Raw genomic sequence first — 72,089 nt, 5'->3', positions numbered from 1 at the left:
AAGCCATACACTTTACTATGACAGTTTGTAGCCATCATGGGTATTATACAGCTTCACCTCTCCAGGTGCTGCCATAATAGGCCAATTAAAACTTAAAATTCCCAAGTACTGTTTTATAATGCCACATAAAGTTTCATTTCCCAGGTACAACCATCATATACTTTAGCTCCTGCTCAAAGATTTTCAGTGAGGACTGGCAGAGGTCAGTACCTAGTAAGGGTCACTTTTGAGATTACTGTGTTGTTGGCCAGCCAATGCTACCTCCCCAACCTTCTTACACCTGGCAGCCGTGGCCAAAGGAGGGAGCAACCAGCTTCAGTGGGCACTTTGAGGAATCCACACTCCACCTTTTATTTTTCCTATTCCTCATCACATTGTCTTCCCCTTAAAGAAAGCCTGCAAGGATTCAGCATCATTCTAAAATCGAATTTATGCACCTGCCTTAAAACCAGGTGAGCGGGGCTAAGTGGCAAATACATTTCTGGCTCCTGAGGCTATGTAAGAAGGTTTAGAGTCCCTTGGGAGGCAAAGGGGGAGACATCTTGGAGGAGAAACAACCATGGATTCTTACCCATGCCCAGATGCCTGACAAGCGCTCTTTTGTTCCCGTGGTGGGCAAAAGTCCCAGCAGGTCCACTGAGCACAGCACCTTAGCAAGTCAGAATGAGGTTTGAGATGGCTGTAAGCCTGGTATCCAACTGTGGAAGGTGAAATGGGAGCCTGTGGTATTCATATCTCACATAGCCCTTTATCGGAACCGAAAATCCATGCCTCCCATAAGCATTAGCATTTTCTTTATGCTAATGAGTCAAGTCCCCAGGCTGCTCCTATCCCTATCTGCCATTTCACAGATCTTTGTTGTATACATTGTAGAATGGGTCTCATTACAAGTATGGTGGTGCAATAACAAACAGCGGTAACATGGCTATAATACTGTTACCTCTGCATTACAGCACTGCTGTACTATAGGGGTGACAGTGAGCTGGAGGATTTTCCTCCAGCAAAAAGCTGGAGGAACATCCTCCACCTTACCGACCAACATCGGCAAATTTGGCAGAATTACCACCAGATATAATTCTGCTAAAATCCCCATTGAATCCTGTGGTCTCCATACAATGGGGACTTACACCACCTACCCCCACATGGACCTTTGGATTTACCGTAAGATTACAAGTGGCAGTAAGGGTAATTCAGTTTGGCGGTATTCCACCAAACCTGTAATGCGGCCGGAGGTGACCTGGTTATTGTTTGCCTTTGCTTGTTCATGCTCTGCTCTGACAACTCATGCTTTGTTATGCATTTCCTGCCTTGTCACACCTTTTTATGCTTTGGAAGGTGTTAGGTTGAAAATCCACTTTTTACCACACGATAGCCCCTTTGGAACTTTCTGCTGGCTGGCTTTCTAGGTTTTGGGCTTTGTTTTTCTTCCAGCCAGGCTTTATCAAAAGCCTAACAGAGTGTCAATCTTGTTATTATGGTTCTACTTTGAAAGTCCTGATAACAACTAAGGTAGGGGGTACCCAAAGATGATCCATTTTTGGTACCCCTTCTTGGTTGGTCATGTGGCTAGTAGGCCGGTTGTGGCATTTTCTCCTTTGTACTACGATGCCACAAGGTGCAATCCATTTACCTTAATAAATCCTTTTTGGCATCCTCCTCCATTCAAAAAAATTGAGGTTGTCCTTGTTTGCTTCAAATGCTTCAGAGGTCACCAGTGGGTGCCTGTATGCCATGACTGGGAGTTGTAGTCACCCTTAAACAAGATCTGACTGGCATTTGCAGATGCCTGTCTGGGATAGTGTGGATGCATTCCTTTGTGTGAGAGACCCTTCCAGAATGCATGGGTGTGCTTGCAGGGATGGTCTTCAGTTTGCTGACTCAACTTCTATTTGAATGATTCTTGGCATGTGGTTGGATGCTGTGTTCACTAACTGCATGCCAAGGGAGATACACACAGACTTCCTTACCTACTCATCTTATCTATTGCTGGAAATATGTACCTTCATTCCTGGAAGGGCCAAAGCTCTGCGCCAGCATAATTTGGCACTCCGAAGTACTTGACGGAGAGGCTCTGCCTCTCCAGAAGACCAGCAGGAACCCTCTGCAATGCTCCTTTCCTCTGATCTGGTCTGGATATCTGAATCGCAGCTCCTGGTTGAGGGCCTTATCTCCCTGAAGCTCCCGCCTGTACCTGAATTGCCAGTTCCAGAAGTGTACACTCTCTCTGTAGTTTGGAAGACACTTTATTCTTCCACTGTCTTCTCCCCCTTTGATCTGGCCTAAGGCAGAAACCACAGAGACGTCTTGGACATCCTAAGAGAAGAATGGGATGTGCCCGACCATAGGCAAAACCGCAACCACCCGTTATAAATAACACCTAAGAATATATGGTGAAGTTCTGGCAGTTGGTGAGAACCAATATACACAAGACTCAGAATCGACAAGAAAGATTATGACAAAGAAGCTCTGCTGCGTACCTTTCATATAATTCATCCTGCCAACCATTCAGAACAAGCTGCTGGCAAGATGGCACAGGCCTTACGCGAGGGAACCGGCATACCAGCAACTATGCAGCTGTGAGAAAAGCTGCATTGTACTCTCCAGCGCTGGTGGTAACCCATTGCAGCCGACAAATCACTTTGTAGATTACCAGGCACTTAACAACGGGGCTCTGGCCCCCAAACAAACCAGATTCAAAATAAAGGGGTGTACCTGCACTAAATCCCTGGTCCTTCAGGTAAGATATAAGGTTCAGAACAGGTGGGTGGACCAGTGGAAAGGGATGACACAGGTTGTTCAAAAAATATTACAAATTTTAATAAATCAACATATAATAATACATCATTGTATGTATTGTTTTTAAAAACCATAAATTCAATTCATCACCATATATTTCATATGTTCAGCTTCCATACTCAATCCCATACTCACTGACTCATACATACATTCAACTTTAAAAAAAAATCAATTTAACAGTTTGTACACAATGTATTGATCTACTAATACAAATGTTTTCAAATAATGATTATCACAAATGTTTATGACCCAGTCCTCGTTTTCAGGTGTCGTGTTTTATCTGATTTGTTAATTCACCAGAATGTTCACATAATCGTCGACACGTGTTTCGGTCCACATATAACAGAACTGCCTGTCTTTGATTTTCCAAGACCTTCTTCAGGACGTAGGGCAAGAACTAATGGATCTACACTTATATTTGGAATCGTATATGCCAATTTCAGTGCTAAAAAACATACATAAAATACCATCAATATCCCATGTCATCCATATTGCATTTTTATTAGTGACTACTAATGTCACATGTGTATTATGTAAATAAACACATCAACCTACTCACCCCCATGTGTCAATTCAAGGGATGGCGAGTAGATAATAGGAATGAATCCTCCACGGTATCTCTGGCTTAGTTAGGACCCTGCGGATCAAGAGAGATGATACTAAATTCTCTGTGTCAATTTATTCCAAATTTTGATTTATAATCTCATAAATGGCCATATGAATTTACAGTGTTCACTTGTTCTTAGTCACAAGGTATTATTTTCCAATATTCCTAGATGTTGCCAAATTAACTCCGGCTCCAGACACCTAGAAGAACCAGAACATTCTAGTGTAGCTTTTATCTATGTTATTTACATCTTCTGTTAAGCATAACTGATACAATTTTAATAGGTGTGTTCACTCACCCAAGTTCCTTTCCACACTCTGTGAATCGGGTATAGTGTTCTCTCAGCCCAATTACACAAATCCCCCATAAATGGATATAAAGAGGAGGAAGAATCCTGCCAGGATGCAAAAAGGATTTCGTCACTTTCACGTGTTATAAACGGTAATTCTTTCATTTTTTAGATGATGCACCCATCTGTAGTTCTGTCGTTAGTTAATTCCGTCTATAGTTCTGTCATTAATTATATTTATAAATCATTTCGCCTTACAAATCCGGCATATTGTTTTTTTGTAAATATATAGTTTTTTCCAAATGGCGCCAGACTGAGATGATTTGGCAGCGTGTTCTTTACACTGCATATACCCTTCTCCACACAAAGTGCGAGACAGGGGATCCATCTTCTACAGTGATGGTAAATGTAAACTGCTCAATTTAAAAGTCCAAATATACTGAGCGTTTCTGTTAAACGCTATCAAGTAGCAATGCCATGTTGCCGATTATCCAGTACTAAATGGAGTCCTAACTCTCGTATTTTATATTAGGGACATTCTCCCGCTAGAATTACAAGGTAACCACTCTTGGCGTTATACCCATAGCCACATCCAGTGGGTGTTTAATTACAAGGCAACCGCTCTGGGCGTTATATCCACAGCCACATCCAGTGGGGGTTTAAACACAGAGTTTACCTTTATGATAATAACTGCACCGCGTACTGCCACAATCTCGCCGAACCCTTCGTGTTTCCAAATGGCAACATAAACAAGGGACTATTGTTTTTTTATAAGCCATCCCGGCATAATAGACACAGAAAAAGGACTCATCACGAATCCACCATGAATGAGTTTTTGTCCTTTTTCGCATTCACAAACACACCTAGGATTTATAAACCACTTGATATGTCTCATGACAACATCTTTGTGCTTTGCAAGTCATCTCCTGAACCTTCTACCTGAGAAGCACTGAGATCTATGCTAATCTGCTCGTCGTCGTGCTATCTGTTGGCTGCTATACTGCATTTCAGCCTTCATATTTGACTTTCAAATCTAGATGAACCTTTGTTGCTGCCAATGTTTATGTTGGCTGCTATACTGCATTTCAGCCCATATATTTGACTTTCAAATCTAGATGAACCTTTGTTGCTGCCAATGTTATGTTATGTGGCCCTTCAGACCACATTTGAACTGTGTTGTGCCTTATGGTCGCCTTTCAGACCACATTTGAACTGTGTTGTGCCTTATGGTCGCCTTTCAGACCACATTTGAACTGTGCTGTGCCTTATGGTCACCTTTCAGACCACATTTGAACTGTGGTGTGCCTTATGGCCGCCTTTCAGACCACATTTGAACTGTGTTGTGCCTTATAGTCGCTCACTCCTGCCACCTCTGGCTAGGTCCACCCTACCTGACTGTGTCCTCCTCCTCACACAGCCCTGCCCAGCATACAATCATGCCCACAGTGTCCTGCAAGCCCACCGCTGCCACCACCACGCTGCTCACTCTCCTCGCAACACTCACTGCTCTACAACTCCCTACTCCTACACATCCCCACATGCCCACAACACTAAGACCACTCCCCTACCCTATGCATCCCGCTACCCCAGATACCTCACTAACCATGCCACCTCACACCCTGTGTCGCAATTATGCATAGATGAGAAAGGCTTAGAGCGCGCACACAAACCACAGAATTTAGCACACGACCCCTTCCCACAGAACACAGAAACTATAGACTGAGCTCCCGCACCACCTCCAAATGCTACTCCCGCATGGGACACCCACTCTCCCACAGTCCACCTCCCACTAACCTCGCCACACCTCACAATACCACCACACTCAACATATCAGCTACAACCACCACTCACACTCCCACAAACAAACCACACACACCTCACATCAAATGTGCCCTCCTCAATGTCCGATCACTCCTAGCTCATGCATCTGATATTCATGACCTCATAGTCAACAATAACATAGACCTAGTTTACAAAGGTAGCGGGCGCCCCTCTCTCGACAGAACAAGGCCTGATAACCTGTTCAGTGGTTATTAACCACTTGAGAGTTCGCAGCCACTGCTTTTACTCACTGTGCCTTTCACAGATGGGAAATATCCATTTGCATATCAGTCTTTGTCCTGCCCAGGGGCAGTCCAGCACCGAAATGCAATGGCAATTCCAACCTGAACGAGAGTACCACCAGCAACCCCATACACGTGTTTCACCCTTGTTGGGGATCATCAGTGAGGTGAAGCTGATGCCTCTCTAAGCACAGTGAGAGACATAATAACATAGACCTATTAACCATCACTGAAACATGGTTACATGAAGCATCAGGCCCTGCCGTTGCTCTTGCACTACCACCTGGCTTCACCATACTCAGACAAGACAGGCCAGATCGAATAGGAGGCGGAGTAGCCTTCATCTACAAGGAAAACCTCCAGCTCCGACCTGTCAGTCACCCCTCGATCAACAACTCTGACCTCTTATCGACCAAACTCACCCTGTCACCCAACAGCACCATTAACATCCACCTACTATACCGCCCCCCCAGGCAACACCCCAGACTCCCAGGATAACATAATTCACATCCTCAGCAATAACATCAAAAGCTCCACCAAAACCCTTCTACTAGTGACCTCAATCTCGGATTCAACGATACTAAAGACAAATCTGCAGCCACTCTTACCAAGGAACTTATCGACCTGGGCTTCACCCAAAAAGTAGAAAGTCCTACTCACGCCAAAGGCTGCATCCTTGATTGGATTGCAGACCATAACTGCCTCTCCACTATCATCTCTAACTTCTCATTGCCCTGGACTGACCACAACTGCATCGAGTTCTCTATTCCCATCACCAAACACCACAAAACTCTAACCCCTGCTGGCGCTGCACAAGTCAGAAGCTCAAAAAAAAACCTCACAGAGGATAACCTGCGTCCTTACCTCAATACCCCCGAGCTAGCTCCCCCATTCGCTAATGATCCCAATGTTCTAGCAGACCTCTACAAAGATGTCATCACCAAAGCTATCAATGAAATAGCACCACTCGAATGGAAAAAAGAAAAGAAATCTCTACACGCCAACTCTTGGTTTACTGAAGATCTGCAATCTATGCGATCCGACAAAAGAGCAGCACTAAAAAACTGGCAATCTGACCCCTGCACTAGCACCAAAAACAATTTCAATCTAATCTCCCACCAATACAAGATAGCTATCACCAAGGCCAAAGCCAACGTTTTTAACACCCGAATCTCTAATGCCTAATCACACTCTAAAGAGATTTTTGCCATTTTTAATGAGCTTATCCCCCCCCCCAATACACCAGACGAAATAATCAAAGATGAAGCCTGGTGCACCAGCATTCAAGCTGCCATGCTACATAAAATCGACCTCCTCCAAAATAAATCAAAGACCACGGCAAAGCACTTCCTCAACCGACAGAAACCAAACCCACCAACACCCCACCCACCTCGCCCAAGCCCACCATACCTGACTTCTCCTTCAGAGACGTCACTGTATCAGAAGTCATCAACCTACTGAAAAATCTCAAACCTTCCCCATGTAAAGGTGATATTTGCCCACCTAAACTTGTCAAAGTCTGTGCAGACTGCTTTGCGCAGCTCTTCATGGCATTCATCAATGCGCCCTTTAAAACCGGCATCATCCCAGCTAACCTCAAAGAGGCCTGGGTCCGGCCTCTCCTAAAAAAACCTACTCTCGACCCCTTACAACCAAACAACTATAGACCTATAACCACAGTGCCATTCCTCCTGAAATTACTGGACAAAGCCGCACATTGCCAAATCCAACAATTCCTGGAAACCCACTCCATCCTCGGGACTAGGCAATCAGGCTTCCGAAAAGGACATGGCACAGAAACAGCCCTGGTGGATCTGAAGAGCCAGATCACCCAAATCATGGACATAGGAAAGCCTGCTCTTCTGCTCCTTCTAGATCTCTCAGCCGCTTTCGATCTGGTTGATCACAAGACTCTCACTTCACCCCTCACACACTCAGCCAACTTCTCTAAAGAGTCAGCTCTCTGGATCACCTCCTTCCTAGAGGGAAGGGCCATGAAAGTCTTCTCGGATATCGCCAATGCCACCCCTATGACAATCCACTGCGGGGTCCCTCAAGGATCATGCACTGCACCCACACTCTACAACTTATTCACCAAGCCCCTCTTTGACAAACTCGACTCTTACGGCATCACATACACGAACTACGCAGACGAGACACAAGTACTTCTACCTCTATCAGGATCATACAACGAAGACGCTACGGCTCTCCACACAATCTACTCCACTATCAAGGCATGGTTGGCAGTTAATGGCCTCTGCCTCAATGGAGACAAGACTGAAATCATGATATTAGGTCAACAGAACACCCTAGACAAACTTGACAAACTGTACGCTAACTTCTCCATTGACAACTCCATCATCCCCGTATCCACTACCGTAAAGACTCTGGGAGTATACCTTGACTCCTCACTATCTAAGTCAGCGCAATCACTTCCTCATCTGCGCACACCAACAAACTCATAAACGCCATCAAGCCCTACCTCTCCAAACCCAACTGCCTCTCTATAGCGAGAGCAACCATTGGAGCCAAACTGGACTTCTGTAATGCACTCCTAGCAGGCACACCAGCCAAAAACCTAAATAGACTACAAGTCATGCAAAACAATGCACTCCGGGCCGCTCTCAGTATCCCAAGAAGAGAGCATATCACCCATGCCAGGCACTCAGCCCAATGGCTCCCGGTCAAAAAGCGGATCACTCTCAAAATCCTCACACTTACACACAAATGCCTCTCTCTCTCCGCCCCGTCCTATCTATCAGAAACCATCTTCAAACCATCCTCCTCCCGTCCCACCAGGACGCAATACTCCAACCTACTCTGCATCCCACGCATCAAAAAAGCCAAAGCCGGAGGTCTACGCTTCCCATACATCGCAGCCAAAACCTGGAACGCTCTTCCTGCAGACATTAGAGGGGAAAACTCACTCTCTGTTTTTCGCAGGAAACTGAAAACCTCATTCCTTGCAAAATAATAGGAAACTTACAGCAATCCTTGTAAATATAGTGCTCTGCTAATGTGTACATGTCTATTGTAAATATTGTAATGATATGTAAATATTGCATCCTACGTAACTAAGACATTGTCTGTAACAAGCGCCACGATGCCCACGGGCTGACGTGCGCTCTACAAATCTGAATAAATGAATAAATATCTGTGACCGCTTCGAGCAAACTCGTCAGTGTGCTACCTGTGGCCATCTACCTGTTCTCCTGCAACATACTGCTCGGCCTGCTGAGTCCAACTAGGCCATGTATCCTAGTCATATTTCGGTCATTTTTACATTTCTATCTATTTGCGATTACAGTACCCAATAGAGCTATGGCCATTGGTCTCATTGCTATTGACTTGAGTTTCAATTGTTATGCTATCAATAGATCTATTTATTTTCATCTGTGTCAATTGTCATCGAATTGCATCCTTTAGGGGTCCAGTCTATAATGTAAGCATGTTTCCTTTTCGTGCAAGACAGAACATCCAAGGGACGAGTCACATGTTCAGAGTTTAGTCACATAATTAAAAACATTTCTGTAACTTATGCAAATACTAAGCCGCACATGATGAACTGGTATAGTTCCAGCGAGCAAAACAAACCTTGCATTGAGCATGGTATGGTTCATTTACTTTTTATGACATTTTTATTTATCAAGGTTTTATAATAATCTTGATATTTACTTTTCAGAATTTTCAACAATGCCTGCCTGTTCGATTAGCGGTTGCCCTTCGAAGACCCATGCTAAATCTGAAGGCACTACAATGCATGTATTCCCGAAAACTGTTGATCAAATAAGAGAATGGGTCAGACATTGCGGATATCCACTGGATGAGCTGGAAATTAGAGTCCAACAAGTCTTAGAGGACAAGAGGGGTGATCGATACCGCATCTGCAGCCGGCACTTTTCCTCGAACATGTATGCCACATCTTGGGTAACAAAGAAGAATAAACGGCAAACGACACGAAAATTGCTCGCAAACGCTATTCCAACTCTATTCGTCCACATTCCGCCACTGGTGAGTCAAGTGTCCGGATTTAGCTTTAGGCCTTGCGGTAGTGTGTAGGTAGCCGAATGGATTAATTGATATTTTAGGTGTTGTGTCCCTTGTAATACTCCCTTGTAATACTTTCGATATTGATATGAGTGTATAGCTTTTTGAATAGTGACATTTATCAATAAATTATTTTTCGATGTTATAACCCCCAAAGCAAATCTATTTATGGGCACAGGGAACTGTACTATATTGCGCATTTTCAATAGCATTATTCTCAAGAATTCTGTCGGTTTACATGGCAATTTTTTAATATTTGTTTTTCATCATCAAACAATAATTTACCTTTACAACTGCTTGATTATCCACTGAATCTGAAGCAAGAACATTCTACATCCGTGACGTGCCCACAGTTATCAACCACTTCTAGCGCGCATTAGGTAATCATACTTGGCTTGTTTTATGCATGTCAAGTAATAGTTTTTATGTAGCGTGTGATTATTTTACCAATTGTTTGGTTAGTGCTTTCCAATTGATATACATCTTAGTTGTCGTCCCCTGGTGTTTGCTTTCAGTTATAATTAGTGTTATCCATACTAATGCAAGTACTGTCTTTCAGGGAGATGCTGAAGCGTCCACCACATTGACAACAGCCCTAGATGTTCTTCAGCAGCACGAGGTATGGATACTGACAGCTCCATCGACCGTGATCATCAGGACTGGAACACTTGTCGTTTGATTGTTCTGCACCATGTTTCATTCGTGGTTAGCCATTGATATGTACCTGTGCGGTCGACCCCAAGTGTGTGTTGTGTCTTCAATATTGTAATCCTTACTAATGCAAATACTATGTTTCAGGCAGATGTTGAAGCGTCAACCCACGCACTTGATGCGGAGCCTAACATTCAAGTAATTCCAGGGGAAGCGGGACCATGCGGAAACGAATCGGCGCAACAGCTTTCGGAAGTGCGCATCACATTTACATCATCAATAGATATTCTTCAGCAGCACGAGGTATGGATACTGACAGCTCCATCGAGCGTGATCATATAACGTGATTCCATTTGCTATACTTTCTTCCCTATTAACGCAAGTTCTGTGTTTCAGGGAGACGATGGAGCTTCCACTACAATCACAAGATCCCAATTAGATGATGTAGATGTAAAGAAATCAGAGAAATAAGTCGATTAAATCTGATCATATTTAAATATTCCTTGATTCTTTTAGACAATGCAACATTTGTGGTTATCTCTTTATATGTACCTGTGCCGTCGACCCCAAGTGTGTGTTATGTTTACATTATTGAAAACCATACTAACGCAAGTACTGTGTTTCAGGGAGTTGCTGATGCCTCCTCTTCAATACAATAATTCGTGGCAGTCCATGCAGAGCCAGAGGTATGGATACTGACAGCTCCATCGAACTAGGTCATCAGAGCTCGAATACTTGTCGTTTGATTGTTCCACACAATGTTTAAATCGTGTTTGGCTATTGAGATGTACCTGTGTGTTCGTCCTCACGTGTGTTTTATGCTAACAATATTTTGATATACAGTAATGAAAATACTATGTTTCAGGGAGTCGATGGAACCTCATTCCGTGCTGTCTATGCGGATACAGAAAATATAGTCGTTGCAGCGCAAGAGGAAGGGGAGACATGCGGATACGAATCGGAGCAACAGCGTGCAGATGTTGACGGTGGAGTCAAAAAAGTTGCAAAGAAAAGAAACAAAAATAAGGTTAGTTACAAACAGTTCATAACTTTAGAAATGTTTTTGTGCTGGGGACTATTTTATGTTTTTTTCCAGTCAATTGTACTATACTTTATCTTGTGTTTAAACTGAACATCCCTTTTCCAATCTATCCTCTAGTTACCCGTGGGTGTCCGAACTATACATACACAGAGAGTGAAGCGAATGAGAGATGTTACTTGCCAGACCATTTACACTATGGAGGAACTATTAATTCAGACGCCGCGTGTTGAGACTCGAGATGCTCATGTCCAATGGCCAGATCATGAAATGAATGTGTCCGGAAAATCCAGCAAAGTTGTATTGGACCATTGCTACAGTGCGACCGCACCACCACAACAACATGATACTGGATGTATTGAAAATAGCTCTGAAGTAGTCGCAGATCAATTCACACAATCTACACCCGCCAAGAATTACCACCAAAAAAGCTGTCGACATTGTTGTGTTCTCCCATCAATGTTGAAGTAGCAGATGTTGAAATGACAGAGAATGAACCAGCAGCAGCATTCACTGACGCATCAGAACTTGATAGCAGCTATATTTCTTTCAAATGTGGTGATATGTCCTCAACGTCACAGGCCGAAACAACTTTGACGCCCGATGACAGTCCAATGAAAGAGGGCAAATACATAGTATTCGACAGTTGTTTGATTAATATTATAAGTATGCTGAAATGTGGGCATTCCGTTAGAGGGAAAGTATGTGGGAAGCCATTGATTCATGTCACTCGTCAAAAAAAAGGCAGTAACGTAAAAATAAATGCCACCTGTAGATTAAATCATACGTTCTCATGGTCTGCACAACCGATGCTGGGGAAACTGCCAGCAGGCAATCTACTATGTGCAGCTGCATCACTTTTTAGTGGGTCCAGTTTTAGAAACTTAGAGTCTTTCTTTCAGTTTGTGGGACTCCATTTCATTTAAAAAACGCAGTACTACAAATACCAACATGATTATCTGTTTCCGGCCATTAGTGATGCTTGGAAAATTGAACAATTGTCTCTAGCAAGTACATTCGAAGGCAAACGAATCAGGCTAGCCGGCGATGGACAGTGCAACAGCCCTGGATTTTCTGCCAAGTACTGCACCTACCACTTTCTACCTATTAATATATGTCATAATTGTGTACTAGTTTAGAGAAGAGAAGAGGACACGCAAGAATTCCCTGAAGAAATTGGGAATCTGCATAAGGAACCAGAAAAGGTCCAAGAGCTACTACTAGGAAAGAGAGGTATGTAATAAGCAACATACCTCAACACCCTTTTTGGGATAAGGGCGTATTTAGATGTAATTAGAGATTTATACTTTATAATTAATTACTAATAGGGTGTCGTTTTTGATTAACAGGGTACTCCCTCCAACCAGAGAAGATTTTTTATATCGGCACAAGACACATTCCCCTGAAGAATGTCCTACATTTTTGTATATTAAGGACAGAAACGTGTACAAGTCGGGTTTTTTTTAAATATACCAACATGAAATAGGCTGAAAATAGTGAGGCTTGGGAATCAGAGTGTTATTTGTTATACACATTTGAGATCCTTGATAAGTTGCTGCAATGTACTCACGCATGGTGCTTCTACTTGTGTTGTTTTAACATGATGTATGTGTTTTATGTATGATGATCATTTTTATGATTGTTTTATGAATTTTGATGATTAGTGATTAATAAAACTCTGTGATAATAAATTCCATTGTTATGGGAAGACCCTAAGGTGACACCATATAGAGCATAGGACTTTCTTTTTTGTATATAGGAATTTTTTGGTGTAGCAGACAGCAAAGGTATTGCTTCAGAGTTTGGTTTGTGCGTTCCGTCTGCCCGTCGGTCTCTGGGTGGTGACTGGTGGATAAGCAGATTTCCACTCCTGCTAACGCACAGCATTTCCTCCAGAATTGTGATATAAACTGGCTTCCTCTATCAGATATTACCATGGATGGAAAACCATGCAATTTCACTATGTGGTCCAGGAAGTTCTGGGCTAACACTTGAGCCGAAGGTATTCCTTTCAAGGGTATAAAGTGGGCCATTTTAGAAAAAAGGTCAACTACCACCAGGATGGTGGTGTACCCGGAATAGGAAGGTAGATCCGTGACAAAATCCATCGACCCTGTGTGCCAAGGAGCAGGAGGTATAGTCAGGGGTTGTAGCAGACCAGCTGGTCTTTGCCTTGATGCCTTATTTTGAGTGCATATCCCGCATGAGTTCACAAAATTCAGTGTGTCGTTCCGCCAGGTCGGCCACCAATAGTGTCTCTTTACTTTGGCCAATGTCTTGGCCCCTCCCGGGTGACCTTCCAGGGGCGAACTGTGGTAATTAGTGAGAATCTCTTCTTGAAGAGTATGTGTAGGTAGGTATAGGCACCCTTGGAAATAAGGGAGTTCGTCCTGTATGGAAAAGTGAGCCCCCTTCTGGTCCCAAGTTGTTAGTTCTTCAGTGGGAATGCTATCCTTCACTTCTTTCTTGAGCGCATCCAGTGGGGAGAGAGTACTATCGCAAAGGCCTAGGATCTTTTCACTGGGAATTATGTCCACTCTGGATTATTGTAGGCCTCTTCTCCTTTGCCGATGCGAGATAATGCCTCTGCCTTGCCGTTCTTGACTCCAGGTCGGTAAGTGATTACGAAGTCATATTCAGTTAGGAGCAATGTCCAGCGAAGTTGTCGTGATGATTGGGCCTTAGCTGAGCGTAGGTATTGTAGATTCCGATGATCGGTTATGATTGTGATGTTATGCTTAGCGCCGAGTAAATAGTGCCTCCACTCTTTGAGAGCGTCCTTGATTGCTAAGAGTTGTCTGTAATGGCATAGTTTAGCTCCGCTGGAGAACATTTCCTTGACCAAAATGCCACTGGATGTAAGTGGCTGTTTGTTGGATTCCGCTGAGAGAGCACAGTCCCCATGGCTACACTGGATGGGTCAGTTTCTACGATGTAAGGGAGATCCAGTTGAGGGTGCTGTAACACAGGGACTGAGGTGAACCTGTCTTTCAATGCACGGAAGGCTTCTTCGGCAGCTGGCGTCCACTCGAACTTTCGGTGTTTACGGAGAAGTGAGGTAATCGGATGCACCAGGTGTGAAAAACCGGGTATGAAGCGTCGATAGAAATTTGAAAACCCTAAGAAGCTTTGTAACCCTTTTAGAGATGTGGGTGAAAGCCAAGTAAGTATGGCCTCAACCTTTCTGTTGTCCATCCTGATGCCTTGCGGAGACAACACAAACCCCAAGAATTCCACCTCTGTGACATGGAACGAGCATTTCTCAAGCTTGGCGTAAAGATGGTTCTCACGCAGTTTACGGAGTACCGCTCGTACGTGCATGATGTGTTCTTGCAGGTTGGACGAATAAATGAGAATATCGTCGATATACACTACCGCACACACGTCAAGTAACTCCCGTAAAACATCATTCATGAAATGTTGAAATGCCGCTGGAGCATTACATAGCCCGAACGGCATTACTTGGTACTCATATAAGCCGTACATGGTGCAGAACGCGGCCTTCCATTCATCACCTCTTTTAACGCGCACCAGGTGATAGGCTCCTTGTAGGTCTAATTTCGTAAAGACTTGCGCTTGTCATACCTGGTCTGACAGGACTGGTATTAATGGCAGCGGGTACCTATTTTTTATGGTGACTTGATTCAATGCGCAATAATCTATACATGTGCGGACGTCACCTTCCTTCTTGGGGACGAAGAAAAGTGGTGAAGCTGCAGGTGACTTTGAAGGACGGATGAATCCGTTTGCTAGATATTTATCCAGATACTTCCTTAGATGGGAGTTCTCTTCTTCGGTCAGGGCGTAGATTCGACTGCATGGTACTTGGGCCTCAGGTAGTAAATCAATTTGGCAGTCATACGAACGATGAGGTGGAAGAGTGGTAGCTTGTTCTTTGGCAAACACCTCTTGGAATTCCTGGTATTCGGGTGGTAGGACTCCAAATATCCCTAGCACAGGCACTGATTTAGGGGATGCGAGTAGCGGGTATTCTGAGGATTTGGAGGTCCCATAACAGCGTCTGCAGTCCTCTGAGAAGGCTAGTGTTCTTGCTCGCCAGTCTATAAGGGGGTTGTGAGCCTCCCACCAAGGCATTCCGAGAATCACCTGGAATAGTGGAGCCTTAATTCAAATCAAAGGAGATTATTTCCCTGTGACCATCCTGGCAGAGGAGTGTGACATCCGTAGTGTGATGAGTAACTGGACCAGAAAGTAATTGGGAACCATCTACCGCAGTTACGTTGTCAGCAATGGTCTTTGGGCTAACTGATAACCCCATCCTGTCGGCCGTCTCCAGGTCCATGTAATTGCCTGCGGCCCCACTGTCGATGAAGGCCTCGATTGCATGCATCTTGGGCGAGTGTGGTGGATTCAGGGTAACTGGAATAGCAAAGTGGGAGGTCTGAGGGGTCTTTACCATGCTCGACATACCGACCTCTATGTTTGTCGGGCGTTGGAGTTTTCCGCCTCCTCTGTGTCTTTGTTTCCTTCCATGGCACCTACTGTCTTTCGAGGGGGCTTTGCTGGACAATTGCGGAGGAAACGGTCTGATTGACCACAGTATAGGCATAGCTGTTCTTGTCGCCTCCTGTCCCGTTCCGACTTAGTGAGTGAACCCCATACTACGCCTAATTACATGGGTTCAGGGTACGCCTCTGCAGTGGGCCTGGGCCGACTCCTTAGGTCGTAGATCGAATGTTCTGCTCTCGGAACGGTCACGGTCAGTTTCCCTGCTTTGTAGCCGATGATCAAGCTGGAGAGCTAGATCTATGTACTCAGCGCAACCCTCCGGTGGTTTTACCACCTGTGCAAGTACATCTTTCAATTCCCCACGTAAGCCCCTGTAAAACAGAGTAACTCGTTTTTCTTCTGGCCAATTTGTCTCGGCAACAAGCCAGTTGAACGTGGCCACGTAAGCCAGAGGATCTTGATTGCCCTGTCGGGGTGCTAACAGCTCATCGTCTAGGGCTTGACCTTGCGTGCAACGGGCAAAGAGCTTCTCCATCTCATGATGAAAACCAGCGTAATCTCGTAGTAAGGGATTGTCCCTACTTACTAACGGGACAGACCAGTCCGTTGCATGGCCTCCTAGATATGATAGCACAAAGGCCACCTTGGACTGGTCATTGGGGAACAACCTGGGTTTGCACAAGAAATGCAAATGGCACTGGTTCATAAAGGTTCTGAATTTCTTTGGGTCTCCCACATATCTTTCTGGTGGTGCTAATGGAATATTACCCGGAAGTACCACCTGTACAGGGGTTACGGATTGAGTCTGTTGGATTGAGGAAGCAGCAGCTCCACCGGGTAATGGTGACCACCCTGCCTGGGTTTGGAGCAGTTGCCGGGCTATCTCATCAGTTTTGTCTCTGTTGATTATCAACTCGCGACTCAAGGAGTTTTTTTCAGCGCGGGCTGCATGCACTTCAGCTCGCAACTCCCCCAGGAGCTGGGACAACTGATCCACTTCCGAGGTTTCCATTGCTCAGGCAGAGTGGTTTACGGTAGGCTTTGTGTTCTGTCACGCTCACCTGGGTCTCTGCGGGGGCAATGGAGTCCTCCGGATCCCTCCTCTCGTACCCCGGGATTGGGAAACAGACCTGCCAAGAGAGATTTGATGTTTAGAGGGATTTTGTGAATTGGCTTTCTAAACCTCCCTCTGCCCTCCCTGTATCCCTGTGGTGTGTCTTCCCTAATTGGGGGTGTGACTCACCTTTTGAATTAGAATGGTGCGCTCTCCATCCTGCATCCGCAGGGGCGCTGAAGTCTGGGATTCGGAGCTAATAGCTCACTGAGTTCAGGCGGTGATGCGTGTGAAGGTGCCCTTTCCGGAGTTCGCCCAGTTACTGCACTGAGTATGTCCGTGAGTTCAGGCGAATGAAGAGCCCACACTGGATTGCGTGTGGCGTTTCAAAGGCGGGCGGTTGATCGGGCAAAACTGAACGCTGTAATAATGTTTATTGTCTTTACAGGTTTCAAAGCGGGCTGCCAGCCGGATGCGGGCGTTAGAGAGAAGAGTTCAGCTAGCCTCACCTCGAAAGGTAAGTTCTGTGTTCGCGCGGGAGATCGGGGTTTTATTTTGCATGTGCGCGCTTACTTGTTCTGACTCGTTCTCTTCTTTCTTCGGTAGATCGCGTCCGGAGCACGGAAAAACTGCGTAGTGGGTCCGGAGCGCTGGAGAACTGGAGACCGGGTCTGGAGAGCAGGAGAACTGGAGATCGGGCACAGAAGCGCGGATAAGAGGCGGTTCACCTGCTCGCGAAGAAAAGCAGCTGACGGTGATCCCAGGATATCCGAGCGATGGAGGGAGAAAGCAGGTAAGTTCGCTCCAAAGTGATGAGCGGCTGAAGCAGGCCGGAATCCAGGCGGCGGTGAACGTGTGCACAAGGCAACAGGAGGCACACAAAGCATCGACCAAATTTTGGGTGTGGCTTATATAGGCAGCCACACCCAAACACTAGAGCGTGCTTTACAGTTTCTCACATTACCTGGATGTCCCCAGGCATCCATGTTGAGAGCACAGGAAGTGGATGGGAAAAAACAAACCCATAAGAAGGTGTTCATATTAACAGTTTCTCAGTGCATGTTTTGCTTGCCAGGCCTTCACCCATCTAGCCCCTGCTCGTGTCTCAGGCCTTACCCCACGTGTTTGTGATCCCATGCTAGTACCCATGACAGTCATCTCCTGGGCAGGAAGACAAGGCCAGAGATCCAATGGAGAGAGAAGGGGGAGCATAAAAGGACAGCAGGAAACAGGAAGTTGTGGGTTTTTCAGGTGAGGTCGTAGGTGGTGAAGGTGGCAGACCAAGGGACCAGCAGGGGTAAGGAAGGGGCAGCAGAGTGTGGAGACGATTTCTGGAGAAGGTAGGTATTGGTTAGTGAATGCAAATGGTGCTGCGGTGTGAGTGTGCATGACAGTGCGGTGCTGGTCTTAGGTGAGGTAGTGAATGTAGTGTCTGAGTAGGAGCTGGGTGGAGTTGTAGTGTGGAGGAGGAACTAGTCGTGTCGTGATGGGGTGTAGCAGTGTGGAAGAGGGAGTAGTCGTGTGGAAGAGGAAGTAGTTGTGTGGAGGGGGAGTAGAAGATGGAGAGTAGAGGGAGGAAAGATAGAGGTGGGTAGACGCTAATCACTGGATAGAGTAGGGACAGTTGGGAAGTCGGGAGTTTAGTTAGAAATGGAATCCTGCCTTTAGGGCCTCACATGTAGTGCAAGATAGATTTTAGACAGAAGGGGGTCAATATTCATTATCCAGGGTTTGCAATTAAGATTCGATGAGCAGGAGCTAAAACCCGCTATTGGGTGTCTGGCATCACCCAGTAGGCAGGAGCGACTGATGGCGACCAGGAGCGAATACCCAGCGTGCAGCGAATCCTGCTTCCAGATGAGATGCACTTTTTAACTTTTTGCCCATTTATGTATGATCCATTAGGTTTAAATGTGTGCTACATGTGTCCTAATACATCTTTATAAACATTCTTAAATACTCTAAAGTTATTGTTACATATCCATGTTTGTATGGCACAGATTGGCCTGAAGAGCCAAAAGTAGCTCCTGTTAGTTGTTGGCTTCAGTCTAATGAGGCCGTCATTGGCAAAAAGCAGGAGCTAAATAGCTTCACGCAATTTCGAATCCATGATTATTTACTAACCTGGGGTCAAGGATGCTTGGGTTAGGGAGGAGGTGCTTTTCAAGACGAGAGAGAGAGAGAGAGAGAGAGAGGGCCCATTGTAAAATCAATAAAAACCCTTGAACCTTTTCTGAAGCTTGGAGTAGTAATTAATGTGCCATCTGTGACACTACTCCCTTCCAACACTCCTACGGGTTCCCATTGGTCTCCCTAGACACATACTCGCCTTGGCCAATCTCAGGCTAAACTATTCCTCTGCCTCTCAGGGTTGGGACTTCCCCCGGAAGACTTTAAGAAGGTTTCTAGCCCCGCCTTTGTTTCAATCTGCATTGGCATTGGTGGAGCCACGTACCCGCTGTGAAGCTCTCAAGCACCAGAAATATCCGGTCTACAATCCGACAACTTTCTCACAATAATCCTTCTTAAAAAGTTGCTACATCGAGGGATGAATATCTGCAGCAACACATGGCGGTGATCCCAAAGAAAATCGGACAAGAGGAGCCCTGACCCCAGCTGTTGCGAGACTGCAGCGACATCCCGTGAAACGGGAGAGAAGGGGAAGTGCCAATCCTGCTAGACACCACGCCGCGTTCAGCCCTGGAGAGGTGTCTCTCCGACCCAACATAGGAAGTCCTGCTTGCCAGAGGACTAACCGACCCGTTGACTCTCACCAGAGGAGCTGTAGACACTGGGCTCAGAAGCAACGAGACGTCTCACCCAACACATCATTAACAGGTGCAAGCCGGGCCCAGTGAGAACGGACAGACTGCAGAGAGTGCAGGCGCCCCATGGGATACCCCGAGAGACTTGAAGCCTGTGACCGCCGAAACATCGCAGAGATGCAGAGACCGGGGTGTGCATGTCAGAACCATGCCAAGAGCTGCCAGTGTATGCAGGACCACTAACGACAGTGCAAAGCCCCATTGCAAGAGAGGTATGACGGGCCGGCCTGGCCAGCCCCAGCACACTGAGGTGCACCCACGCCGCATCCGCAGAGAGGGCAGAGAGTAACACTGCAATAGAACTTCCTGGCCTACAACGGTGCAACAAGAGTCTTTGAGGGCAGTGAACAACTCCCGGACGGCCAGTGCAGCCTGGAAAGACGGCGGGCGCATTACCCCCACTATGAGACAACATACCCAAGTAAGTCCGCCGAGGAGAGGGCCATGGATGGCACAGGGTATTAACCCATAACACTAACACTCGATAGGCACTAGGAGGGACGGAGTGAACCCCGGAAAAGTGGGGGGGACTGCTCCTGCCCACTGGGACCACGACTCGGGGTGGGAACGAGTCTCCAAGGTCCCAACCCTGAGGCCTTATCACGTGGGCGAGGGGGGCCAACCCTGGTACGGGCCAGGGTAACATCGGAGCCAAGAGAACCGAAATACGTGGTGAAGGGTACTCTCCCCTAACTCGCCTCATAGCCACCGTGCTTATACAGCGCTGCATCAACCCAGAATGCTTGCGGGCCTGTGAGTCACATGAGGACAGGACACACGAGGAAGACCGCAAAAAGGAAACAACAGACATTGGATGTGGTGAGGGGGCCGAACACTACCAGCACACAGTCCTAAAGCAAGCCAGACCAGTGATAACGTGCCCAGGAGAGGGGGAAAGAGCTTGACACCGCCCGGAAAACCAGAGATTCTTGGGGAAGACATGACTCCCAAGACCCCAGCCCAAGGACCAACCACGCAGGGAACCGGGGTCGACTTGAAGCCTGACTGGGTCCCCATCCAATCACAAGGGTCAGTAAATATATCAGCATGTGCCACCCCTACACATAATCTAATCGTCACAAACGACCCCAGGCGCAATCCAAAGGCAGCGCACACAATGATGGATGCAGCGGAGTAAAATCACTTGAGAGGTGCACAGACGCAAAGAAGAGCCCGGAACCACCTGAGAAACGTCCCTAATGGGAGTCAGGATAGTGCCTACTGGGGGTCCCGAAGGTGCACTGAACACGCCGAACAACCCTGACCTTGTGGGACAGGTGCCACAACAGCTGAGCCAGCCAGCCCACACCCTGCAAGCCAGCAGGGGGGCAAGAAAGTGCAGAGCTCACAGGCAAATGGAGAAGGCATCACTGCTAAACATCTAATATCCAGACACAAATCACCAACATAGATCACACCTTCACTGGGGTGCTCCAACAGGGGGATCGGATAGAGGTTAACGTCAGTGCCGCATAGTTCCACTCCCGAAACATTGAGAACCTGCAGAAAGAATCCAACTGAGACTGAACATCAGTCATTACAGAGCTCTGCGCTCCCGCATATTCCAGTGCAGGGCAATGTCCAAATCTGGCAAGGGAAGCAAACAGCAGACGAAACTGCAGTTCAAAGCAACCTCACAGAACAAATCCACCAGGACAATGGAAGACTCACCAGGAACACTCGACCCAAGATCCAGCAGTCACTTTAAAAGACATCAAGGAGATGTTTACACAACTGCAAAGTAGCATCCAGTCCCTGGATGGGAAGTTAGACTCCCTAACCTGCAAAGTGGACCACATGCAGGTCAGTTTGGACAAGCATGTCGAAGGGCTAGATGAGGCAGAGGGGAGAGTGTCGAGGGTGGAGGATGAGTCAGCCTCCACTTCCAGAGCGATGTCGGGTGTGAAGAGGGCACTGAGAGAACTAACCGAGAAGCAGTAAAACCTGGAATCTAGGTCAAGAAGGAACAATATTAGAATTGTAGGCCTTTCAGAAACAGCAGATCAGAGGGACATGGAGAGCCTTGTCGAGGGCATACTACAGGGAGCACTGGGCCCCGAGGGGTTCTCGCCAGTATGTGTAGTTGAAAGAACACATAGGATACCGGGTGGGAGGAAACCAGCCCCAGGAGCACCGTCTCGCCCATTGATTGCTCATCTATTGAACTATCGGGATAGAAACAAAGCACTCTGCAAAGCCAGAGAAAAAGGAACGGTCTCATACAAAGGTGACACAATTAGGTTTTTTCCTGACTTCTCGGATAAAGTACAGGCGTCCAGAAGAACCTTCATCGATGTCAAAAAACAGCTACGGGACAGAGGTTCCCGGCTAACCTGCAAGTCGTGCACGGAGGGAAAACCCTGTTCTTCCAAACCCGATGTCGGGTGTGAAGAGGGCACTGAGAGAATTAACCGAGAAGCAGTAAGACCTGGATTCTTTCCAGGTCTTTCCAGGCTGTTTCTTTCCTGGAAACACTCCTGAGAATTCCCAGAGCACAAAGGAATAATGACTAATGGATGACCCATTTGGCACTAAATCCATCACAGCAACAAACACTGCATAAAACCACGTTCTGAATTCAGTACCGAGAAAGTAATGAACAACGAGAGGTGCAGCGGAGGGTCGGCCTCTTCCCTATCCCCTGAGCGGAAGCATTATTTCACTGAGTAAGGGTTAACTAGAAGCTGAAGAGTTGGGGCAGTCAGCGAGGGGAGTGACTTAACAGGGGATGTGTTGAGAGAGGGAAGCAGCAAAAGGGGAGGGAACTACCATCACTGGCTGGTTGGGGTTGCCAGTAGGGGAGGGGACAGGGTGGTCGATAGGGGAGGGGAAGAGGGACGCCACTGGTACAGGCGGAATAGGATCTATGCACAGGGTGAAGCAATTTGTACATGTACCAAGCCACGGATGACCCTCCGGCTTCGGGGGACGGGGAACGACTAGAATGAACCTGAGATGGCGACACTCAAATTCTTGACTTGGAATGTAGGGGCCTCAAATGTCCTTCTAAGTGCCGGAAAGTTTTGCAATACATGAGACGTCATCAGGTGGAGGTCGCTCTTTTGCAGGAGACCCACCTCACAACAGAGTCAGAGGCTAAATTCGGGAGAAGCTGGGGATTACACAGATATTTCTCATCATACTCATATGCAAGAGGGGTGTGCATGCTGATACATAACTCAGTCGGGTTCAGACAAACGAAGATCCTGAAGGACAGGGAAGGTAGAGCACTAGTGGTTCAAGGGGTAATCCAAGGAAACATATACACCCTGATCAACTATTATGGTCCCAATCAGGACACGATAGAATCACTTGAATGGATCGAAAGACAGCTAGGAGGTATACCCAAAGGGGAGATAATATGGGCGGGAGACTTCAACGAGGTTCTAGATCCCACCCGGGACCGCACTGGGGGAAATCCACGCCTGAAAACTAAGGGGTCTGATAAGCTCCAGGGAATAATCAAGGTGTGGGGGGTGGAGGATGTGTGGAGGATTAGAAATCCAGCAGCACGTCAATACACACACCATTCTGGGCCCCACAACTCTACATCGAGGTTAGACTTTTTTCTGATATCACGGACCATCCTGGGCCAAAATGCTGACGTGGACATACTAGCTCACACGCAATCATATCATGCCCCTGTTCTTCTAAAAGTTCACCTACTCGGACGGGGAGGGACGCAACCTCCCTGGAAGTTTAAGAGCGAAGGGCTCTCTGACACAGTTTTCAAAGAGGAACTGACAGCAGCCATCGATACGTATTTCGAGATCAATGAGGGATTGGTTGACTCAGTGGGAATTTGGTGGGAGGGGTTTAAGGGTGTGGTCCGAGGGGAATGCATCGCAAGAGAATCTGCAATCATAATACAAATAATAACTAGCTGAAAAAGAGTCTGTTATTCGTGCCCTGCAGGAGGCTAGCCCTACCCCCACACACGCCCAACAAGAAGAAATAATACAGGCACTCCAGGAGTTTCACGCTCTGGCACAGAGAGAAATAAAATATCTATGGGATAAGACAGCACTTCAACAATATGGAGAAGGCCAGGCTCCGGAGCGGGCCCTTGCCAGAGCAACCAGGATGGGAGCCCAGAGGGCAGGATAGCAGCTATAGCTGATGATACTGGAAAAGATAAGTTTGAAGATCTAAAAATATTCCAAGAGTTTCAGAAATTCTACACACACCTATACTCTACTCAGACCTGCACTTCCCAAGCAGATATAGACTCGTACTTGAGCCGGATATGGCTGTACTGGTGTACGGATGAGCAGAGGGAATGGCTGAACCGACAGCTGGAGCTAGCAGAGGTCAAGGAGGCAATCAAAGGTTTGCCATCAGGGAAATCCCCCAGTCCGGACAGTTTCACAGCCGAATTTTATAAATGTTACATCGACAAGCTGGCCCCTTACCTACTACAGGTGTACCAGCAGGCCGTCGATACAGGTCGTTTGCCCGATTCCCTCAGAGAAGTGGTCGTGGTGGTCTTGTTGAAACCTGGTAAACCGAGTAATGACTGCTCATCCTACCGCCCAATCTCGCTTATCAACCTCGATAATAACATTTTGGCGAAGATCCTGGCGACTAGATTGTTGCCGCTTATGTCGACAATGGTCAGGGCTGTTCAGGCAGGATTTATCCCGGGGCGTTCAACATCATACGGGCTGAGGAGAATGTTCGGCCTAATAGAGGCCCTGCCGCAAGATGAACCGATGGTGGCAGCTATGTTTGACGCCACCAAAGCGTCCGACTCGGTCGAGTGGCCATTTTTATTCACGATTCTGCGCTGACTAGGCTTGGGAGACCTGTTAATTTCCCTAATACTCCTATTGTATACAGACCCGGTAGCAAAGGTAAGAGTGAATGAGCAGGAGACGGACAGATATCACTCGGACGAGGAACATGCCTAGGCTGCCTATTATCCCCCCTGCTCTTCGCTCTGGTGATAGAACCGCTGGCCGAACGAATTAGAGAACTACATATAAACAGGGGGATCAGACTGTACAACCACAGAGTGGTAATGTCGTTATATGCGGACAACATGGTGCTGTTCTTAAAGGACCCTAATGTTAATCTGGATCCGGTGATGAAAGAGGTTCAGCACTATGGTGATCTGTCGGGTCTGAAGGTGAATACCAGTAAATCGGGTATATTTCCCCTAACAGACGCGGTAAACAATTCTAGGATAATTGGGGGTTCCAATGGGACTTGCTACAAACTCGGTACCTAGGGATCACCATAACCAGGAACAAGGAGATAGTATATCAAAGCAACTACATGACGACTCTGGAAGTTGCTAAAAAGGCCATGCTTAGATGGAACTCCCTTCCGCTTAATCTCTACGGTAGAATATCGGTAGTCAAAATGACCATCTTGGCCACATTTCTTTATATATTCCGCAACGCATCAATACCAGTGCCTGTGAGATTCTTCCGAGAACTGAGGACAGCAGTAACACAATTTAACTGGGCAGGTAAAAGAGCGAGAATATCCTGGCACAAGATCACAGCCCCGGTGCGAGAGGGGGGGTTAGTGTTACTAGAATTTGAGCAGTACTATAATGTGGCACAGGCCGGTTTTCTCATGTACTGGTACTGGGTGCACAGTGATCGGAAGCATATTGAAATCGAGAGAACATTAGTAGCTCCGGCAATGCTGAGATCGGTATTTCTTACTGCTCCTAGCTGATCGCATAAAATGCGACACATGGTGGATTTGACATGTAGAGCATGGACCATAGTAGAGCGTAAGACCAAGGGGGAGATACTCTACTCACCCGAACTCCCAGTCATTCATATCCCAGGCGTCCCCCTGACCAGTGAGGTGGGCTCCATATCCCTCATGGAAAAACTGGGGGTGAGTAAATTAGGCCAACTGTTCCCCATTGGAGTGTTCAGAACATTGGAATTACTGAAGGAGAAGGGGGTGTTGTCAGCACTAGATCTCTTTTTATACTTCAGGCTACGAGTGACCCTGCAGCGCCTATTCCCAGCATTTCCCAGACAACCCCAGACCACGAGCACACTAGATAGCATGGTACAGGGGGCCTTGGGACGCAGAGTCACGTCCACACTGTATACAAAAGCTCTAGCAAATAGACCTATAAACACAGCCAGTTCGAAGGCAGCCTGGGAACGAACACTGGGGAAAGAAATACCAGAAGAAATGTGAGGGTACTGCTGTGAGATGATTAGGAAGGGAGCCACCTGCATTAGATTTAAACTAATTCACTTTAAGTTCCTGCATCACTATTACTACACCCCCGTCCGAATAAAAGAACTATTTCCGCACACCAATGGGGGATATCCTAGATGCAGTCAGGAGTCAGCAGACTTCCTCCACATGGCATGGGAATGCGGGACAATTCTGGGATCAGGTCTTTGAGGTGATAGGGGGCATTATAGGGCGGGAGACTCCACCGGATCCAGAGCTAGCCCTGCTGGGTTATACTAAACCTATACCCAAGCCTACTAGGAAATTAGTATGGCTCATGCTGATACTGGCCAAGTGGAGGGTGCCACCGGTGTGGGGAGGGAGGCAACGCCCAGAGGTTACCCTGTGGGCCAAAGACATATTGTACTGCAACGATATGGAGACCAGGTGAGGCAATATGCAAGGCAACAGATGGGGGGACAGACAAATGTGGGATGCATATACACTCTATCTGCTTAAACAGTCTGACAAAGAAAAGGAGGAGTCTCTGTCAGAGCAGGATGCTCCCTAGTAGACCCTACATGATTATGGAGCCCACCAGAGGGACTCTGCTCTCCTCGAGAGGGAAGAGTAAGCACCCGTAAATACTTAACCATGCTGCGTCATTTCAGGAACAGACTTTCTGATCACTAAATAACCCCAAATTACTAACTGTTGGACTCAACCTAGTGCTGCTGGGAGTCTATAGACCGTGGCATATGGAACATCCTAAGGGACAACCACCCGAAGTTGGAAAAAGAAGGAAGCACCTAACAGAATGTACCGGGGGAGCGAGGGGGAAAATTGGGAGTTAATTTGCTGTTGTTTTGTATTGATTTAAATACCAATAAAAAGAATTATATAAAAAAGAAAAGCTAGAGTGTCATGCACTCTGTTCTCCATAGAGGCTTCTTAGTCTTTCCAGGACTCCCTCCTGTATGTTAGTTTAATAATTTATTTAACCAAAAGTTCCTTTCAAGGAAAAACAGTTCTTGTCAGCCTTATCACTAAGTTCCATAAAGATCCCTAAAGAATGTACTCATCTCAAGTTCCTGAAATTACAACAAAACCAAACTTCTTCATGTGGAGGGATATTTCCCTGATCTCCTTCCACCAACTTGTCCATTCTTTCCACACTTTAACCAGTTTGCGGGGTTTCTGGTGTCCCTGTGTTATTTTCTGCTCACTCTGTTGGTGGTTTCTCTGTAGATCGATTGGGGTCTCCAGACCCACTATTTTATTGAGTTCAACAGTGTTTTTGGGACCTTTCTGGGTTTCTGAATCCCTCAGGTCCCTCTGACACTTCTGGGTGATGAGCCATTCTAGCTTTTCCGGCTCACACCACCCCTTGTCTGCTCGCGCTCCCTCTTGCTCTCCAGTTCTCTGAGACCCTCTGTTGAGATTAGGCTCTTGTTCCCCTCTCGCTCGCTACTTATCTTCACTTTCCTCGTTCATTTGGGTTACCCGCGTACCTCTGGTGTGGCAGTCCTTGCTCAAGGGAGGGTCAGTCACTCTAGCGATGGTCCTGCTTTTTTCGCCGCTCTTCGCTATTGGAAGTTGGCGGTCTTCCCCTTCCGTAGGCCTCGCCTCGCTTCTGTTCCTCTCGGCTTGAGAATGGGGGGTCTCGTGCTCCAGTCGACATGGGACTCTATGTCTCATGATGGGCTCTGGGCCCACCACGTCCAATATGTGGTTGTGCCTCCCGGTCTCCTCGACTCTGCACAGCCTTGTTTCCTCTGGCCTTGCGCATCTTTTCCATGGACGTATTGCGTCCCCCTCTGGTGTTCTCTCGCTTCCGCAGTGCCACTGCCTCTACAGCTCTGTGCGGCTCTTCCCCTGGTGCACATTCTCGTCAGGGAGTCGTCTTAACTCCAGGATTCTTGTCCTCCATTTCAGGGTCCTTTGCCCTTTATTCGTCCTTCACTCCTCAGAAGGGACGTGTTCCTCAAGATAGGTGATCCAACAGCTAGGAGATTCAGCATTACCATGTGCCAAACACTTAGAGGTTTTGTCCTCTCTATTAACTCCCATATAGACAGAAAGTACATTTTCCATAGGGAGTTCCCTATGAGAATTGGAGTCCTTGCCTCCTATAGGGGAGTCACTCGTCGTGAGGTCCTGCTTTCCCAAAACCCTAGGGAGGGTTTTGCTGAGTGGGCTCACCTCCCTAGCCGCAAAGGGGGGCTCCCCCTAAAGAATAAGGAAACTAGTCTCCAGATTCGTCATGTTGCACACAAACACAACCACGCAAACACTTTTTTGCCCCCCTTTTTTGGTTGACGTACATTTTCCGAGGACAGTGTTGCAGATGTCCTTGCTCTGGTCTGAAATCTCTGGTCCTCCACTTGCTGCCACAACATTAACAAAGGTTTTATAATGTGTACGGTCTTGAGGGGGCTTCGAAATAAATGATGGATGTTGCGGCAGTAGCTTGCATAGTACACTTCACATTTCATGGCACTTGCGGAAAGGAGGGCACTGGCAAGGTTGTGGCAGTGACTTTACAAAATGAAAACAAAAGCTTGGAAGTTTGGCTCAAAGACCCACAACAGCTACTCCCTCGCAGAAAGCACATGGAAGGCAGGACTTTCAGCATGTATTGTAGTTTGCAAATATGCGTGGGACCATCCTGCCTATATTTCAAAACCATACGCCCAATGCTGCAGTGCGGCAAGTGGGCGGAATATATATATGGGGCGCCACTGCGACATGAGGAAATTTCCCAGGACAGTTAATCGCACACACCTAGCCCAGACACTACTCTGGCGAGGTGGATTATAACTGCACAGTCCATGACAGAGGGAGAGGGCACTCCCCTGCCAGAAGTTAATTGCGTCACAGGATAAGTGTCAGCCAATAGAGAGTCACATGCATCACGAGCCCCTTTACCTTTCAATGGCCTCAGTCACCCTCTGCCTGACACTGCTAGCAACCCCGCCATGTCTATACTAGAACTTATCAGTCGGATAGCCTGCTTTGCATTGAAAGGCCCAGTACCGGACCCAGTTGATATTGTGATGATATGATATGATATGATATGGCATTTATAACGCGCCTATACACAAGTGTTTCAAGGCACGACGAGGCAAAGGAGGGGGAACAGAGGGAAGACTGACAACGATCTAACTAGGCCAGGTGTCATTTAGATCGCGCAAGTGCATGGGAAGGGGTAAGAGGAAATGTGCGTGGGGGAAGAAGGAGGGGAATGTGCAGTACATGGGATAATAAATAAGATAAATAAAAAATACGGCCAGCTGGTGGCAAGTGCAAAGTAAGTGCAGACATAAGTGCTGGTAGGGGGACTGTGGGGATACAGAAAACAGTCCCCAGGTGCGGGGATTGCCAGGGAGGCAGTGCAGGTGTGCAACTGGCGGGGCCTGGGCCCGAGATCAGAAGGGTGGCCAAGTAACCAGTGCAGTTTCAGTTTCAGCCAGGAATTCAGCAGGGGAGAGGGGGAGAGAAAGCAGAAGCAAAGAGGAATGTTTTAAGGTGCTTCTGGATCCGGAGATGGTTCTCCTCAAGTTTTAGGGAGGCAGGGAGGCTGTTCCAGAGGGAGGCCCCAGCCGAAGAAAGAGATCTATCACCAACTCGTGGCTGGGGTCTCCCTCTGGAACAGCCTCCCTGCCTCCCTAAAACTTGAGGAGAACCATCTCCGGATCCAGAAGCACCTTAAAACATTCCTCTTTGCTTCTGCTTTCTCTCCCCCTCTCCCCTGCTGAATTCCTGGCTGATACTGAAACTGCACTGATTACCTGGACACCCTCTGATCTCAGGCCCAGGTCCCCTCCCCCGCCAGTCACACTCCTGCACTGCCTTCCTGGCAATCCCTGTACTTGGGGACTGTTGTTCTGTATCCCTACAGTCCCACTACCAGAACTTGACACCTCCTGTCTGCACTTACCCTTGCACTTGCCACCTGCTGGCCGTACGTTTACGTTATCGATCTTATTATCCCATGTACTGCACTGTCCCCTCCCACCCCCCCTCCGCACTTTCCACCTCTCCTTCCCATGCACTTGCGCGATCTGAATGACACCTGGCCTAGTAGGATCGCTGTCTGTCTTCCCTCTGTTCCCCCTCCCTTGCCTCGTCGCGCCTTGAAACACTAGTGTATAGGTGCGATATAAATGCCATATCATATCATACCCATACTGTGCACAGGTTCTGTCGACAGACATAAGACTAATCAATTTTGAAGATCCACGATCCTGTAGGTCGCTGTTCCAAGTCGCTTATCGCTGATGTGCTTTGCACTCTGAAGTAAACTGCACTGAGAATGGAGACGTGTGGCTGGCTGACATACCCCAGAGCAGACATGGAGGGGCGGCGAGAGTTGGCGTGCTGTAGCATACTTGGAACTTCTGTGTGCTCTCCCCACCTGTAGCCTCACTCTGGCACGTTGCTCTGTGTTGCAGTGCGTTGCAAATATCTTGGAAACGGTGCATCCTAGGGCTTTGAAACATGGCTTTTGAGGCCTTCGAGTTTTGTTTCTCACATTAAGACGCTTTTCCACCTGTCACATCACCCTGGCGCAGTGCTGTGTGTTGTGGTGCAAATATCTCGGAAATGGTGCATCCTATGGCCTTGAAACGTGTCCTTCTATGACCACATTGATGTTTCACCTATTAGAGGCAACCTAGTCATGTGTTGAGGTGATGAAATCTGGGGAAAGGGGTGGGGTGTGCAAATATCATGTAGCCAGTAGACAGACACGATAACACTGTCATTAATTGTTGAAAATCAATAATCCTGTAGGTCCCTGTTCTGAGTCGCTTATCATTTGATGTTCTTTGCACTCTGAAGTAAACTGTACTGAAAATGGCACGTGTGGCTGGCTTACATACCCTGGAGCAGGGACGAATTGGTGTGCTGCAACTTACTTGGACCTTCTGTAGGCTATCCTCACCTGTCCCCGCATCCTGGTGCAGTGCAGTGCATTGCGGTGCAAATATCTCAGAAACGGTGCATCCTAGGGCCTTGAAACGTGGGTTTTGAGCATCCCACAGGGAACCTCAAATTTTGTTCCTGCTGTTGAGATGCTTAAAATGAGCTTCATCCAGTCCTTCTATGACCGAATTGATGTTTTGCCGATGTCGTGCTTTTTTCAGTGCAAATGTCTCGGAAATTGTGCGTCCTAGGGGCTTGAAATGTGCTGTTTGAGGTCCCATAGGGACCTCAGATTTTGTACCTCGCATTACAGCGCATAAAATTAAGCCCACCTTGAAGTTTCACCACTTCAGGCAACCATCTGATGTGTACAGGGGCGGAAATCCAGTGAACAGAGTGGGATGCCCAATGTAATGTAGCCAGTGATGTCCGGATGGTCCTCACAGGTACTTGCTGTCTTATTATTCTGCTCCGGCAATAACTTTGGCCTTTCTGCCTAGTTACAAGATTCTTCATACTCACGCTTATAGTTATAGAGGCCTGTAGCCATTGTTTTTTCCTCCTCTTTTAGGGTAGCTTTTGACCTTTTTCTGGAGTCACTGGCACCTGAACTATTGCCCAAGATTCTGTTTCCACCTTCAGCTCCTATTTATTGAGTGGTTCCTTATCGCTTTCATGTATAAAAGCACTTTTGTACCTTGCTCTGTCGTCACTTCCATTTTATTTTGTGTGATTCCACCTTTTAGGTCTGTTTCCCTTCGCTTTCTGCTGTACATTTCCTTTGTGATAATCTTACCATTTTATCTTCCTGAATATGATTCTGGCCATAGGCATGGGGCAGTGTAACAAAACGACTATTGGTCCGTAGGAGTACAGGGATGAGTAGTAGCCAAACCGCCTACTCAGACCCACACCACTACTTAACCAGCAGTTATCCCAATCATAAAAGTGAAACCGGTACAGCTGAAATGTATACCTCCTTTGCTGTATGCTTTGGCCCAGGCCGAGTGCAAGGTATGTAAGGGGAGGGGTGTGGGCTGATAACAGTAGCAACCTAAAATACTGAAGTGCAATGGTTCCAACATAAAAGAATGTCCAATTAAGGTTTTATAAAATATAGGGCCTCATTACAAGTGTGCCGCTTGTAAGTGTGTAAGCTTACCAGCACTGTTGTTTCTGGACCGGCACACTTCGGGTTTGCCTGCCGGAGCCACTGTGCCCAACAGGGCTGACCATGCCAGGCACTGCGGTCACAGTAGGCAAGCCGGTGCTTCCGTGGTCCCCATTCCCATAGAGTCCCAATGGGACTCTATGGGAATGGGGACTTACAAATTGCAGGCGCCTGACTTCCCGGACCGCCGGGGTTGTAATCCCCCAGTGTTACAGGGAAGTCAGGTGCCGGTAATTCATTCCGAGTCTGGCGGCAACCCGCCGGTAGCACCAGCAGGGTTACCGCCAGACTTAGAATGAGGCTAGTCTTTTAATCAACCAATATATTACAACCAGCTAACTGAAAACACTAGCAAAACCTCACCCCTGTAAATAGAACTGGGAAATGCAGACTACTGTAGAATAGCTGTATGGGTAGATGAGCCAAGGTGTTCAGGCACTGAATTGGCACAATGTCGTAGACTTAAAAGGCAGCAAATGGGGCCTAAAAGTCACCATGGTCCCTAATATAGGCTAGGCTTGTCAGTGCCAAGCCAGGCTTCTTGGAGCTTCCAAAGGCATTGATTTCTTGTCCAGTTGGTGAATTGTTCGACTGGGTACAGTGCACAGTGTGGTCCAAGCAGCAACAGCTGTGGCCCAATGAGGCTTGGGACAGGCAGGTGTTGTCCAGGTCTGTGTGGCTGACGAGCGGTTCAATGTGGGAATCCGGGCTCAGAGCGGTTCCTTTACTTCTGGGTTGCTGTAAGGCTCAATCCATGGTGCCCAGGGACAAGGTACGTCCTTCTGTTCTGCACTCCCTCTCCGGGAGCTTTGTGGGCACCTACTGGGGATCTTTCAACTCCAGTGAACAGGAACCAGTACCAGTGCAGCCAGTAGGGAGACCGTGGCCCAGTAGCAGTCACCCCCACAGTTCCCGTGGCATGGTTAAGAGGCAGAGCTTTCCTGTGCCTTCGATGCCTTCTGTCTTCAACTCTATGGCAGAGGACTTTGGAATGGACTCCACTCAAAACAGAAATTCAAAAGTATGTCCTTCTCTTGATGGTCAAAAGATGAATCAAAGAATGAGGGGGTGCCCCTCTCTTTCTAAAGGTAAAATTTCACGGCGACTGGTCCGAAACAGGCCTGCTATAGTGCACTTTGGCTTATGACATTATTCCCAGAGCACATTGCCCATGGGTGTTGGGGGAGGGAAAGAGGAAAATGGAAGAGAGCCCTAACAGAAATCAAGATGTTGGGACTATTCTCCAATCCTACCTTTCCTGCCTGGCTACTCTATCTCCTCCCCTTCCCATGTCTGCTGATTTCAACATCCATCAGGGAGCTTCTGATGCACGTTGGTATGCCCTGAGGGAAGGTGTAACTCTTCCTTTGGAAAATGAAAAGGGCAGTATCTTAGACATTATTCCACATGGTAGCTGTGGAGGCAGTGAGCCTACATGCCAATATACATCAGTCCTGATATTGTTAGGCCCCGGTCACAGAGCTGACACTTGTTAGACCAAATTTCTGTGTGAGGGATCAGAAACAGGGCTCCAACTTCCAGACATTGGTCTCAGGGCTCTTTCTTCTCTTGTAACCATTAAAACACTAATCATTCAGTAAACTCATGCCCTATTCTGCAAATCAAAGTCACATGGGTGCTTACAATACAACAGTCTTCTGTCCGAAATCCTATTCTAACCTAACCTTTTCCCCTGTCTTCGATTTAAATCACAAACAACACAAGTCTTAAGGGAACTGCTGGCTTCTGACCCCCAAATCATGTCCTCTTTTAGAGAAGGCCTGTGCCCATAGTTCCAGTTCAGAAAAGACAGTTCTTGGGGGACTTCTGTCCAGAGGTCTCAACCGCAGGTCTCTCTCCATCCCTTTCCAGTTACTCTGAGACTCTTCTTGTCTCTACAGGATTTGATCAGTATTTCCTTTCTCTTCACTGAGACACTCATTCTCTCCTCACCATGGGTTTTCCCCTTCTCACTACCCCACTCTGGGATTTTCTTCGTTCTCTCCCAACTCTGGGGCTTCTCTTTCTCACTCCACACAGCAGGGTTCTCTATGTTTCTCCCCACTCTGGGGTGTTTCCTTTTATTTCTGCCCCCGACTCCGGGGTTGCCTCTGTCTAGCCCCACTCTAGGGTTTTTCTGTCTCTAACGCCCACTCTGGGTCGCTTCTCTTTCTCACTTGCCACTCTGGGGTGCTTCTCTTTCTCACTCCCCACTCTAGGGTGCTTCTCTTTCTCACTCATCGCTCTGGGGTTCTCTCTGCTTCTCCCCACTTTTGGACGTTTCTTTTTTCTCTCTCTGTTGCTTGCCTACCTCTTGCGTTGAGCCACTGTGTTCCAGATTGTCTTGAGTGATGATCCTCGGGAGGGGCGTGGGCTTGGTCGGCCCTCTTCTTGTCGTGAAGCCGCTTACTCAACTGTTCAACTGGGCTCCGCGGTGTGCGGTCTTGGCTAGGCTTGCTCATTCTTGTAGTCTCTCGGCAGTGTTTTGCTTACGTCACTTCTCTGCTGGGTGCTGCGTCCGCTGTTTGATGGTTTGTTCCTTCCTTCTTGCACTCTCATGGGGTCGGCTGCAGTCTGTGTCCTGCTGCCCCCTCCTGGTGCACATTTGGGACCTTCACACTGACACTGGCATTCTCTTGTTCTCTCTGGCCACTGTGAGAAACCTGAGGGTATTGTCACTCCTGAACCCCTTGGAACCTCTGCACAGGTGACCAGGGAAAGGCCATTGCTGTTGGATCCTGATCCTGGGGTGGAGAAACAAGGGAGGATCACCTGGGTGGAGGGTCCTTGCCGAAAAGGAGTGGGGTACCCTTGTGCGAGACATGGTATCCCCCTTTTCCTAATGACAACCAACCCAACTCTGCCCCAACCTTTATGGGCTATTATAAGTTATATCCCCTCATTTCTCCAACATTGCCACTTGAAAGTATGGGGGCGACGAAGAGGCAACTAAGAACAATGAAGACTCTGCTCTTTTACCACTCTAATACTGGGTAAAGGAAGAGGCCTACTAAGAGTAGTGAAGGTCAGGCATGTCCCTTTAACTGTGGTCAGGCAAAGTGGAGCAACCATCCACACCTGCAGTCTGTTAAAGGACAGCAGGTGTATAAATGGAGCCCAACCAGTGGGGAAGGGAAATGACAGAAGAAGGACCAGAAGGCCGGTGCAGGAAGCAGAGTGCCCTCTAACCTGGTGTGGGAATGGGGACTCCCTGGATAGGTGGAGGGAGCCGTGCTGGGAGGCTGCCCCTTTCTTTCAAATCAACGTGCTTGTTCCGCTGTGGTGGAGGACCACCCCAGGAGTGTCTGAGAACTGGAGTCCCGACACTGAAGAGAGAAGGTTGTGTGATCCGCGCTTCAGAATCAACCTTCAAAGCGACCAGTGGGTTTCTGACAATGAAGAACCCCGGTGCGCATGTGTGAACTTGAACGTTTCTTTAAATACTTTGTTTCGGAGTGGTCGCGTGTAGCGGATACACGTTTTTCGAAAGTCTCCGAACATTGAATGCCTCATTAAAGAGAAACAAACAAATATACTTGTCAAGTACTTAACTGAAGGAAATACTTTGTATCAGAGTGGTCATGTATGGCAAAGCACACATTTTCAAAGGTCGCTGAACAAACTGATTAAAGTGAAAAGAACACTTATATTTGATAACTATTAAACAAAGGGAAATATTTTACGGAGTGATCGTGTGGGCAAAGAAAACAATTTTAAAAGTGTCCAAACATTGAACTATCTAGTTAAAGTGAAACAAACAATTATTGAATTACAAAATGAAGGGAAAAGGAACCCTAAGCTAAAGACTTCATTATTGAATACCGAATTGAATTAAAACTTTTCTACTAACCAGATGAAAGCCAACAAGAGGAGAGGAAGTTTAAATCCATCATACATTGATGAAGTGCTAAAATGAACATAATTGTAAGCTAACTACAGTATGCTGAAATATGAGGTGATTTGAAAAGAACAGATGAGCAAAAGATATTAAAGCCTATATACAGTTCAATTTTTTCAACATGTGTGGAAGCTACAAAATCATCCAAACTGTGTATTCGACAGCAACACATAACTAAACAGTGGAAGACAAGAACATTTTGTGTTTTCTTTTGAAGTGTGGCACTTGGAGCTTGGGGAAGGGAACCCTGAGTTCTGATATAGAACATTTCACTTCAAAGCTGTTTGTATTATTTGACTTGGAACTTGGGGAAGGGCACCCCGAGTCCTAATTTGCGGAAGGAGATGCCGAGATTTGAAAAGACTAATTGTTTTCTAACTCTAAGAAAAGGACCTTTGAGACTTGTTTTATATTTGGGGAAGGGAGCTGAAGAAAGCCGTGAGCTGGAAGAAGCTCAGGACTTTGTGTTAACACTGGTTTTCTTTTGGTTGCTGAAAACCCTACACATTGTATGGTTATAGTTGTGAGGGAAAGCATAGGTTTTGAACACAGACAGATTCCTAAATTCAACTCTTTGACTCAGACTTTCCTTAGTTTTAATTAGGTAGGTGAATTCCGCCTTAGCATAGGGCAAGTTAAGCCTTTCTCCATCCTGACATTTAAGTTAATAAAAGTCATTATTGTGAATCTAGAATTGGTTGTCTGTGTCTGCCTTCATAATGCCTTCACCTCCCCCACCCCCCTGATCTCCTTTTGAGTGGTTAAACTCTGTGAGGCCTGGCGAAAGCCTCTTGTGATTAGTTGTCGCACGGAGGCTCCTCCAGGGAGCTTGTTGACTTGTTTCTCCTTAGTGTTCGGAGGAGATTGGGCAAAGGTAAAGGTCAGAAGCCAGGTTAGCCATTAAGGGTGTATGAGATCATGGTAAACACCAGTCCCTACATACCCTGGAAAGGTTTAGGAATAGAAGGGGTGGGGTAATAGCACTGAACATAACCCATTGGGCCCAATGGGGAATGGGAAATTCCCGAATGGGCCCAATGGGGAATGGGGATTTACCGTTCCGCCACACCCGTGATCTTGCACTAATAGCACCGGGGGGGTTTGGCGGTAGGGCTAACACCCGACTCGTGATGAGACCCGTACTTTAAAGACTGGTTTTCCCCCAGGCAGAATCTACATCTGCCTTTAATTCACAAATTAATATGACTGAGAAGGAAGAAGTGGCAAAGAATCCTGACTAATAACAGGTTGCCTTGCCATAGTACTGACAAGAGTTGGGCGCAAGGAGGCTTAAAGGTTATCTCAACAACAGTAAAGAAGGACTTTGGGCCTCATCAAAAGTTTGGCAGTAATCCAGTGCAATTTTCGACAACCGGAAATGGCGTTACCGCCGGGTCATGCCGCAGTATTAGTGCTGCATTACAATCTGGCGTGCATGCGTGCCCCACTCCGGCGGTAACGCTATTACTGTCTGGAGGAAAGAGCACCAAAATAAGGGTTACCGCCGATATATCAGCACAAATAGCGCTACTGCCACCGATCCCGGAGCTAATAGCAATGGCAGAAATTGTGTCATCTCCAGAACGGGAAGCATTGCGGCAGCCATTTTGAAAAACACAATCCACTCAAAATATCCATTTCCTGCAGCCATCTGTATCTGAAACAAGCCAGAATGTCACAGGAGATGACCAGAGGCAAGGTGCCTGAAAATCGTTTGCGAAAGCCCAAGTTCAGTGAGGGGGAGCTGGTGGTTCTCACTGAAGAGGTCATTGCCCACTGTGATGAGTTATACGGCAGTAGGCAGCGTAAGCACAAGCTCATTGCTGCAACCATCCCCACAATGATGTGCCCCTATGCAGTCTCCCCGGGCCAACCAAGCCCATCTGCCCGAATGTGTGGGGCCCCACTTTGTACCATAGCAAATGAGTCTTGCATGCCAACACACGTGGTGGAACCATACCTGGCAGGCACTAACACATCGCCAGTGGCATTGTAGGTGTTACGCTCACCTGACTCCCACGGAGGCGCTGGCCTGGTTCGCGCTGCTGTGACCTCTTCTAAGGTGATGCGCAGGGTTCGGAAGACAGACTGGACCGGGCCCCCAAATCTGGCTTGTCTGGCTCGCAGAAGTATCCTTCTGTGGGCGAAAATAGGGGATTAACTGTCTGCGGGGTAATGCAATCGGGCTCCCACTTTCCCCTTTCACCCACCTCGAAACCCTTCTGTGATTTCTCGTAGCGTCTCACCTTAGGGTCTGGAAGGACGAGCTCTCCATCCTGCTTCTGATGCAGGGGCGCGTTGGTATCCAGTGACTTCACTGGATTTTCGGATTGGTGAGAACCAAACTTGCTTGGCTTCCAGGTAATTTTTTTGATAAGAGGTTCCCTTGTGTCCATGCATTAATGTACTAATGCTGGTGTCTTTTTCCCCATAGGGGCCGGGGTACGGAATGCCGGGAACAGGCACCGACTCGAGATGAGAGGTGAAATCCTTGTAGAAATCAGGTAAGTCTTTAATGAGCGTTTTTTGGTAATGTCTTTTCATTCGCTCATTAACGCTGATGTCTTTTTTTCCCCTTAGGGGCCGGGGTCCGGAAATGCCAGGATGCGGCGCGGACCCGAAATGAAGAGGGAATGAATCAACAGGTAAGTCTTAACATGGAGATTTAGCTTTCCTTATTCCCTTCTCTCTCTCACCTTTTGTTCTGGTCTTTTTCTCCCTAGGCGTTGGGGCGTGACTGCGAATCCGGATGATCGCTGCTGAACATGGAGGCGCCCTGTAAAGGTGAGTGGAATGCGGCGCTGCAGCGATCGACACGATGAGCTTTTAAATTAAAGTCTTCCTTTTCAGGATTGTCGGCGAGATGTCTCCGTGATGCGGATTTTAGCAGGTAAGGACTTTTCCTTCTTCTGTTCTCTTCTTCTCTTCCTTTGCAGGTGATCCAGGATGCTGGCAGGCGTGGCAGAAGTCAGGATGCAGGAGCAGACACGGTGAGCGTCCAGCTGCTAGATGCAGAACAACGCGAAGCACGTGTGGCTGTTCGGGTGGGGTTTAAATAGCCTTGGAAGATGTTCAAGGTATGTATCCTTCCTCCAATCAGGTATGTATCCTTCCCCGACCACGCCCGGATGGTAAATTAGTCCCACAGGTAAAGAGGTTCATTTCAGGCCTCAAGGAGGCCGGGATCCTGCAGCATGGTCTGCATCAGGTAAGTGCACCCAAGCACTCCCATAATGAGCCTGGTGCCTATGGCGCCAGGACTGATGTCTTTTATGAGCCTGGCGCCATAGGCACCAGGACACTGTCCAAATGGCCCCTATATGGGGTTGCTGGGTCCTTCCTTGGGGACTGGATGTCCGCTTTTGGGGACGCAGGGCTTGAACCGGCTCCCCGGGAGCGAGCATCATGACAGCACTCCCCCCCAAGGCCCCTCCCAAGGTTGTTCCCTCCGTGGGTTTTGGTTTGTCTGGGAAGAGTCGGTGGAATTTCCTGACTAACTGAGGTGCATGCACATGGTCACTGGGTTCCCAAGACCTCTCCTGAGGTCCGTACCCCTTCCAATCAATTAGGTAGAGCAGTTTTGACCTAAACATTTTTGAGTCTAAAATGTTCTTCACTTCGAATTCGGGCTCCCCATCTATTAGAATAGGTTCTGGAGGTTTGAGTAGTCGGGTTCCGGGTACCACTGGTTTCAGAAGTGACACATGAAAAACAGGGTGAATTCGCATACTAGCTGGTAAATCAAGTTTAATAGCTACTGGCTTAATTATTGCCATAATAGAATAAGGTCCCATATATTTTGGGTTAAAAGTTCGAGGCCCTTTGAGTGGTAAATGTCTGGTAGCTAACCACACTTGATCCCCAATCTGATACGGAGGTGCTTCACTCCGATGTAGATCAGCATTCTCCTTGTATTTTCTCTTGGCTTGTTGTAAACGCGTAGTTGTCTGTTTGAAGGCAAGGTTGAATGTAGAATGCAGATGTTCTACTGCAGGCATTCCGAGGTTCTGAGGTGAGTCAAGGTTTGAGGTTCGAGGGTGATGCCCAAACAAAGTATAAAAAGGACTGTGGCCAGTTCCAGAGTGTACCGAATTATTATATGCGTATTCGGCTAGCCAAAGAATGTCTTTCCAGTTGCTTTCAGATTGCTGTAACATACACCGTAAGTACTGTTCAAGGGTCTGATTTGTCCTCTCGGTCTGACCATCGGTCTGAGGGTGGTGACTGGTCGATAATCTTACGTCGATCTGCAACATTTGACAACATTTGCGCCAGAAGTGGGAAATGAATTGGCTTTCCCGGTCAGAGATTAGTATAGATGGGAATCCATGTAGCCGAACAATATTTTCAAGGAATTCTTTGGCTAGGACAGAAGCTGAAGGTAAACCTTTCAAAGGAATAAAGTGGGTCATTTTGGAAAACAAATCCACAATTACCAGAATAGTATTGTACCCCGAACAAGGAGGCAGGTCCGTAATAGAATCCATTGATAGGGTGTGCCAGGGTGCTGGTGGTATGTCTAGAGGTTGAAGGAGACCGGCTGGTCTTTTCTTTTGACTTTTATTTTGGGCGCAAACACCACAGGACATCACAAAAGATTTAACATCTTTTCGCCAAGAGGGCCACCAAAATTGTCGTTTCACCTTTTCCTCTGTCTTGGCAATACCGGGGTGTCCCTCTATTAATGTATCATGATAACCGGAAATAACTAGTTCGTGTAATTCCTTATGTGGCAGGAATAAGCGTCCTTGGAAATAAGGTAAACCATTATCTATGGTAAAGTCTGATCCCTTTTGTATCCAATCCTGTAAGGTTGTAGGGTCCAGGAGTTGTTTCACTCTGGCTTGAATGTCTTCAAGCGTCTGTAACGAAGTCATGCCTAGAATCCTCTGTTCGGGAATTATTGGTACTGGTTCTGAGTTTGTATCAGATTCTCCCATTCCAATTCGGGATAAGGCGTCTGCTTTGCCATTCTTGCAGCCAGGTCGATAGGTAATCACGAAATCAAATTCAGCGAAAAACAAAGCCCATCGGAGCTGCCGTGATGACTGAGCCTTGGCGGTTTTCAAATACTGTAAATTCCGGTGATCAGTGATCACTGTGATGGTATGTCGAGCGCCAAGCAGATAATGCCGCCAGGCTTTAAAAGCGGATTTAATGGCTAACAGTTCTTTGTCCGTGATTGCATAATTAACCTCGGGTGCCGAGAATTTTCTGGACCAAAATGCTACGGGATGCAGTTGGTTGGTTTCGGGATCTCTTTGGGACAGGACAGCTCCCATGGCTAGGCTGGATGCGTCAGTTTCGACGACATAAGGGAGATCTGGACGCGGGTGTTTCAGTATAGGTGCAGAGGTAAACTTAGCTTTTAAATCCTGAAAGGCCTGCTCGGCTTCTTCAGACCATTCAAAACGTTTATTTTTCCTCAAGAGTGCAGTAATGGGTTGTACCACGCGTGAAAATTCTGGGATAAACCTGCGATAGAAATTGGCAAAGCCGAGCATGCTTTGAACCCCTTTTACAGAGCTAGGTGATGGCCATTTGAGGATGGCATCCACTTTTCTTGAGTCCATTCGGACTCCTTTGGGTGTCAGGATGAAACCTAGAAACTCGACTTCTGTGGTATGGAAAACACATTTCTCCAATTTAGCAAATAGTTGTGTTGGCGCAGTTTTTCAAGTACTGCCCTGACGTGTTTTCTGTGATCAGATTCCGAAGAGGAGTACACCAGAATGTCATCGATATATACGACAACACAAACATCGATGAGTTCCCGAAGGACATCATTCATGAAGTATTGGAAGGCAGCCGGCGCGTTACACAATCCGAAAGGCATCACCTGGTACTCGAATAATCCGTATTTAGTACGGAAGGCAGTTTTCCATTCGTTGCCTTCTTTAACTCGTACCAGATGATAAGCCCCCCGGAGATCTAACTTGGTGTATATGCAAGCGTCCTTCACCAGGTCAAGGAGTTCAGGGATCAGAGGCAGAGGATAACAGTTTTTAACCCTTATCTGGTTCAATGCGCGGTAATCGATACAAGTTCTAAGGTCGCCTTCTTTTTTGGGCACGAAGAACAAAGCCGAGGATGCCGGGGACTTTGACGGGCGAATAAAACCATTAGCTAGGTATTGATCCAAATATTGTCTCAAATGCAGATTCTCAGGTTCGGTAAGGGCATAAATCCTGCTACAAGGGGGTTGTGCACCGGGCACCAGATCGATTTGGCAATCGTACGATCTGTGAGGAGGTAACGTGTTGGCCTGTTCCTTTTGGAAGACGTCCTGAAAGTCTTGGTATTCCGGAGGTAGTTGCATGGAGGTAGAGGTTACAGATGCTAGGTTAATCTTTAGGTTTTCTGGGTAGCAGGTTTGTGTACAATCCGGGAAGGTTATTCTCTTAGCTCGCCAATCAATTCGAGGATTATGTGTCTCTAACCAAGGGATTCCAAGAATAACCTGAAACTGTGGAGCCTTGATTACATCAAACACAACACCCTCCCGATGGCCGTCGGGACAAATAAGAGTCACCTCAGTAGTGGAATGTGTTACCGGTCCAGAGGCAATTTCAGTTCCATCGACTGTGGTGATGACATCTTTGCTGGTTTTAGGACGGAGAGGGAGGTTAATCCTAGAGACCAATTCACGATCCACATAGTTTCCAATAGCCCCACTATCGATGTATGCCTTTATTGCATGCAACCGCTTAGGCTGTTCTGGATCTACGAGAACCATTGGCACAATGAAATGCGAGGTCTGAGAGTTAGTTTTCAAGCTCGGCAAGCGGACCCCTACACTTGTCGGGCGTAGTCGTTTCCCGAAACAGAGTCTTCATGGTTTTTATCAGCGGCTCCTACCGCCTTTCGGGGCGGTTTTGCCGGGCAATCTCGTAGAAAGTGTCCAGAATTCCCACAATAAAGACATAATTTTAACTGCCGCCTCCTTTCACGTTCCTTTTGAGTTAAGGGTCCTTTAACCCCTCCAATTTGCATAGGCTCAGAGACATCAACTCCCTTGGGATTAGCATGGGTCTTGACCAACACCCGGGTCTCAAACCTGGACCGATCTGCTTTTCTGTTTTGAAGTCTGTGATCCAATTGGACCACTAAGTCTATATACTCTGTGCATTCTTGGGGTGGATTTACAACTTGGGCCAAGACATCTTTAAGTTCTCCGCAAAGGCCTCTATAAAACAGGGCCTCGATAAAAGAGAAGGACTCTTTTATCCTCTGGCCATCCCGTTTCCACGATTAGTCTATTAAAGGTTGCAATATAGGATAGGAGTCCTGATTGCCCTGTCGCAGGGATAGAAGTTCGTCATCCAGAGCCTGCCCCTGAGAGTGTCGAGCAAATAACCTTTCCATGCTTGCTTGAAACCTTTGAAAATCACAGAGAATCGGGTCATCTTGAGTAACCAGTGGAACTGACCAATCGGCAACACAGCCGCTGAGATATGACAATACAAAGGCTACCTTGGTCTGATCATTAGGGAAGGCCCAGGTCTGCATAGGAAGTGCCACCAACACTGATTCATGAATACCGCGAATCGTTTGGGGTCCCCAGCAAAGCGTTCGGGTGGGGCCAGCGGCATGTTTCCAGGTAGATTAATCTGCACAGGGTTACTGGAAACCCCGCTCCTGTGGTTTCCCGGAACCGGGTAGAGGAGTTTGCCCAGCTTGACCTTGCAAAAGCTGTCTGGCCAGGTCATCAGTTCTTTCCTTTGATATTATTAATTCCCTCCTGAGGGCATTAGTCTCTTGACGAGCGGCATGTACTTCGGCCCGTAATTCCCCCAGTAATTGGGCCAACTGATCAGTCTCAGAACTTTCCATAGCGCCTGGGTGGGAATTTGTAGGAAGGCTTCGCATTCTGTTACGCTCACCTGACTCCCACGGAGGCGCTGGCCTGGTTCGCGCTGCTGTGACCTCTTCTAAGGTGATGCGCAGGGTTCGGAAGACGGACTGGACCGGGCCCCCAAATCTGGCTTGTCTGGCTTGCAGAAGTATCCTTCTGTGGGCGAAAATAGGGAATTAACTGTCTGCGGGGTAATGCAATCGGCCTCCCACTTTCCCCTCTCACCCACCTCGAAACCCTTCTGTGATTTCTCGTAGCGTCTCACCTTAGGGTCTGGAAGGACGAGCTCTCCATCCTGCTTCTGATGCAGGGGCGCGTTGGTATCCAGTTACTTCACTGGATTTTCGGATTGGTGAGAACCAAACTTGCTTGGCTTCCAGGTAAGTTTTTTGATAAGAGGTTCCCTTTGTGTCCATGCATTAATGTACTAATGCTGGTGTCTTTTTCCCCATAGGGGCCGGGGTACGGAATGCCGGGGAACAGGCACCGACTCGAGATGAGAGGTGAAATCCTTGTAGAAATCAGGTAAGTCTTTAATGAGCGTTTTTTGGTAATGTCTTTTCATTCGCTCATTAACGCTGATGTCTTTTTTTCCCCTTAGGTGCCGGGGTCCGGAAATGCCAGGATGCGGCGCGGACCCGAAATGAAGAGGGAATGAATCAACAGGTAAGTCTTAACATGGAGATTTAGCTTTCCTTATTCCCTTCTCTCTCTCACCTTTTGTTCTGGTCTTTTTCTCCCTAGGCGCTGGGGCGTGACTGCGAATCCGGATGATCGCTGCTGAACATGGAGGCGCCCTGTAAAGGTGAGTGGAATGCGGCGCTGCAGCGATCGACGCGATGAGCTTTTAAATTAAAGTCTTCCTTTTCAGGATTGTCGGCGAGATGTCTCCGGGAAGCGGATTTAGCAGGTAAGGACTTTTCCTTCTTCTGTTCTCTTCTTCTCTTCCTTTGCAGGTGATCCAGGATGCTGGCAGGCGTGGCAGAAGTCAGGATGCAGGAGCAGACACGGTGAGCGTCCAGCTGCTAGATGCAGAACAACGCGAAGCACGTGTGGCTGTTCGGGTGGGGTTTAAATAGCCTTGGAAGAGGTTCCAGGTATGTATCCTTCCTCCAATCAGGTATGTATCCTTCCCCGACCACGCCTGGATGGTAAATTAGTCCCACAGGTAAAGTAGTTCCTTTCAGGCCTCAAGGAGGCCGGGATCCTGCAGCATGGTCTGCATCAGGTAAGTGTACCCAAGCACTCCCATAATGAGCCTGGCGCCTATGGCGCCAGGACTGATGTCTTTTATGAGCCTGGCGCCATAGGCGCCAGGACACTGTCCAAAGGGCCCCTATATGGGGTTGCTGGGTCCTTCCTTGGGGACTGGATGTCCGCTTTCGGGGACGCAGGGCTTGAACCGGCTCCCCTGGAGCGGGCATCATGACAGTAGGAGGACGAGGGGGCAGGCCCATCTGGGAGAGCATCTAGGCCCTCAAGGCCAACCACCACCCCAAACAGCGGTAGACAGCCAATGCAGAGGTGGATGGGCCGCTGTGACACAGATGGCCAAGCCTACACCAACTCAACAGCCGACCAGGACCACTGCAAGGCCCACTTCACCCACTCACGCAGTTGGAGAGTCTGACATTGAGGCCACACCTCCAGGCAGGGCGACTGTGGAGACACAGGGTGACACCAGCCTAGTGTCACTGCCTACAGAAGGGCCATAAACCCCAGGGAGCCCTCACCACCGCCAGCATGCACAATTCCCAGAGAGCCCTCACCGCCGCCAGCATGCACAAACCCCTGAGGGCACTCGCCACTGCCAGCATGCACAGACATCTGAACGTACTTGCCTCCGCCAGCGTGCACAGACACTTGAGCCGGACATTGACACGCCTTCCTATGGTACCCCTGACAACAGCCCATGGCCACTGCATAGCCCCCCTCCCATGTGGCACAAGCCACCAAGCAACACCATGCTGCAGAGGCTGGAGGAGATGGAGGCAATAGGGCATACTCACTCTAAACACCTGCAGGCCATCCGTGACTGCCTTCAATTGGCCACCCGCAGGAGTGTGCAGGCCATGGTGAGGAACCGGGCAGAGACACCTGCAAGTACGGCTGCCCTGACAGTGTATGGACAGAGGGTCAGGGAGATGACCGAAGGGGTCTCAGCACTCGTAGAGGCCATACACCAGATCACAGAGGTCACACTTCAGCATGTCCGGGGGCCAGGCTCAATGGTTTCTACCTCCATGACTCCCACTGAGGAGTCTCGGGAGAGCACACCAAGGCTCCGGACCCAGTGCCATTTGGGCTCAAGATCACTGTTGGCTGGCATGGGTGGAAAGAGCCCATGGATATGATTGACATTTAGACACTTTTTGCCCTGAGTGGCCGTGCTGGGGTGTTGGTGGTGGGAGGGGGGATAGTGTGCTGGGGAGTTAGTGGTGGGAGGGGGAATAGTGTTCTGGGAAGTTGGTGGAGTGAGGGGGGATGGGGGATAGTGTGCTGAGGAGTTGGTTGTGGGAGGGGGGATAGTGTGCTGGGAGTTGATGGTGGGAGGAGGAAGGGGGGATAGTTGGAGGACATCATATTATTAAAGGTTTGAACTGCGTTAATGCGAGGACATTTCTGATTTTGTCATTGTGTCTATTTACATAAGTCATTGTCACACAGTGGTGCATGGCTTGTGCCATGTGTTACGGAGAATTCTCATTTATGGCTAATTACCCTCACCTAGTGAGTCCCTCAGCAGCTTTGCTGGATTTCTGGGGTTTATTTTTTCCATCTGGTAAGAGTCTGAGCTTTTTTTCCCACACTTACATGTGTTTTGCCATTTGTATTTCTACTGTTTGTGTGATCTTGGGCTCTGGAGCTACACCACTCCATGAGCCCCACTGTTTGGGTGTGTTTCACAGCACCTTCAGTGCAGTGACACAGGGTCGTCTTTGAGACTTCCAACTGACTCCATTTTTCTGAGGCTGACTACTGTCCCCCAGAAACATGCAAAGTTTCCATTAACTTTATATAGGCACTTTAGACTGCAGACCCAGTACACCCCATCTTACATCTTATATTTACCGTTGCTTTGCTGCTGCTGGTTTCATCCCTGGGTAGTGCAGATCGCTCCAAATGTCCTCCTTCTTGTCCCCACGACTGAAGCTTCAGGAACCGTGAGTCTGCAGGAACTACCAGGAAAAACTGCCGTGGCACCAGCTCTTCTACATACGAATAAGGTACTCTGTCCGACTTCAAGGAACTAGGGTGAACCCCTTTTCTCCCCACCAAAGGCTTGTCGTTATCTTCCTTTCCTCTTATTACTTTTGCTTCCCTTTTGAAAATTTCTAAGTACTCCTGGCAACCTCGAAACATGAACTGTTCTAACCTGGTGATACTTGACAACAGGACCCCTGTCCCATTGACAATGGCGCGGGCCTATTGACTTTTTTTGACTTTTATCTACGTTTTAGAAAGTGTCTCTTGATTCTATCTGCCTTGACAAAAGTATTGCCTATGATTTTTGTCCCATCTCTCTTGTGTTAATTCATGTGCTAAGTGTGTTTGACTACGGTAACATTTCTTCTCGCGGGTACGTTTCTCTTTCGTTAGCCCGAACTGTCATTACTGTCAAAAAGTGATCACGTAACAACCCCCGGTAACGTCTTTGTTTCACAACACCGATCTGTCAAATCCAAAGGTACTTCCCTTGAATTGTTCTGCACAAGGGGAATTGGTTGTGTGTAGTGTATTTGAAGTGTAGTTTTAATTTAATAGAAGTGAAGTGTTTTGTGAACAGATGGTCTAAAAATAAATGTACTTTTACTTTTTAACCAAAAACCTTGAGTCAGTGTTTGCTTGAGTCACAGTAATTGTAGTCCTTTGTGTAATCTCTACTACTGCTCATTTGCTCTTGAGATAAGTCTGGCTGCTCTGCTACTGCTACCACTCTGTGTAGTACAGGCTTGTACCAAATGTGAAATTGTACTAACACCTGTAGTCTTAATCTTGTGTAGTGGTCCCTAAGGGCACTGCCCAGGATTCTGCCTAACACCATGGAAATGAGTAAGGGAAATTGTCTATCAGGTCCTGGCAGGCCAGTCTGCCATCCCCCACGTCATCTCTGACGATGCATGCTGTAGCCTCTTCCTCAGGCTCTGCATCCTCATCCTCTGGGGGTGGCATGTCCATGTCAGGAGGTAGGGTACATTTCTCTTAATGCAGATATTGTGCAGCATGGCACACACAAGCACTATTCTTCCCACTATCTCAGGTGCGTACATCAGGGCTCCACCAGTCCGATCAAGGCAGCGGAAACGTGCCATGAGGAGGCCAAAGGTACGTTCAGTGCACACACGGGTCTTTCTGTGAGCGTGGTTGTACGCAATATTGTGCAGTTTTTGTGGATCATTTACAGTGTTCATAAGCCAGGGCAGCTGCAGGTATCCGGAGTCACCTGCATGGGGAGAAGCACAGCCATTAGTCACTGTGTAACGGGTGGGGGTGGATTTACACAGTGTCAGGGCAATGGACATCATGTGCATGTATATGTGGCTCCATTCCGTGGCATGTGTCTGTTCAATGTCTGTGCATGCTGTGTCACTCGTATAATGCATGGTCTTGCCTTTACATGCACCCTCTTCCCTGCCAGCAGGTGTGTCGTGATATGTCTGTCAGTGAAATGTGATGGTGACATAGTTGCCGTCTTGTGGCAGTGTACTGCTCCCGTGCATGTGTCATGCTGGGTTACCTATCAGCCTTTCCTAGGCTTCTGGGGGCAGTGGGTCGGCCCTGCAGAGTGGGTGTAAATGGGTACATGGTTGTGGTACTGGCAGGATTGTTGTTTTGAGATGCAATTTAGCATTTTCTTTGCTGTTGCTTCAGATTATTCATGTTGCATTCTGGTACCTGTAGTCATGTTGGTGTTTTCTAAAGTGCACATCAGCTCATCCGTCCAGGTATGTCGGACATGTGCATGCTTCCTGGGCTGTACTGTTGCATTGGTGCGGTAGGTGGCCAGGTACTACTTTTGCAACCGTCATTCAATTCTTTGTGTCCCTGTTCACAGCCCCCACCCCAATTTGGAAAGGTGGTTTACAGCGCATGCGTGCAGCCACTTTTACTCACCCACTATCCACGTCCATTGTCATCTGTGCCTCCATCTATCCTGGCAGTGTGCTGTTCCGTAGGACCATGGAGTCGTGGGTGGAACCTGGGTAACGGGCACAGCAGTGGGTAAAGATGAGGTTGGGGCTGCAGGTCACCTGCGCATTAAGGGAGTGGTAGTGCTTGCGGTTCCGTCACACTGCTTCATGAGTCTGGGGTGCCACCAACTCGACATGGGGGCAGTCCCGGGCTGCAATCACATTAGGCATTTGGGCTACGGCATAGAACTGTGCCTTCATGGCATTGACCTGGGCTGGGGTCGTGGGTAGCGCGATGTTGTGTTGCACATGCTGCAGGAGGGCATCATGGCCACGGAATGCTGGAAGGTGCCAGTACCTATGCATTGTATTCGTATTTAGTTTTTGTATTGCGCGCCTGGCCCAAAGGCATCTGGGCGCATTTCTTAAAGGTTTACAGGTTACAGGTAAGTAGGTAACAATAATGCATTGCATAATATGATAAACACACATTGTGTACAGTTCAATGCAGTGGTAGGGGGTACATAGGAAGGAGAAGATTTACACAAGATTTACAAAACGTTATGCAGTGTATTTACACAGAAAGATACAGATTAAGGTAGAGGTCAAAGGTTCCGAATGACCACGCCGGACACAGAGCCGGCGAGCAGTGTTAGTTATTGTAGAGATGGGGCAGCTTCATCCTGCGAAAAGAGCCAAGTTTTAGCTTTACTCTTGAATGCGTGATAAGATGGTTCAGATCTAAGTGGCTTAGGCAGTGTGTTCCATAATTTGGCGACGAGGACTGGGGCGCTAGACCCACCTGCTTTCTGCAACTTAAATCTTGGCATAGACAGGGGGTGGGCTTGGGTTGATCTGAGAGAGCGGGTGGAGGTATGGAATGTAAAACAGTTGGCTAAATATTCAGAGGCATGGTTAGACTGGCACTTATGAGTAAGTGCAAGGGTTTTGAGGGATATTCTTTGAGTAACAAGAAGCCAGTGTAGGCTGTGTCTGGTGTTGGAGATATGTTGTTTCCTGGGAATATTGAGGGCAGCCCTGATGGCATTATTCTGGGTTACCTGTAACTTGTTAATGTTCCTTTGACTAGTCCCTAAGTAAATACAGACACTAGCTTCAGCAGTGGGGGCACAGCTGTACGGATGTTTATCCTGCTCCCTATGTCGTCTTGTATTGTAGTGAGCTGCTCTGAAATGGTATCCCTGTTCAGGCGGTACAGAGTCACCAACTGGGTGTCAGTGAGGGCCCACAGTGAGGGCCTGAACCTTGAGATGGATGCATGCCTTGGCTGGGCTCTTTTACTCCTCCTCTCCCCCCCTTGCACTCCCTTTGCTGTGGCCTGGTTGCCCTGCTTCTCTACTTCCAGACGCAGCATGAGCAGCTGGCTGTCCCAGCTCAGTGTCTAATGGCCACATGGTGTTGGGAACAGTGTTTGAAGTAGGGACATGCCTTATTTAACCCTCTGGAGTGCATTGGGAGCACCTGTGGCTTCATTTCTGGCACCTGTGTTGATTTACCTCCAGCAGGAGGTGACTGCGCCGTGTTTTCGGCGGTATTAGCGCCGGTTTTCGGTGCTAATACTGCTGCACATGGACTTGTGATGCGGCTGTGATTACACTTTGTTTTGCCAGCACACTCTGGCTGCAATAGCGCCGGATGTAATAGCGCAGGCTGTGATTGCGCCGACTGATTTTACAGTCAGCAGTATTTGCACCGGCTCGTGATCCGGCAGAGCGGTATTTGCGGCGTTAATTCCGTTATCGCAACTTTTAAGGGTTACCACCCAATTTAAGATGAGGCCCTTTGACTTAACACTGGGGAGGATCCAGCCACGTGGACTAAAGAGCAAGAAATGACTGCGAAATAGAGAGAGCAGCCGGGGTGAAGACAGCCCAGTCCGGGAAGTTCAAACCTGAGAACACAAAGCTGCAAGAACGATGATGCCCAGTGGCGGGCACATTCAAGAACAGTCAGTGGGTCGTTGCAGAGGAAACCACGTCTGCTGCGCTGCAACGACGAAGCGAAGAGCAGAGTGAAGAAAGCAAGAAGCGCTGAATCAACGTGAGTCAGCCCATCACCCCAGGAAGAAACAGCGACGCTGTCCCAAAACGTAACAGGTAATGGGAGTAGCGGGAGACCAGATAGGGGCTTGGGTCAGTGGAGTGATCTCCCTCATCACAGTAGTAACACCTAGAGGACAAAGAATCAAAAGAACCTCAGGAGTAATCTCCCTCGTCATAGTAGTGACAACCAGAGAACCAAGAATCAAGAGAGCCTCTGGAGTAATTTCCCTCATCACATTAGGGATACCCAGAGAACCAAGAGATCCTCGGGAGTAATCTCCCTCGTTTCAGTAGTGAGAACCAAAGAACTAAGAGTCAAGAGTGCATCAGGAGGAATCTTCCTTGTCACAGTGGTAATCCAAGTAAGAGTAAAGAGGTTACTAGACAACAAGAGCTATCTGGAAGTAATCTTCACGCTGAACTGTAAAGCAAGCTTTCAGGGGTCCTTGGCAAGAAGTGACGAGACTTTTGAGGACTATTGCAAAAGACTATCCTAAGACAGCCCTCAAGTCTGTGTAAGGTGGGTCAGGAGAAGGGTGTCTTTCTCCCGACCATACTCTCTTTGTTGAATCTAAAATGAAAGCAAAGTATTGTTGCAAATGAGATCAAGACTGAGCCTGTTCACCAGGAGAAGGGGGTAATTCTCCTGTTACAATTTTCATTTGGATGCTGAACGCTTTTGTAGATTAGTGGTAGGGTTAGAGTAGGTTTTTGGACAGAGGACAGACACTTTTTATTTGGACAAACATCCCGATGACAAGCCCCCGAGTTGATATTTGTTTAGGTAGGGTTAACCCTTTAGAGATAGGGAGAGGTAGGTTTTTACTTCATTACTTAAATAAAACTTTGTCAAAACTTGCCACCTCTTTGTCTGGCTCCTTACCCCACCACACCAGAGAAGGTATTTGTCCACATTGCTTAGTGGTCACTGCAATGTCCATGGTACTTTATATTTTGTAATGCTCTGGCACGTACCATTCCAATTGACGCACTTGCATATTTTCTAAAGCAGCTTGCAAAGATAAACCCCATCGCTTAATTCTGCTTTGCAGATTTTTACATACTCATTGTTCGCACCATGAGCTTCCATGCTGAAGGCTTCAAAATGGAAAAAAACTCAGCGGCACCACAAATGTATAGCACAATAATAACCTTTTCCATAATAATGTAGCATTTACCGATACTAGACCCAGCCCAAAACGAATCACAGTTGGTCGGAATACTTTTGGGCAGAGATAGGACAGATTTCCAAATCATTCCCTCAATTGGGGTTAAATCGAAAATCGGTAAATACTTTGTTTCCGAGCTGTTGTGTGTCTCTGATTAACACAGAAAATGCTGCCACTAGAAGAAGCGAAGCTTAACTGACTTTCCAGAAGAGTATTGTTAAAGGGGCCGCACACATGAGACAGTATTTCCCGAGGCCTTGGAGGCTGAGTACTGACCGAAAGGCAGAAACATGTCTCCCATTGAAGTGGCGGTTTAATATTAAAACGCAGTTGTGTGTGCCTAATTTTGAGTTCCATTGAAGATATATAACTTCCAACACATCAAAGGTTGAAGCAGCAGAAGAAGGAAGTAGTAGAAGTCAACGATAGAACACGCATTGCCCAAGCTAATAGAGGGTTCACTATGAAAGCCAAATCCCAAGCATATAAGAACTGTACACTGGTAGTTTATGAAGTTGATGAATGTGTGGTTACACAAGAGTCTTCATCCAAAGTTGGGAGAGCGGCACAACCACTTTGGGGTAACTATTGAATACCAGGTTTATATAACGCTGGGGAAGGGTCCGGGTACTTGTTCACCAAAGTTGTGTTATTTCTGCATGGCAAAGACTATCTGGAAGTTAAGAAGTAATCTCGAAGCCTGAAGCAGAGTCTATGGTAGTTGCAAGATAAGCAAAGAGGCTGTCCTTTCTCAGGATATTGAAAGAAGAGTGCTTTGCCAACTTGTGGACGTAGAAGATGTCTTGCAGCAGTGCCCAATGTTGAAGTTGCCGCTGTAGCAGCACATAATAAAGCAGAGTTTGTAGCAGCAGTAGCAACACTGTGGCTCTCAGTACTGTTGAAGTTAACTGTGGGACCACAGAACCTGTTCTCACAGTTACATTGCAGAAGGAAGTTGGCTGAGAGCCGAGGAAATCTCAAGCAAGAAAATCCTGACAATTTTACACAAGACACAGCAGAATCTAGAAGTGAAGAAGTTGTTGTCAAAATGATAGAAGATAATTTTGTCAACTTCCTCTATTCTTTCTTGGAAGGAAGTCATCCAATGATAGAAGATAATTTTGTCAACTTCCTCTATTCTTTCTTGGAAGGACGTCATCCAAGAAACTCCATTAGTGCTGTTCCTTTGACCAGTGTATTTTATTTGTCTGAACTTTGGTTGAGACATTTTGTTACTTGGAAAAAATTGACTTTGGGGCATTCTTGGGGGAGCAAGATCTGCCCAGGACCGTGAGACGTCATCAAAGACACTGGGTGTTTGGTAAACTTTATTTCTGTTGTATTTTTGTTATTTGAATGTTTATATTGTTTATGGCGATGGTTAGTTTTGTGAATGCTAGGACATTTTCCCATAGATCTTAGAATAGGTAGGGATTCCCTTGGTAGAGTAGATTTAGTTAGGATTTCTGTTATTAATTTTTGTTTAATAAAATGGCAAATCCTGAGAAAACGCAATGCAGTCGTGAGTCTGACATTATTGACCCCTCACATAAAATTGTAAACTTCCCATATAGATTTAGAAAGTTCTTAATTTGTTAGGTTAAACGTTTCGCTTTACATTTTTATCAGGGAGATTAGCATTTTTTTATATGGTTTGTTTAAAATTGTAAAGCCCAAGTATGACAATTCCCTAACACTTTCTAATTGCTGGTTTTGCGGTCGCCGATCCAAACCCTATTTCTCATTTCTCATATTAAAATGTATTATCTTGTTTTGTTTCATTAATGACTACATCATTTTGGATCACAAACTCTTGAAATGCTTTTGGCAATCTTTGTATGCTGACTCTTGCACAATCCAAAAAGATAATGTCATCCGCATAGGTCACCCAGAAAACTTCTGATCAAAAATCTCTGGAGACACATAGGTTGCTGCTGCCAGATACTCACCCAATTCTGAAAGATATAGATAAAAAAAGGAGGGGGCAAGAATGCACCCCTGCCTTAAGCCTCTATGTGTGTTGATTGATTGTGAGATCTGCCCTTGTAGATTTCATCTGATTTTAATCAGGGAATTAGCATGCAAGCCAATCAAGATATTTAATAAGTGTGCAGGAACGTTCCATGCTCTTAGTTTCACCCACAATATGTTCCTGTTCACTGTGTCAAAAGCAAGTGGTATGTCAATCCTTGCCACATATACTTGGGGAGCTCCTGAAACAGCAACTGAGTGTTGAAAGAGGTCCATAATGACACTCAAAAAGGTGGTACCAACCCCCTTCTTAAAACCTGTTTGATTGATCTTTAATATACTCTTCTGATTAGCCCAGTCGCTAAGTTCTCTCCGAAACAGTGAACAAAGGTTCTTTGCATCCGTGTCTAACAAAGCAATCGTGCAGTAATTAAGGGGGTCTAGTTTATTCACAATGTGAGAAAACTTCCACGCTCCCGGTGTACGTTCTTCCACCAAGATTTTGTGAAATAAGGGAAAAAGATAAGAAGCCCACATTTAGGATTTGCTTTCAAGATACAATAACAAAGACCATTTGTACCCGAAGCTTGGGAATTACCACAACTCTTAATTATGGAAATGATGTCATCCATATCGAAGGATAAATTCCACGGGCTTTGCACAGTTGGAAAAGTGGTATCTAGGGCCATCATCGCATACAAAGAGGTAAAATGCGAAATCCAAGTTTCCTCCAGGATTGGATTTTCCTGGCCGCTCAGCTGGGATTCTTCAAGACAGTCAACCAAACTCCAATAATTACTAACTGATTTGTTCAGGATGCATTTTAGCTTTTTCTCACCTTCCTGTTGATAGAAATTATAATTAAATTGTCAATCCCTGTTTTTATAACACTGCTTCATCCTTCTAATAGTTTCTCCAATGACAGAAGCGTTGGAACCACTCTTTCGGATTAACATGATATGAATTATAGTTTCTTTACATTGCTGAATTTCAATCATTTACATTGTTTACTGCTGCCTTTCAAATCTGGCCCTGCACCTTTCTTTCCCCTCTAACACCATACTCCTTCCCGCTGTCTTTGCTCTGCTGGGCGTGGTCTGCATGCTGTCCCTAGTTTCTGCCTCACCTGCAAGGTCAGTGTGCCTTGTCTGTTCATGTCCCCTCCTTACAGAACTCTCTTCTCCTCTCTCACAGACCTAGCCATACCCTTTCTGTTGTTCACTGAAACGTTCCGCCTGGCTTTCTTTCTGGGAACGTAAACATATGACTTCCTCCCTCTAGTACTTCTCTGTGTCACTGGCTGTGATCTTTTGCTCCTTAAGGCTAGTGCCAAGGATTTATGCCATTTATTCGCAGCAATTTGTTTGAAGCCCATTGTCGAGCACTAGACCTGCAAGTGCAGCTCCAGCCGTGATCTTGCAAGACTGTGTCTGCACGAGTGCTGGGGCTCTGCAGAGAACAGGAAGAGAGCGAGCAGTCGCACGTACGATGCTCCTCCTGCACATAAGAGTACATTCTCATAGATTTAATGAACTTTATACTTATATCAACAGACTAAATATAATATGACAGTGCATTCACCTTTCCAGCCTGTACATTGTTACACTGTGTGAAAATAAAAGCTTCATAACGCAATTCTGTGAGAGCCTCATCCTTACCAGGCCATAGCATAACTTGAAGCAAGCACAGGATTAGATCATTGTCTACACAGAAAGCTTGTGAAGAAGCATGCAAGGAAGAACACCACCTGAAGCGTTTCCACATACACCAGGAAAGCCAGTGATTCCATGGCCGCAGTGGGAACCACTATTTACTACGTACGTGGACGCCTTAGTAGGGGGAGATCAGGCCCCAGGAAGGAAGAAAGCCATGCTGCTGAATGCAATGGGGGTGGAAGGGTAGAGAATATCTGTCGGATTGAAGCCTGAACCAGTCGAGGGTGAGGAAGATGATTTATGTATTTGGCAGACTGTGGCAGGCCAGGTAGGCCAGCGAACCCCAGTGATATTATTAGACCAAACAGACTGTGCAAAGATCCAAAATGGCGACCTGCAAAGGATGGGTGGATTACCATGACTCGGAGCTGGAGGAACTGGACCTGGAACTAGACTGAGAGTTACCACCATCACCATCCGAATCAGGTCCAGCTCAAGAGCCCTCCACCCTGGAGGTGAACTCGCCTATAGTACACAGTGAACTTTCATCTTCACTAAACAATCCAACCACATCAAGGGCCTAAGGAGCTCAGAGAACTTTTCTACCATGAACGGAGCTGCACCTGTGCAGAGGCGGGATAGCAGGCGGGACAGCACACAATCGCTGCCGGAGTCTCAAGATGGGCGGCGGGGGCCCACGCCGCTTGGTGACACTGGCAAGAGTTCAATCCCTCCCTGCCCCCCACTGTGCAACCCCGTCCTTGCCTTCTCGCAAGAAAGCCCTGAAGCGAAGTCCAAACCAAAACAAACATAACGCATTCTACGTCCCCAAGAAGACGCAACATCACTCAGCAAAACTCACCTGAAGACTTGTGCTGCTAAGCTTCTCCCCGCTGGGGCAATGGCTGTCGGGGACGCGGTCCCAGTAATTCCAGAGGGGGCCGACGGGCCCGGCAGCTCTCGTGCAGCAGCTGTCGGGAAGTGGCTCAGGCACAAAGAACGAGTCTCGAGGTGCAGGCGTTGGTTCACAGGGAGGAGCCAGCGTCTATGGCTATGGATGTGTTCCAGATGTGTCCCCCCCAGCGCGCGGTGACGAGCGGGGAGGTGGGTGGGGGACCCCTAGCGCCAAGGATCTATGCCATTTACTCGCAGCAATTCGTTCGAAGCCCATTGTCGAGCACTAGACCTGCGAGAGCAGCTTCAGCCGTGATCTTGCAAGACTGTGTCTGCACGAGTGCTAGGGCTCCGCAGAGAACAAACATAACGCATTCTACGTCCCCCAAAAGACGCAACATCATTCAGCAAAACTCACTTGAAGACTTGTGCTGCCAAGCTTCTCGCCGCCGGGGCAGCGGCTGCCAGGGGCGTGGTCCCAGTAATCCCAGAGGGGGCCACGGGCCCGGCAGCTCTCGTGCAGCAGCTGTCCGAGAGGTGGCTGAGGCACAAAGAATGAGCCTCGAGCTGCAGGCGTTGGTTCACAGGGAGGAGCCAGCGTCTATGGCCATGAACATGTTCCAGGTGTGTTCCCCACCAGCGTGCGGTGACGAGCGGGGAGGTGGTTGGGGGACCCTGGAGCCGGTGGCGGAAGGGGGTGGTCCACAGTCGGGCTCAGCAGTATCAGAGGTGGGGGAACCTCGTTGTTCTCGGCGTGCGGAGTCTAACTCTGAGCCCCCGCCTCCCCAGATTGCAACCGGCGTAATACCCGAGTGCTCCACTGAGGGAGGGAACACTCCGGACTCCGCTGAGGCTACGCCCCTCCTCAGTACAGAGGCGCCACTGTCATCGGTCAAAGAGAAAGGGGGAAGTTCTGTAGTTATCTCCCCCACACCTACAGAGAAACAGACTCCTGACCCATTTGACTCTAACTTCCCGCTCACGAACGATATGACAAAGGAAGTAATGGAGGAGATTCCACAAACATCCCCACCTTCACAACTGGAACTGGGGGGGGGGTGGCAAATGACAATCCAAACGAAAGTAACACAATAACACTGGCCAATACAGACCAATACAGAAAAGAAAGATCCGCAAGTGCATCCCATCCTGAGAGCAGAGATTCTTACAACAACGTCTCAGGAAGCTTCCATGCCACAGTGTGCAAATAAAGATGCACCCCAAATTCTGAAGAGGAAACACACCACGTTCTCAAAAGCGAGTCGGTTTGCGGTGGGCAAGCTAACCAGACCCGCCATAGGAAGAAACAAAACACAAAATATTAACAACAAAAAAATTCAAGATGTCTGGGAACACACAAAAAGGGAAATGATGGAACACCTAGGAAAGCAGAGGTCCTCTATCCCCATACAACCGGAGGGAGATTCGGCAGACATCCCGGAGCCCACTTGAAACACAATGTGTGAGAAGGAAGCTCAAGTTCTCAATCTATCCTCCACCCCACCACAAGAAGACTCGGACCCAATGACGGAGATCATCGCTATAATTGAGGCAGACAAGGCAAATTCGGAATCCCGGAAGGAAGAGTCAAGTGCTAACATAACTAACCCGGGCTCAATAAACCCCTTCTCAGTTCCAGCTAAGGAACCAAACAAAAAGAAGGGGAACCCATTTCGAGCTTCTCATTTGGCATATTCAAGCAGGTAAGAATGTGCACTGAAAAAACTGTTGCAGACCGAACGCAGAAAGAGACAACAAGATCTACAAAGAAACTTGACAAGGCAGAACAGGCGTTCAGAAAAATGGAAAACAACAAAGAGCGAAAAAAAGAAAAAGCACATACCCAAAAGGTGATAGACTGCGTAAAACACGTCTTCCTGAAAACAAAGGAAGGGGGAACTACTAAATATACAGTTCAAACTACTGTCAGACAACATTCGTTGAGTGAAAACTCGGACTGGATTACTTTCACCATTGAAGAATCAGACTCGGAGACCAACATAGTTCCGACTTTAAAAAGGAAATTAGAAAATCTAGATCTATCAATTAATCAACTAGAGCCAGCAAAAAATACACAATTACATGACTCTACCAGCATCTCAAGGAGCACTACAACTCCGTCTGTAGCGACAAACGCCGCAGATCCCTTTTAGCAGTTGAGGGAGAGAGGGAGAAGGCGGCCTAGTAGCAGCGACAGTCTGAGGACAGCCACGAACAACTCGGAAAACAATTCGATCAAACGGTGCAACAAAGAAGACAAAGAAAATCTTAACAGACATCGGCCACTGCCTGCCAAAAAGGCGAGCAGGTCTAAGGAACCAAATACAAACTCATCCCGTGGACGGGGAAAAACAACAAATAAGTGGGGTGATGAAAGGAACCTTGACCGCACTCTACATACGCACAGAGAAGTAGGAAAAACAGAGCCTTTAATCAAAAGAATTGACAGTGCGTGCATCTTTAAACTAAAAAGAAGGTTGGAAAGAGATGACGACCTAATCCTGAACAGGACATCAATACTCAACATCTTTGGCAAAATTCCTGGGCTGAGAGAAATCAAAAATGCTGATCTGTGGATGGTGGAACCCTGTGGGTCAGGGAGGAAGGACTGCTCCCTACTCCACATCTCGTCAAAAGTAATCAGACATCTATTAACAAAAGAGGAAGAGAGCTTATGAGTTCTGGGGTATTCCCTGACAGAACTCCAACCAATGCAGGGAAAATGTATGTATGAAACAAGTAACAGAAATAAAAAGTAAAAGTTCAGCATACCGTTTTAAAAGAACAGAATGGTCCAGATGAAAGGGTAAACCGAAAAAAACCAAAAGAAACTTTGCATGAGATCCAAGAATTGAGCAACACTGACCTATAAACTTTCAGGTCGTTCCACGAAAAATCATCTACTTATCGTCATCACGATAAGGAGTACAGACGACGAGCGGAGCCAGAGATCCCTGAAACATTTCTGCACACAAAGAAAGACGAAAATCGGAGACCAAAAGGACCTCAGCCAGATACACGAACTGGACGGACACCAGCATCCAGACACGCCAAGGAGCTCCGGATGCCTGAAAGGACCAGTGGAATAAAGTCGAAAAAGTCACCACAAAATTGGACTTGGACAAAGAGAGGAAGCACATCGGACCGCAGGAACTAGCCATCACTTGCAAGAACAGTCAAACTAGATCAATTTGACGCCGCAGATTTCCCGCCAAGGCATACAGGATCTCGATCATCCCTTACCATGGGATGTTGGAACACCAGAGGATTCCACCAACTATTAGCCAAAAGTGATGTTAACTTGGGGACATTTGATCTTTTATGCCTGCAAGAAATATGGATGACTTTGAAACCATAGTTGGACGGATACTAACTGGTCTTCACTGAAGCACAAAAAGGCCAGAGGGGCCGGCCATCTGCGGGATTGCTAACGGCGATACGTTCAGGATGTGGCTTAGAGGTTCAAACGGTAATCCATTCATCGCACCTGACACAAGCAGCCATCTTAAACTGGTCCCGCCTACAGGGGAACCCGGGAAAGAAAGTGAAGGAAAGACTCCTTGTAATCAATGCATATTGGAATCCGGCACTGATTTCAAATGAAGACTTTCTGAACAGGATCGCCGAATTATGGGATAATTCAACAACAGCCCATCAATGGCAACATGTCATAATAAACAGAGACTTCAACGCAACCTGCGCAGGTGTGGGAACAGCTAGCAACACTGGACAACTGGATGTTCCCTGTGCACTAAGAGGTAACTTACTAGAATCCTTCATGGCAGACAGAGACATGCACAACCTGTACTGGCTGAGGGAAAAAAGTGACTTAAAAATTCCCACATGGCAAAGAGACCTCCAACAGAAGACCATAGATCACATCTATGTTTCGAAAGAATTACTAATGTTCATGTAGGCATCGTCAGTGACCGCAACAGAGCACAGTGATCATAACATCTTAACGCCCACATGGTCTGCTCCGCAGGGCCCACAACCATATGCACCATTGGAAATTGAAGCAGGGCGTGGTGGGTCATGGTTGAAACTCACAGAGGGTGCTATTCTAGAAATATCAAAGAAGTACAGGAGACCCTTGGCGGGAAGTCACAGGAATTATACCATCTGTGCAGAACGGTTGGACTATGCCTCTCTCCTCGCAAGATCCTTAAAGCCTAATGGAAAGCTTAGATGTCCACGATCAAACCCTAACCATCTATACAATTGGAAGTGGTCAAAAGGTGACGAATAATTCGTCAGCTAAGAAGAGTAACAAAAAGAGCACCATCAGAAGAAAATGTAAAGAGGTGGAAAACCGCCAAAAAAGAGTATCGAAACTGGCTACTCCAACATCGACATAGTATGTACCAATTAGACGCAGAACAAATGCTACGTGCGCTACACGGGAAAAAATCCAAGGACTTTTGGAACCTGATTAAAGGAATTACAAAGAACTCAAACAACAAACTCCAAAATAACGTTGGGGGGAAAAGCAATGGTCAACGCATTTCTCTAATCTATATTCTCGGCCTACATCAGAAACAGCCATTACAACGCCCATTCCTCAAACACAAACGACCAAAGAAATAAGAACTTGGAATATCTGCAGTGACGAGGAAACTATCCTGAATATGGTCAAGAAGCTTAACAACTTTAGGGCACCTGGACCCGACGGGCTGAGTAATTTAGAGCTAAAAAACATCCAGAACTGTGGGCCAAGATGATCAAGAAGATCTTTGAAAATTGTAACATCAATCGTGCGGTACCGCCCTCGTGGACTAAAGCCATCGTAGTCCCGATTTTTAAGTGGGGGGCACCGGACAACCCGAACCAATACCGGCCCATCACACTGCTTGACCGGCAAGGTTTTTGCCTCTTTGGCCCTGGAGAGTTTCAGAAACTGGCTGTGTAAAGTAAATTATGTAGATCAATTCCAATCAGGTTTCACTAAGAGGGCAGGAACATCGGTTAACATTTGGACAATAAATACTATCAAGTCAAAGGCGTTCCAAAGAGGAATGTCCGTGTACATGGCCTTCATTGACCTGGTCCAAGCCTTTGACCAGGTCAATAGGGAACGTCTCTGGACCAAACTACAGGCTAGACACTGTCCAGCATCAGTCTTGGAACCAATCCAGGCACTACACGAAGGGACATCAATGAGGGTTTGACTAAGCTGTGACGGTGGCCTATCGAAAGAAATAAGAACAAACATAGGCGTGAAGCTGGGGTGCACGTTGGCCCCCTCCCTCTACAACGCCTATATAGCTGACTATGAGGAGACTGAGGGAGTAGTTAGATGTTTTCCACCAACACCGGGCGGGGAAAACATTTCGAGGCTATTATATGCAAATGATATACTCCTGGACCTCACACCAATAGGGCTACAACGCCAACTACCTTGAAATCAACAACCTACAACTAAATAAAGCAAAGACCAAAATCATGCTGATGGGCAAGGTCAAGAATAACAGACGAAAATTCATCTGGAAGCTAGACGGCCAAGGACTGGAAGAGGTCCTCAGCTTTAAATATCTCTGAGTCACACTGTGCAACCATCAAAAAGAAATAGCTATGCAAGAATCTCTTTGGGCAAAGCTGAGGTCCTTGACAGCACAAGCGAAATCAGTGGACCGTAAATATGGACGCTTTTCCCTCGTCCCTGTGTTGAACTTTTTCAAGATGAAGGTGGTACCATCCTTAATCTACGGTGTAGATGTAATGCTGTGCCTTCCGGATTGGAATCTGGTTGACGATGGAGAGTTATTTCTGGAGAGCAATACTATGTCTAGAGAAAACAACACCGATGGTACTAATCAGGCGTGAATTGTACCTACCATCGCTTGCAACTACAAAAGCAAGATCTTTGTTAATGCTGTTCAGAAAACTGTTCTGTACTCAGAAACTGAAAGCATTGGATCAGATAAAGAAGGATCTAGATAAAGATTCCAACAAAATGTTAATAAAATGGAGGAAAGAAAATCAAAGACTTCTGCAAGATTTGGACTTCTCCGAAGAACTCCTAGTAAACAATCCAAACAAAGTCACAAAGAAGTTGTATGAAACTGACTGGATTTCCACGTTGGAATCTGCTAGTAGGTACCGCTTGACCTCTACTATTCCAACTCCCGCAATGAAAATACAAGAGGTGAGAGGTTACCTAAAGAAATGTCCTAATAAATAAGTGAGCAGACTATACTTAAGATTCTGTCTCAATCAGGTGAGAACGAGGGAAATCCAGGCCTTGAGAAAGCAATCTGACTCTGCCATCTGTCAATTTTGCTCTCAGAAGGACAGGGTGGAAACCAGTCTTCATTTGTTGTTGCAATACAGCACATTAAAAGAGGCTAGGTTAAAATACCTAGCAAAGGCCTTTCTCAGGGCTGTCAGAGTTATTTAAGGCTTCCCTCCCTTCCTCCTCACCTGAAGTACCCATAGGGTTATCTTGTGATTCCGACTTCCTTCCTGGATGTATTCGGGCTTGATCTTTGCTGTTCTTCTTGGCTTCCTTCTTTTGGCGTAAGTAGGTGCGAGCTCCCTGGGATGCCACACTGTTGGGTGATTGGGGAACCGAACAGCGGGGTCTCCCGTGAGCCGGCTCCTGAGCAGGGAAAAAGCCCCAATGGCAGAAAAAACCCTGCGGTGAGAGTCCTGACAGGATGGTCTCAGATGATGAAATGGGAGGAGTACAATCCTGGGAAGCTGAGAGAGGCCGGCAGACTGCAGGGGTAGGTCCGAGGAGTAACCAGATTACAGCCGGAGAGGGCGAGAAAAGAGGAGAAAACACCAAAGAAGTCAGCAGGGACCCCCAGGGAGGGGAAATGGCGCAGAACGGCTCCAGGGGTATGGGAAACCAAGGCGCCAAGGAGGGAGTGAGATAAAGGAGCCAGGCAGTGAGATGGAAGCAGAGGGGCCGGTACGAGAAATACCAGAAGGCTAGGCAAATTGCAAGGCAACAGGAGAGGAAGAACACAGAGTCCAAAAGGGGAACACGGCAGAACGGGGAAACAAGCGTTATCTTCGAGCCGGGAGTAGCAGAGAAGGTGCAACGCGAAGAACGCTGCCCGAGCCCGGCACTAAAGGACGTCGGCGGCCATCTTGGAAAACACTAGAGCGGTGCTTCCAGACGGCCGTCGAACGTAATAGCACCTGTCAATGGCGTCTCCACACATCCAAGAAGCGCCGCCCGACAGGAATCATGACAGTATGTCCCCTTCTACTTGGGGGGCCTCCTGGTTTTCCCAGATGCAATCTGTGAAACTTCCTAATGAGTCGAGGGGCATGAATGTGACTCACGGGCTCCCATGTGCGTTCTTTGATGGGGTAACCTTTAAAAATGGACCAAGTATTGTAGAATTCCATGATGATAACAGGAATCAACTAAACGGGAAACCTCGTATTCTGCTGGTTCAGACTGAAAGTCGCTAAGCGGTCTTTCAGATCTTCTTTTTTGTAAGGATCCGGAAGGTAGGGTTTCAGAAGAGAGGAATGGAACACGGGATGTACGTGTTTGAGAGAGGAAGGTAACTGGAGGCGAAAGGCAACAGGGTTAACCTTCTTGGTGATCCGAAAAGGTCCAATGTATCTAGGTGCAAACTTCCCTATGTGTGTCCAACGGGGTAAGAATTTTGTGGCCAACCAGACCTTATCGCCTTCCGTCCAAGAGGGTACTGCTTTCCTCTTCTTGTTGTCCCATGTCTTGTAGGAATGTCGACTAGCGTTCAAAGTCTCATTGGCTAACACATGAGTGTCCTTGAGTTCTTTTGGGAGATGATCCGTAGCCGGTAATTTCGGTGGACGAATCTCTGACAATGGCAAATGTCTTGGATGGTAGCCAAATGTGCAAAAAAAAGGAGACATATTGATGGCCGTATGTCTGCTGTTATTATATGTGAACTCAGCCATAGGGAGAAAGGCATTCCAGTCATCTTGCTTTCTGCTACAGAAACATCGGAGATATTGTTCTAGCGTATGATTGAGCCTTTCTGTCTGCCCGTTGCTTTGTGGGTGGAACCCAGAGGAAAGGGCTCGCTGAATCCCTAACTGTTTGCAAAGAAAACCCCAAAATTGGGAGGTGAATTGAGGGCCTCGATCAGACACCACGGTTTCTGGTAGACCATGAAGCCGCACAATTTCTTTCAAGAATATTTTGGCCATCTCAGGGGCTGTAGGTACCCCCTTCAAAGGCGTGAAGTAGGCCAATTTGCTCAGAGAATCCACACTTACCATGATGGCCGTGTTTCCTTCAGAATTAGGCAACTCCACAATAAAATCCGTAGAGACGTGGGTCCACGGTTGTTTGGGAGCTGGTTCCTGCTGTAGTAAGCCTACGGGCTTAGAGAAAGAATACTTATTGGCTGCACAGATGGAACAGGTAGATACATAAGAATGCACATCTCGATTCCAACCCGGCCACCAGAACATTCTGGACAAAAGATCCTTAGTGGCTTGTATGCCCTTATGTCCGGCCATAGGTGAATCATGACACCATGAGAGGGCCAGTCTTTGATGCTTCTTGTCGGGTAAATATGAAGCTCGACCTTTAAAGAGGATCCCCTCTCTTTCTTGTAATTCAGATCCTAAATCAGTCCCAATCGGTGAGCAATGTTGCTGGATTCGGACTTCGCGCAAAAAAGCATTGGCCACTGTACAGATCTCCTTACCCGCTAACAATAAATCATGGCTAAAGTCTGTTTCACCGTCCGAACCATGACTGCGAGACAGGGCATCGGCTAAGATATTCTGTTTGCCGGGGAGGTATGTAACCTCAAAATCAAATTGAGAAAAGAATACACCCAACGGGCGTGTCTGGCATTGCGACATTCCATCTGTTGAAGAATGCGAAGATTACTGTGGTTGGTGCGTACAGTAAACCTATGCATAGTCCCCTGAAGGAGGTGTCGCCATTCGTCACAGGCATGTTTGATAGCCAACAACTCTCTTTCAATGATGGAATAATTCCTTTCACTGGAGGACAAGGTTTTAGCATAATACGCCACTGGATGTTCAAGACCATCTTTACCTTTCTGAAGGAGGGCGGCACCAATAACTCCTCCTGGGGCATCCGTCTCTACAATAAAGGGGAAAGTTTGATCTGGCTGCACAAGGATAGGTGCCGAGGTGAATGCCTCTTTTAGAGCTTGGAATGCAGAATCCGCTTCTTGTGTCCAAGAAAAGGTAACTCCTTTCTTCAATAGCGAGGTGATAGGAAGAGCCATCTTGGAGAACCCAGGAATGAATTGGTGGTAAAAATTAGCCAGTCCGAGGAAGCGTTGTACTTCTTTAACGTTTCTGGGGGCTGGCCAGTGAGTTATAGCTTGTATCTTACAGGGATCCATGCAGATGCCCTCGTGGGAAAGGATGAACCCTAAATAGGATACCACAGGAGCTTCGAAAACACATTTTTCAGGCTTTACCAAAAGCTTGTTTTTCAGCAGACATTCCAGCACCAGCCGAACCTGTCTTCTGTGTTCAAGGAGAGACGAGGAATACATCAAGATGTCGTCTAAATACACCACCACTGAAGAGAATAGGAGATCGGCAAACAACTTATCCATGCAGCGTTGGAATACAGCGGGTGCGTTAACTAAGCCGAAGGTCATAACTCGATATTCAAAATGCCCTAGGGGTGTCCTAAACGCTGTCTTCCATTCATCCCTCTGTCTTATACAGAGCAGGTGGTACGCTCCCCTGAGATCCAGTTTCGTGAAAATAGATGCACCTTGTACAGCTTCCAGTATCTCTTTGATAAGAGGCATCGGATAGCGGTCTTTAATGGTAAGGCGATTTAAGCCTCGATAGTCGATACAAGGGCAGAGTTCAGATGATCCCTTCTTAGGTATGAAGAACAATGATGCTCCAGCTGGAGATTTAGATTCTTGGATGAGTCCATTTTGTAGATTACAATCCAGATACTCCTTGAGAGCTTTGCGCTCTGGTAAGGATAGAGGAAACATCCTCCCGAAAGGTATAGACGCATTAGGTTGGGTCTCAATGGCGCAGTCTTCTCTTCTGTGAGGAGGAAGGGAATGTGGCTGCTTGTCCAGGAAGACTTCTAAATAGTCTTGATAGTGTTCTGGGACCATATGGAGTGATGCTGTCAACACGGAATCTCCCTTGTTCGGGGAGGCCATGAGATGACTAATGTTATGACAGTCATTGAGACAAAGAGACGACCGAAACTGTATGGTATTGTTCGTTCAGTCAATCATCGGGTTGTGCCTGCGTAACCAAGGGATCCCAAGAATCACCGGAAAGTGTGCAGCTTTAATGATGTCAAATACCATCTCTTCCTGATGCTGAAACAATTGGACTTGAAGGGGCAGAGTCTCTTGGGTAATGGGTCCTGAAGATAGAGGTTGGCCATCTACCCCTTCTACAGGAATGGGCAGATTCTTGGATAGAATTGGAATTTCGTTCTCTTGGGCCCAGGAAACATCGATGAAGTTCCCTGCTGCACCACAGTCCAGCATGGCTAAAGCTTCCCAGACGGTAGAGGGATCCCCACACAACTTAACCTGAAACACCATCAGCCGATTGTCTTCTCTAGGTAGAAGAGTCAAAGTGTTGGTACAGGGATTTCTTTCAACACCCCCGGACCTACCCCTGATTAGGTTCGGGGAGATTCGTTTCCCTGGCGGCGCGGAGGAACCTCTGGGCAATTTCGAAGTAGATGTTTACTAGAACCACAGTACATACAGAGACCCAATTCCCTTCTTCTCTTCTCTTCTTGGGCTGTCAAAGGCCCTCTTGTGGTACCGATTTGCATAGGTTCCTCCCCAGCAGGGGAAGCCGGATGATCCCTAGAAGAATTGGGTTAGATAGGTAAGGGAGGGAGACAAGGACGCCTTCTTTCCTGCCTTCTTTCTCCCAACCTAAATTCGATCTGTAATGCGAGTGAAACAAGTTCTTGAAAAGTCTGGGGTCTTGCAATGCGTGCCAGTTCATCCATTATATCCTCATGCAAGCCGCGACGAAACAATGTCTGTTGGGCAGAATCAGGCCATCCGGCGTCTGTGGCTAACTGCATGAAGGATGTAAAGTAAGTTTGTACATCATGGGGGCCCTGTCTAATGTCAAGGATTGCTTCATATGAGGCATACTGGACCTCGGGCCGATCAAAGCGGGTCTTTAGATCATAATCAGTAGTAGCTGGATGAGACTGTAGAACTAGTGGTGAAACCCATGCCAAGGCGTTTCCCGTTAAATTTGAGACTAAGAAGCCCACCTTGGCCTTGGTGGTCTCATAGGTGCGAGGGCGGAAAGTGAAATCTAGCCGGCAAGCATCCGAAAATTCTTTCAACGTCTTCGGATTTCCATCATATTTTCCGCAAGATAAAGGTAGAGGAGGTAGGTCTCCGCGGGCTTCCTCACGAGCTGCTACCTGTAGCCATAGGGATTGATTCTCGGATCGAAGTGATTGTACCTCTACCGTAAGACCCTGAATGGCTGCCACCAATTCCTGGTACTATTAGAGAGAAGCCATCAGTGTCTTTTGGCGTTGCACTCTCTCAGGGCTGTCAGAGTTCTTTAAGGCTTCCCTCCCTTCTTCCTCACCTGAAGAACCCATAGGGTTATCTTGTGACTCCGACTTCCTTCCTGAACGTATTCGGGCTTCATCTTTGCCGTTCTTCTTGGCTTCCTTCTTTTGGCGTAAGTAGGGGTGAGCTCCCTGGGATGCCAGACTGTCGGGTGATTGGGGAACCGAACAGCGGGGACTCCCGGGAGCCGGCTCCTGAGCAGGGAAAAAGCCCCAATGGCAGAAAAAACCTTGCGGCGAGAGTCCTGACAGGATGGTCTCAGATGATGAAATGGGCGGAGTACAATCCTGGGAAGCTGAGAGAGGCCGGCAGACTGCAGGGGTAGGTCCGAGGAGTAACCAGATTACAGCCGGAGAGGGCGAAAAAAGAGGAGAAAACACCAAAGAAGTCAGCAGGGACTCCCAGGGAGGGGAAATGGCACAGAACGGCTCCAGGGGTATGGGAAAACAAGGCGCCAAGGAGGGAGTGAGATAAAGGAGCCAGGCAGTGAGATGGAAGCAGAGGGGCCGGTACGAGAAATACGGGAAGGCTAGGCAAATTGCAAGGCAACAGGAGAGGAAGAACACAGAGTCCAAAAGGGGAACCAGGCAGAACGGGGAAACAAGCGTTACCTTCGAGCCGGGAGTTGCAGAGAAGGTGCAACGCGAAGAACGCTGCCCGAGCCGGCACTAAAGGACGTCGGCGGCCATCTTGGAAAACACTAGAGCGGTGCTTCCAGACGGCCGTCGAACATAATGGCACCTGTCAATGGCATCTCCACACATCCAAGAAGCGCCGCCCGACAGGAATCATGACAGCCTTAACAAACTACTCGACCCTAGATGAAAATGAACTATGGGCACTTCTGACAAGTGGGGAAGACCCCAGATGCATGATTGGTATCACTCAGTTCTTAAGAAACTTGGATTTAAACAGTGGAGAACCACAGGGATAGATGGACTGAAACTAAGATTCAGATTGGAGACCTCTAAACGATAACCAAAGAGAAGGAGATGCATTGTGTGGACAGTGGAGTAGTGAATATCTAAACCCAACCCACCATCTACATACTCTTATGTCCCGTCCCCTTTCCTCCATATTGCATGGGTGTCCCTTTCAAGGGACTGGAGACGGAACCTTTTTCACCAGAAAAAAAAACCTTCTTCCCCTTTAAATTTAGAGGTGTTGGGGGTGCGGCCTTAGGGAGTATGTGCTGCCCTGACTACATCCTCCGGCGCCACACCCCAGACCCCTTTTCCACGTCAACGAGAATGGGCCGAATTCACCAGCGCTCCTGGGTTTGGCTTCGGCCATGTAATTCCACACGCGCTGTCTTTTATGTCTTTTTATCATTCAGGTACTCGGTCCTCAGGCATCACGCTCTTCCCCGAGGCATGTCGACTTCTACAGGGTTCAGCAGGTGTCCATCCTGCGACAGGCTCTTCCAGACTGAAGACCCCCACGCCCTATGCCTACGGTGCCTTGGCCTAGACCACGGCTAGCAAGATTGTACCGCGGGCAACGCGCTTTCCTCAAGGTCTCTGAAGAACAGACTAGCTAGGTGGAGGGAGTTCTTCCAGAGATCGCCCCCAAAGGACCTAAAGGACTTTGTCTATCATCAATCCAGGCCCAAGGTAGGGCCGCTCTTTTCCAGTGCCCCCCGCAAGGGATACTCCTTCAGAGGGACTCACCTGCGTGGGAGGGACCGCTCAGGTCCTGGTACCAGCACATGTACCGAGGCTGAATCGGTCCCTTTACAGCAAAATTAGCCCCTTGGCTGGGGGTGCGGTGGTGTGGGGAGGGGACTTTAATTGCACCCTGAATCCCAAAATGGATAGGTCAGTTGACAAAGCGGGGAAGCTGGCGCCGGCGGCCAAAGCGCTGGGGACAATGTTAAAAGACCTAGGCCTAGAGGATGTGTGGAGAAGGTTGCATCCAATGGATAGGCAATACTCGCACTACGCAGCGCCACATGACTTGCACACGAGGCTAGATTATGTGTTTGTAGCGGCTGAGATAGCGGGAGAAATGGTGGGAGCGGAATACAAGGCCCGGGTATTATCCGACCACTCGCCTTTGGTTGTAGAGTGGCGACACCAACCCCCCAGAGCGCGGATCCCGAAATGGAGACTTAGGACTGAGGCATTACAAGATGAGGGGTTCCAGGAGGATCTGAGGGAGGCCATCGAGGAATATTTTGATATAAACACGGGCAGTGTACGCTCTGTGGGAACATTATGGGAGGCGTTTAAGGTGGTGGTGTGTGGAGTAGCCATTTCAAAATCTAAAGGGCTCCAGCGGGGCATCGAAAGGGAACTTCAGGAAACAGAAATGGAGCTGGAGGGTCTCACACGACATGAGGATTCTGCCCGGGAGAATAGCACCAAGATAAAAGACCTACAGTTAACCTGCAGTGGACTCTGGGATAGGCTATGTAGACTAAATTACAAGAAATACACGGCGAGGCTACACGCATGGGGCGATAGGCCGGGCAGATTGCTGGCCTGGCTGTATAAGAGTGAGACCCCCCGCTCAGTGATCAGTTAGATTAGGGATGAGGAAGGTCGCATCTGTAATACCCAGGAGGGGGTAAACAAGGAGTTCCTCAAGTTTTACAGACACTTATATGAGGACACAGGGGAGGATAAGTGTCAGGACATACTGGACACGTTGGAGGACATAGAGCTGCCCACCCTGGACGACCTATAATGCGCGGAATTGGACGCCCCTGTCACCTCGGATGAGCTGGAGGTGGTGATCCAACATCTGCCCACGTGCAAGGCACCCGGGACGGACGGGTTGCCTAGTGAGTTTTACAAGACATACAAACAGGAGCTGCTTCAGCCACTGCTTGCCAGGCCTATGAGCAGGGGGAACTTGCATTGTCCCTTCGCGAGGCGATGATCATCCCACTCCTGAAACCAGGCAAGCCGGCCGTGGAGTGCGAGACCCTTGTCCATGCTCAACCAGGACAGCAAAATACTTACGGCAGTGCTGGCCAATAGGCTGAAGAGGGTGATCGGTAGGCTGATACACCCAGATCAGACGGGCTATGTCCCCGGCAGGAACATTACAGATAACCATAGGAGGCTACACCATATCATTGACTACCCTGAGGAAGATACGGGTGAGCTGGCTATCGTGTCGCTAGACGCGGTCAAAGCCTTTGATTCGGTGCAATGGCCTTGGTTGAAAGCGGCCCTGAGGGGATTGGGACCAGGATATATCAGGTGGGTCCAGTTGTTATACAGCACCCAGATGGCGAGAGTTAAAACAGGATCCATAATCTCAGATACTTGGTAACTTAGCAGGGGGACCAAACAGGGATGCCCCTGGTCACCCATGTTATACATTCTGGCATTAGAGCTGTTGGCAATATGCCTGCGGCAACAATACTGGGTGGTGGGGATTAGCCCGGCAAGTGGTAGACACCTGGTATCGCTGTATGCAGATGACATGCTCCTTTATCTGCGCTATCCGGAGGAGAACCTGCAGTATGTGCTGGAGGTGATGGACCGTTATGCCACCCTCTCGGGCATATCGTTGAACCCTAGGAAGTCTAGTTTGTTCCCCTTGGGTAGATATAAGAATGTCCCGTTACAGAGGCTGCCTATCCTGCCAATACCATGGCAGACTGAGGCATGTAGGTATTTGGGAGTAAATATTTAGCACAAGATCGAGGCGGAGCACAAACATAATACGGAGAAAGCAATAGAGGGAGTTAAGAACAGCATGGTGTTTTGGTCTAGATTGCCCCTGACTATGATGGGGAGAGCGGCCTTGCTCAAGATGGCGGTCCTGCCTAGACTCTTGCATTTTTTTGTGAATGTCCCGTTTTTGATTCC

The sequence above is a fragment of the Ambystoma mexicanum genome, chromosome 4q (assembly GCF_040938575.1).
Source record: "Ambystoma mexicanum isolate Mex_15411 chromosome 4q, UKY_AmexF1_1, whole genome shotgun sequence".
NCBI lineage: Eukaryota > Metazoa > Chordata > Amphibia > Caudata > Ambystomatidae > Ambystoma > Ambystoma mexicanum.
The sequence above is the reverse complement of the archived record's forward strand: the minus strand, read 5'-3'. Positions refer to the sequence as shown.